The following is a 71,537-nucleotide window of genomic DNA, read 5'->3' as shown; positions in this document are numbered from 1 at the left end:
TATCGCCGCGATTCTTGGACCTTTAATACTTTCTTGGGTGGCACGCCCGCACGCTCCGAGAAAAACTTCACACAAATGTGGGGCCACTTTGGATCCTATGCATACGCCGCTTCTCTGCGCGTAGTGGCGATCTTGGTAGGCTACCACCGTGGCTGATAGGTAATAGCCCAAAAGTTCTAAGAAGGTATCTACTTGCATCCCTGCCGCATTCTGGAATGACGTGAGGCCTTGATCTTCTATGTTTGACCGAAGAACTTGTAGTAGACGTGCATGCGGGATGGAGTAGTACATATCTTGAACGTCCACGGAAAACCCAGAAACGATGATGTTCCCTTTTTCTTTAAGAAAAGAAATCACATTTTCAGAATTGGAAATCCGGAAAGGGTCTTGCATCAAAACAAGGTTGATCTTTTCGGTGAGAAATTTGGACACGCAAGCTTGCCACGTGTTCCTCTCCGAAATAATTGCCCGGAACGGACTTCCCTCTTTGTGCGTTTTGACGGAGAAGAACACCGTTAACTGGTCATTCTTGGCTGCCTTGATCTTGGAGCACAAACCCCCTTGATGATTTCCCTCTAGTATCGTGAGAATGGCTCTTTTTGTTACTTTAGTTCTATTGACATCCACCGGAACGAAATTCTTGTCCATGGCTTGAAGAGCTTCCTCTCCAAAAGCCAAAAGCTTTCTCTCCAAAAGTACTACTCCATCCCGCATGCACGTCTACTACAAGTTCTTCGGTCAAACATAGAAGATCAAGGCCTCACGTCATTCCAGAATGCGGCAGGGATGCAAGTAGATACCTTCTTAGAACTTTTGGGCTATTACCTATCAGCCACGGTGGTAGCCTACCAAGATCGCCACTACGTGCAGAGAAGCGGCGTATGCATAGGATCCAAAGTGGCCCCATATCTGTGTGAAGTTTTTCTCGGAGCGTGCGGGCGTGCCATCCAAGAAAGTATTAAAGGTCCAAGAATCGCGGCGATATTTAGGTATGTCGATGATTTCCTCATTTTATGCACTACAGAAGTTGACGATCATATCGACGGGTGCCTCAACAACATCCTGAGGAGTTTTCAGCACTCATGTATGGGGCTCACTTTCACGCATGAGCTTCCAGAGAGGAAAACCATCAAGTTTCTGGATTTGTTCTTGGAGTTCAGAGCAGAAAATGTTTGCTGGAGATACCAAGCCCGTTCAGGCAAAGGGTTTCTCACCTTCTCGTCGCAGCATTCAAAAACTGTCAAGCAGGCGGTAGCTTTCACAGCCCTGTTTTCTAGCCTGAAGAAATCCTGTGAGCATCAGCTCTCCCGAAGTTTTGAGATGCAAATATCCAGACTCGAAGACGCGGGCTACCCGCGACATGTAATTGCCTCCGTGTGCGAAAGAATTTGCCGCACCATCAAGACGACTTGCGGACGCAACGACCCTTCCACACAGCAAAAGAAGAAAAGAAGACCGTTTGTGGTTGTTCCATATATTCATGGGATTACGCATAGGTTAAAAAAGATGGCCAATCGACATGAGGTACAAGTGCTGTGTTCGGCGCCCAATAAAGCCTATTCGTTGTGCCGCAGGGTTAATCAAGGGCAAACCAGCAACAGCAAGGTTTGTGGCACCAATCACAGGACGGTTTATGCCCAGTGCGACAAGGAGGTTATATACCACATACCCCTGACATGCGGCCGCTGTTACATCGGCCAAATCGGGCGGTGCATAAATGATAGGACTCGGGAACGTGCCAATAGCTTGAAGACCTTGACGGCAGCAGGTCACTTAGCCCTACATTGCCGTGACTGCAAGTGCAAGGCGAACCTAGACAAAGTTACCGTCATGGGGCACCATCGAAACCGGTTTGCACGCGAGGTTTTAAAAGCTTTAAGGTCACGGTCCCACTGAATGTGGCAGTTTAGGTACTTTTTGGCAGGCCATTACTCATCTCCTTTTAAATACTGTTTTGTGGGATTGATGTCATTCGAAAGGCAATGCAATCCTCTTTCATTTGATATTATGTATGTGTTGGTTTTTACTGCTCATGCGCATTTGTAGCGTTGCGAATATGATGGCGCGGACCCTCACTTGCTCCGCTAGTTCATGTTTTATGAACGATCCATTAAAGATAGCACGGTTCCAATATAGCAGTTTTGTTAAGATGATGTCGGAGCAGAATCTAACGATACACTTTTTGGTGTTTGCAATACTTTGTTTTTTTCATCCCTCCAAATATTGCCCTAAAATTGACAATTTTCAGCACAAATATGTTTTTTATGACAGGCGCTTACAAGCTACAGATGTAGTGCTTGTAATTGTTAATATGCAGAAAAAAATTTAATGTTGTGTAAAATTTTTTTGTTTAGATATTTTATATCAAACGTAGCACTTTCTTGTGCTTCGAGTCATGGTAGTTCAAATGCCGCTGAAGAAATAATTAAACTATGATAAAATATTTTATAGCATTTAGAGCTACAATGGTTGCCCAAGAGGTGGACGATGGCTTTTTTTCATTTTCAAAGTCATAACGCTCCAGGAGCCCTTCAAACTTACCTGTTTTTGACGCATATCTGTTGTGTACATCAAACAGATTTATTGGCATTTAATAATATTTATTGTTTGGAATAGATACACATTGCGATGTATTAAATTTTCACTATGATCTCGCTTTGGTTTGTTAATAGGTGTAGAGCTTAGCTAATTTTAAAAACAATTAAAAACTGTTTGGGTGTTTTGTTGCGCTACCTGTCGGATGGCAGACAAACTGCTGATTTCTAGTGTTCAAAAAATTTCCGAGGGCGGCGTTGGCGTCTGTATCATCATCAATCGCCGTGTCTTTTTACCGTCACATTTAAAAAATATATTGGAAGATTTACTATCGATAAATGAATGGTTTAAGTACTGGGTCAGGCTAATAAATCTAAGACAAATAATTGCACAAGCGTAGCGTGATATAATGCGTTCATTATTCAATATGATTGAAATCAATAAACAATAAAGACGAAGAGGAAAATAATACACCCGAGTTCACTTTATGCCTAGAGTCACTACATGAGCTTTGAAGTATCGGCACTCAGTTCCCCAAAATTGGTTTGGGCGCCGCCATTTTGGGTCTTGCTCAGAGCAAACGCAACTGCCGATCATCATGATCCAAAAGTACGACTTCCTCAGCATTAGATGCGGTGCTAGGGAGCTGATGCAATATTGAAATGCTCTGTCGCGGGTTGTTTAAACATTTGTGAGGGACGGAAAAACGTTTCCTGTGATTTTAGATAAAGCTCCATATAACTGGCAACCATGATTTTAAGCCACAATTTTAAGCCAAGTGTCGTTACTCGGAACCGCAGCTAATTTACTGGCACAAGCGGGAACAATGAAGAAGAGGCAGGTGTCAAAAGGTAGTGGCTTGTGGTAGAGCCACTAAATGAGCTGCGCTTAGAGTATCGGCACTCTGTTCCCCGGCATTGTTGTGGGCGCCGCCATATTGGGGCTTGCGCAGAGCAGACGCAATTGCCGATCGTCATGATTCAAAGGTGCGACTTCCTCAGCACTAGATTCGGTGTTAGGAAGCTCATGTAATATTGATTCTCTCCGTAGCGAACTGTTTAATCATTTGTGGTGGGCAGAAAAACGTTTTCTGTGATTTCAGATAAAGCTTCAGATAACTGGCAACTATGATTTTGAGACACAATATGGCGGAGTGTCGTTACTCTGAAGCGTAGCTTATTTAGTGGCACTAGCTTGTGGAATCCACGGGGCTTACGTCATGGCCCCTCTAGGTATTACAAGCCTCTTGAACAAGAGCATGAATAGTGTCATTAAATAAGCTACGCTTCAGAGTAGCGACACTTGGCCTTATTGTGGCTTAAAATCATGGTTGCCAGTTATTTGAAGCTTTGTCTGAAATCACAAGAAACGCTTTTCCGTCCTACACTTTAAACAGTTTTCGACAAAGCAAAGCAAAATTACATGAGCTTCCTAACACCGAATCTAATGCTGCGGATGTCGCACTTCTGAATCATGACGATCGGCAGTTGCGCCTGCTCTGCACAAGCAACAAAATGGCGGCGTTCACAACACTGTCGGGGAAGAGAGTGCCGATACTCTAAGCGCAGCTCATTTATTGGCTCTAGTTCCCGCGAAACCCCTTTTCCCTGACTGAAACGGAAAGTAAATATGAATAGTACACCATTATTATAGCTTATTTAGTTATAACAAAATACACTTAATGAGAGGAGGAAGCGGGCAGGTAGGAGAAACGCGGGTTTTATGTGCGACCGTTCTAACCGTCTCAAAAGAAAGAACGCACGAGCTTGCGCTGGTTTAAAAAAAAAAAAAAAAAAAAAAAAAGAGGCATCCAAAGAAAAGATGCGGCACGCTGTGTTCTTTGTTATTATGCGTCTAATTGCAAATTGTTGTGTGTATGTTTATACAGCCGGAAGTTAGTCCGCCTCAGTGGGCGTCTGACTCTCAGCTGTAGATAAGCAATTTAGCCAGTGTGGTACAGCCGCAAACCTGGGGCCTTTAACATGCACCACGCTGTAGTGATACACGACCGCACACCGGTACGATGCTCTTCCAGATTGAAACGGGCAGGGGCGGGGTGGGTTCTGCAGCGCGAGCTTTCGCTCCAAGTGCTCCGAGCTGGTGTGCGCTAGACCATGCACTCGGCCGCCGACCCCCCCCCCCCCCCCCCCCCTTGTGCGTCTAATTTATATTCAGGTATAAGTATTTGAAGATCGACGACGGACGTCGATCGTCTCGAGGTAATGTAACGTAATAACAATTTGTAAATAATAAACTTGTTGAAGGACTGAACGACTAAATTTTTCAATTCTTGGATTGTAATATGGCGGTAGCCTATTGTACTTACTGCTGGTGAAGAGCAATATGAGGTGACGAGGTAATTATTAATTGATGAAGCTCCATAAGGACGACGACCTTATTGGGTGTCGAACCACAACGTACAGTGCCAGACTTGTTTCAAGTACCGTGTACCCAAAGATTTTCTTCACCCGCAACAGTATAAGATAGAATCAATGAAGATGCTGCTTTACAACTGTACGTTGAACAGGAAAACTGCACTGTGCAGAAGTGCGGCTTATTCGTTAATATGAGGGACGGATTTCTAGCAGCATTCCCTGATTGACTACTTGGAACAAATGGCCTTGTTGACGTAAAGTGTCCCGTTCCAAAAGATTCTTGAAGCATACTTAAACCGCAAAGGAGTATGAGGCGAAAAATAAGAAAAAGGAGCCTGGTGTGAAAGGTCCAAATCACCACCATAGCTTCTACTATGAAATACAAGGGCAGTTCCACAATACAGAGTTTTGTGATTTAGTTATATTTACACTGAAGGGCATTTATATTCAACGTACTCAGAGAGATGACACCTCCTGGTCAACCAACATAGAGCCTTTTTACTCAAGTTTTACATGGAAGGCCCCACTTCCGCTGAAATTCCTCACGTAGACGAGTTGTCCGACCGATTAAACTGCCATTACTCTCTATCTGGGAATCTCTCCATCTTTGTTCGTGGGCCACAGTATCATGAGATCGAGGTGTGTAGCTCTTTGTCCGCCTAATATTGCTTCGGCGGGTTTTTTTTTCGTGTAAGATGAGACCGTCGCGTGCTGCCGGAACAAGAACCTGGCGATTCTTCACTGAACTGCTTCTTCCATAAGCATCAAAAGGGCTTTTTTTCGTTTCGCACATCATCTGTTCTGCTTGCCCGTTAGTTGCAGGATGGTATGGTGCACTAATGTGATGCCCATGCTGGTTTTTTTTCTTCAAAAACTTGTTTATTTTATTTGAAGCAAATTTTTGCGCGTTATTAGAGGAAAGTATTTTCGGTAGGGCAAAAGTAGGTGAAAGAGACCGTAGAACGTCAATGACGTGTTTGGACGTCGTGGCAGGCATCGTGTAAACTTCCAGCCACTTAGAGCACGCATCGCCCATGACTCCGTAGAGGGATACGTTTCGCCACCCACCGACTGAATAGTGGATCGTTTTCAGTTACTGTTCATGATGGCGTTGGACTCAAGGAAGACTTCGAGTCTCTCCACAAAGTTAGCCCAGGTGCCAGGACTTTTGTCGAAAGCGGTAAGTGTTCGAAACGTCGACAACGTCGGTAGCCACGTGTTGTGCTTGACAGTGGACACCATTCGCTGAGAAGAAACTTGCTTGTTCGTCTGCCATGAGTCGTCCGATATCAGGTCATCACCGCAACACCATCTCCCGACAAAACTGGTCTTCATTGTTCGCATGTTCATAGTTAGCAATCACGTCAACTTATAAATTCCCGAACGCCCATAACTTGCCGTCGCTAAACGCCGTTCATTCATAGTGTCTTCATTGCAAATAAACGTCTTCCTATTTCTTCTGATGGTTTTCATAAGCTGTACTTACAACATTATGTGTGTCGGTACTTCCGAAAATATTGCAACGGCGTTTGTTTTCCAGGAACTATAATGTAACAACCTTTACAGCATCTTCCGGACCCCGTGAAACACAATATTTCGTGACATTATTTGAGTCGTCATTAAAATGGGGAGGTAAGTACCGTAAATCGCGAAGCAGTTTACTTGACGTCCGCTTCCACTGGTTGGGTCTACTGAGCGTGCATTCCTGCAGAGGAAATTTTCATTGATAGAATATTGACACATCAATCAACATTTGATTCTTTCTTGGTAAGATTTATTGCGAAAGCCCGTTACAACCGCCGAACCGTATGTCCCTATATCAGAGAACAATTTATACCCAGCCACAGAGCCGTATATGTAGAGAGTTTGGCCATTCGTTGGGAAGTATAGGAGACAAATGAAGCGGCGCCATTGGCCGAAGGCGGGCTGGGCGTGTTCCAGGGCGTCTTCAGAAATTCGAATGTGACCAACCAGAAGCCGCAAATAATACCCTGGCGGTGGTCGCGAGAAACAAACCTGATAACTGCATTGGAGTAACTCTTGATGGCTGAAAATATGGTACACGTGATGTTTCAATCACACGCATCTAAAATGATGGTGGAAGAGTGCGACTAGCGGAAAGATCGACATAATCCTTACGTCAAACGCCGAGCGCCGGGAATCTGCCCGTCAGAGCGGTCACACTCTTTCCGCGCAAAACACAGTTGAGCGGCGCATTCGTTTCTTACATCTTTCTGCATGATCATGATGAAACAACACGTGATCCTATTTTCAACCACAAAGAGTTACTACACTTCACTCTTACGCACTTATTTAAACCATATACGAACATAGACCTTCGATGATCGATCGGCTCAGAACTGTTTCTCGCTACCACCGCTAGGGGATTCTTTTCGGCTTCTGGTTGGTCAAGAGAGCATGTCAAGCCCTCTTTCCGAGTCTGCCGCACGCCCTGGCTCTGCCCGCGCCTCCCATTGACCAAACTCTCTACATATACGGCTCTGCCCAGCCAGCCAGCATACATCCGTTTGATGGGCCACGCTACTTGAGCTAGCTGAGCACAGCTGGAAGCGGCGCGAGCGAGGCCACGAGGGGAACGTGATGGTGCTCGAGCCATCCCACTGTGAACCAATGTTTCGGCCACCCCACGGGTGCGTGTCGCCCTCCATTGGTTGAACTAACGCCTTGTTCAAAATGGCTGCCGTGGGACCGCAGCCTTAAACATACAAGAGAAAGGGGACATGTGTGTTAGTTCACCCTCTGTGACCTTAACCAGAGAAGAGAGAACGTTCTTGCGAAGGGAAGTACCGCCCACAAGTAGACAGACGAGGAGGATGCCTTAGTTTAATAATGAGGAAAAAGAGGAAGAAGTGAAGCAAGCTAGGTATGATTGATCCTAGCCTGTCGATGAAGATGAAGTGTTTCATTAAATTTCAGTTGGTAGTCCAGCGGTTGAATACGTCTCTCTCGTCCTTCTTACATTTGTGTGCTTGGGTTGTTCAGCTGGTGTCTATTAAGTATGTGTAACCAACGTGCTCAACTCTTTCCGGTGGTTAGTTTCCTTTCTAGTTACCTGAGCTCTTTCATGTCCAATTTTCACCTCATCGATTCGGCGGGACTAAGCCTCCTCATTGCAACCAACATCTGCCAAGCCAGATTGCTCACACGCTGCATACAAAAGAAAATCATACTGGAGGATGTGCAGGCTTTCTTCGGAGCGGTTCAGCCATCGCAGGGACACGCCCAGCGGGTTTCGAAGATACTCAGGTCTGAAAAATGGCGGCAGGTGCGTCTTCTTACTGACGTTTTACGTGTCAAATGCCCAAATCACTCTGCCTTTTCCTTTTACCTGAGGACGACCAACGATACTACAAACTTCCTTTGGGTTTCACGCTTTCTTCCGATATGGCGTCGTCATCTGTCCTTACATCGCCAAAACCAAGCGAATCCAAAATTGTCTCCACCCCATTTAATTGGGGATGTTGATCTAACTGCGCGGGCTAAACATGTTTTGGGGCACGGACCAAAATATGCCATTGCGCCTAAGCTTGAAGCCGTTGACCAAGTAGCGCTTGTAAGGAACATAGCTGCCAAAGCAGCAAATGAAAGGAGCCCGCAGGTCATTGATGAAGGAATTCAGGTTTTTGCAAACCTTAAGCATCAAGCCCTCCCACGTCTGAGCTTCGGACCGACCGTACAAGAAGTGAGAGGCAAAGATCTTAAACTTTGCCTTTCCGATAAGGAAGGAGGATTTGTGGTTCTTGACTCAGGGGCTTTTGGAGAGAAAGCTCTTCAAGCCATGGACAAGAATTTCGTTCCGGTGGATGTCAATAGAACTAAAGTAACAAAAAGAGCCATTCTCACGATACTAGAGGGAAATCATCAAGGGGGTTTGTGCTCCAAGATCAAGGCAGCCAAGATTGACCAGTTAACGGTGTTCTTCTCCGTCAAAACGCACAAAGAGGGAAGTCCGTTCCGGGCAAATATTTCAGAGAGGAACACGTGGCAAGCTTGCGTGTCCAAATTTCTCACCGAAAAGATCAACCTTGTTTTGATGCAAGACCCTTTCCGGATTTCCAATTCTGAAAATGTGATTTCTTTTCTTAAAGAAAAAGGGAACATCATCGTTTCTGGGTTTTCCGTGGACGTTCAAGATATGTACTACTCCATCCCGCATGCACGTCTACTACAAGTTCTTCGGTCAAACATAGAAGATCAAGGCCTCACGTCATTCCAGAATGCGGCAGGGATGCAAGTAGATACCTTCTTAGAACTTTTGGGCTATTACCTATCAGCCACGGTGGTAGCCTACCAAGATCGCCACTACGTGCAGAGAAGCGGCGTATGCATAGGATCCAAAGTGGCCCCACATCTGTGTGAAGTTTTTCTCGGAGCGTGCGGGCGTGCCATCCAAGAAAGTATTAATGATCCAAGAATCGCGGCGATATTTAGGTATGTCGATGATTTCCTCATTTTATGCACTACAGAAGTTGACGATCATATCGACGGGTGCCTCAACAACATCCTGAGGAGTTTTCAGCACTCATGTATGGGGCTCACTTTCACGCATGAGCTTCCAGAGAGGAAAATCATCAAGTTTCTGGATTTTGTCTTGGAGTTCAGAGCAGAACATGTTTGCTGGAGATACCAAGCCCGTTCAGGCAAAGGGTTTCTCCCCTTCTCGTCGCAGCATTCAAAAACTGTCAAGCAGGCGGTAGCTTTCACAGCCCTGTTTTCTAGCCTGAAGAAATCCTGTGAGCATCAGCTCTCCCGAGGTTTTGAGATGCAAATATCCAGACTCGAAGACGCGGGCTACCCGCGACATGTAATTGCCTCCGTGTGCGAAAGAATTTGCCGCACCATCAAGACGACTTGCGGACGCAACGACCCTTCCACATAGCAAAAGAAGAAAAGAAGACCGTTTGTGGTTGTTCCATATATTCATGGGATTACGCATAGGTTAAAAAAGATGGCCAATTGACATGAGGTACAAGTGCTGTGTTCGGCGCCCAATAAGGCCTATTCGTTGTGCCGCAGGGTTAATCAAGGGCAAACCAGCAACAGCAAGGTTTGTGGCACCAATCACAGGACGGTTTATGCCCAGTGCGACAAGGAGGTTATATACCACATACCCCTGACATGCGGCCGCTGTTACATCGGCCAAACCGGGCGGTGTATAAATGATAGGACTCGGGAACGTGCCAATAGCTTGAAGTCCTTGACGGCAGCAGGTCACTTAGCCCTACATTGCCGCGACTGCAAGTGCAAGGCGAACCTAGACAAAGTTACCGTCATGGGGCACCATCGAAACCGGTTTGCACGCGAGGTTTTAGAAGCTTTAAACATACAAGAGAAAGGGGACATGTGTGTTAGTTCACCCTCTGTGACCTTAACCAGAGAAGAGAGAACGTTCTTGCGAAGGGAAGTACCGCCCACAAGTAGACAGACGAGGAGGATGCCTTAGTTTAATAATGAGTAAAAAGAGGAAGAAGTGAAGCAAGCTAGGTATGATTGATCCTAGCCTGTCGATGAAGATTAAGTGTTTCATTAAATTTCAGTTGGTAGTCCAGCGGTTGAATGCGTCTCTCTCGTCCTTCTTACATTTGTGTGCTTGGGTTGTTCAGCTGGTGTCTATTAAGTATGTGTAACCAACGTGCTCAACTCTTTCCGGTGTGAAGTGTAGTAACTATTCGTGGTTGAAAATAGGGTCCACGTGTTGTTTTGACGGGAGTCAAAGAAAGAATAAAAACACTTAAGGACAAGGACAGACAGCACAGTTCTTTCAACTAGCAACAGACATTTACTGGTGTCTTCTTCAATAGTGCTATCTTCTTCCTAACGTTTGAGACTAAAGAGGAAGATACGGAAATTAATATATTTATATACACCCGGAAAAAAAACACAAATTTACACCCAATACACTAAAGATAAAGAATTCAGAAAGAAAGAAAAAAGAAACCAATAAGGTTTTTGGATATCCGGCATTGTGAAGTCGGGAAATTTGTGCATCAAAGCTTTGTTGGACTTGATGGGGGCAGGTCTTCTTTAGGCTTGCGGAGAGGGCTGCGATGGCCACTCCTTGCTTAACATTTTTTGAGTGTTCAGAATCATAAGGAAGAAACCCTTTTCCCGATCGTGCTTGGTATTGCCAACAGACATGCCCTGCTTGGAATTTTAATGCCAAATCAAGAAACCGAATTGATTTATTCACTGGAATTTCGTGGGTGAAAGTGAGGCCCATGCAGCTATTTTCGAATTGTGTCAAGGTGGTTTTAAGGCATCCAGCTTGCAAGGGAGATGTTGGAGGCCTTGGCTTTAGACAACGAAGAAGAAAACTGCGTGAGCTCCGCTTCAATAACCCTACAACCGCAAGAAAAGCTCTTTTTGAAGGGCGCCCTCTCTGCTAAGTAAAAATAGGAATAAAAAAAAAAGAAGAAAAAAAAATTTATACGCATCAGATTTAGTAGAAGAGGAGGACAATCTATTAAAATAGTTGGTAGTCCAGCGAGTGGTTGTCTTTTTTGTGTCAAATTGGACGTTTGAGTGATTTATACAGCGTAAGGCTGGTCTGCCAGTAGGGGCGACACTGGTTTACACTGTCGATGAGCAATTTAGCCAGTGCAGTACAACCGCTAGCCTGGGGTCTTTAACGTGCACCACGCAGTAGTGATACACGACCGCACGCCGGTACGATGCTCATCCAGATCGAAACGGGCAGGGGTGGGGCTCGAACCCAGGATCTCTGAATTCGGCAGCGCGAGCTTTTTTTTTTTTTTTTTTTTTTTTTTGTGTGTGTCTTCTTTTTTATATGTTCAGCTGGTTCCACCCATCGTGTATCATAACCAACTAGCTCAACTAATTCCCATAGTAAGTTATCTTTCTAGTTACATGAGCACCTCTTTCGTTAATTTCAACCTCCTCAACACGTACGCCCTAAGCCTACTGATTGCCCATTCAATTTGCCAAGCACGGTTGCTCTACAGAAGCATACAAAAGAAGGTGATTCTGGATGAAGTGCAGTTTTTCTTCGGGGCAGTGAAACCATCACAAGGACACGCACAACGAGTGTCTAAGATCCTTCGTTCCGAGAAATGGCGTCAAGTACGCCTCCTCACCGACTTTCTTCGAGTGCGGTGTTCCACTTACAACGAGTTCTCCAATCACATAACCATGAACAAAAACACAACAGAACGCCTCTGGATTAAAGAATATCTCCCAATTTGGCGTCATCATCTGGAACTACGTCGACAAGGTATGACAAATGTAAAAAGAACTCCACTGCAGGTAATAGGAAATGTTCCTATATCAGCCAGAGCAAAACAGGTGCTTGAAAAAGGACCCAAATATGCCATATCACCTAGGCTTGAGGCGTTAGACAAGTTAACCTTCATACGCCAAATAGCCGCAAAAGCCCCACAAGACCGAGGACCACAAATCATTGATGAGGGAATCCAAGTCTTTGCTTGTCTAAACCACCGGGCCCAGGCGAAAGTGAGCTTTGGACCGATCATACAAGAGCTGCGGAGCCAACGATTAAAACTATGCGTCTCGGACAAGCAAGGAGGATTCGTGGTTCTAGCATCCGATACATATGGAGAAAAAGCCCACCAAGCAATGACCAGGAATTTCATCCCTGTTGACAAACAACAATCCAAAGCAGCAAAACTAGCCATCCTGAAATTGCTAGACGAAGCTCAACAACCAAGTCTTAGCACTAAAATCAAAGCCGCAAAAAATGACCTACTCTCAGTGTTTTTTTTCGGCCAAAACTCATAAAGAAGGCGTTCCCTTCCGGGCAATCGTTTCAGAAAGAACCACATGGCTGGCATGCGTGTCGACGTTTTTAGCGCAACAAATCTCCAACGTACAGATTGAGGACCCTTTCCGAATACCAAACTCGGAACATGTCATATCCTTCCTTCAAGATCAAGGGCACCTCATCGCTTCTGGTTTTCCTATTGATGTGGAGGACATGTACTACTCCATCCCGCACGCAAACCTCATGCATGTCCTCCAAACCACCATCGAAGACAAAAGGCTCACCAAATTCCAAAATGCCGCAGGAATGAGCTTAAGAACCTTCTTGGAAATCTTGAGATTCTACCTGTCAGCGACGGTTGTGGCCCAACAAGATCACCAGTATGTGCAAAAGAGTGGCATTTGCATTGGCTCTTAAGTAGCCCCGCATCTATGGGAAATCTTTCTTGCAAGGTGTGGAATAGTCATCCAGAAAGCCATACAAGATGCACGCATAGGGATTATTTTTAGGTATGTAGATGACTTTCTTATTTTGTGCACCACAGAAGTCGACGAACAAGCCGATGGATGCCTTAAAACCACCTTGACACTTTCACCCACGAAATTCCAGTGAATAAATCAATTCGGTTTCTTGATTTGGCATTAAAATTCCAAGCAGGGCATGTCTGTTGGCAATACCAAGCACGATCGGGAAAAGAGTTTCTTCCTTATGATTCTGAACACTCAAAAAATGTTAAGCAAGGAGTGGCCATCGCAGCCCTCTCCGCAAGCCTAAAGAAGACCTGCCCCCATCAAGTCCAACAAAGCTTTGATGCACAAATTTCCCGACTTTACAATGCCGGATATCCAAAAACCTTATTGGCTTCCATATGTGAAAAAATATGCCGCAGTGTCAAGAAGAACAATGCCGAAAGTGACGCACAAGCAATGAAAACAAAGATGCCTTTCGCAGTAATCCCGTACATTCATGGGGTCAGCCACGAACTGAAAAAAATAGCGAACCGGCCAAACGTTCAAGTTGTGTGCTCGGCCCCCAATAAGGCCCCTATGCCGCAAGGTTAATCGGACACAAACGGACATGAAAGACAGGTGTGACACCCGACACAAGACAAAATACCTTCCGTGCCAAAAGGGAGTCGTTTACAGCATACCGCTAACTTGTGGACGATGCTATATTGGACAGACGGGGAGATGCATAAATGACCGTGCACGTGAACAGGCGGCCAACGTTAAAAATCTCGCGGGACCAGGACACCTAGCTGCCCATTGTAGAACTTGCAAGTGCAAACCAAATCTTGAGCAAGCCAGCATCATAGGGCACCATAAAAACCAGCTTGCAAGGGAGATGTTGGAGGCCTTGGTTATAGACAACGAAGAAGAAAACTGCGTGAGCTCCGCTTCAATAACCCTACAACCGCAAGAAAAGCTCTTTTTGAAGGGCGCCCTCTCTGCTAAGTAAAAATAGGAATAAAAAAAAAGAATAAAAAAAAATTGATACGCATCAGATTTAGTAGAAGAGGAGGACAATATATTAAAATAGTTGGTAGTCCAGCGAGTGGTTGTCTTTTTTGTGTCTTCTTCCTTAAATGTTCAGCTGGTTTCACCCATCATGTATCATAACCAACTAGCTCAACTAATTCCCGTAGTAAGAGTGTGACCGCTCGGACGGCAGATTCCCGGCCCTCGGCGTTTGGCGTATGGATTATGTCGATCGTTCCGCTAGTCGACTCTTCCACCATCATTTTTGATGAGTGTAATTGGAACATCACGTGTACCATATTTTCAGCCATCGAGAGTTACTCTAATGCAGTTATCAGGTTTGTTTCTCGCGACCACCGCCAGGGTATTATTTCCGGCTTTAGGTTGGTCACATTCGAATTTCTGAAGACGCCCTGGAACACGCCCAGCCCGCTTTCGGCCAATGGCGCCTCCTCATTTGTCTCCTATACTTCCCAACGAATGGCCAAACTCTCTACGTATACGGCTATGTCGGTACGATGCTCATCCAGATCGAAACGCGCAGGGGTGGGGATTGAACCCAGGATCTCTGGGTTCTGCAGCGCGAGCTGTAATACACCACAGAGATCAGAGTCAGCGCATTGTGAGTGTTCTTTCTTTGAGTGTTTGAAATTTTTTTTTGTGTGTGTGCGTCTGTTTCCTTGCGCTGTGAAGTGTTACTATGAATCAACAACTCGCCCAAGCTCCAGTATTGCTATTCAAGCTTGGAGGGCTAAACAATCCGGAAGCAAGACTCGATTGCAGCGCTGCTAGTTCTCGTGACCGCCACTGAGCCCACGTCGCAGGCGGAGCTGCGAAACTGAGCTTGCTCCAGTAACGTTGACAGCAGCCAATGCAACAAGCATGGGAGCACAAGGTCGCTGTTTTGAAACGTTCTCCCGCAGACCAAGCACTTGCGCTAGAAATGGACCTCTCAAGGTTTGGTGCAGAAGGTCCTCGCTCAGCGAGGAGAGCACCACAGTGGTCCATGAGGATACTACGTCACTGCACGTCACTTAGGTATTCACTGGACGCCATATTTGAGGGCGCTGTTTGGAGCCTTATGCTAGGAACGAGCTCGCCTAAATAGGCTGCCAAGACCGGAAATCGTGGTGGTGTGGAATGCGCGTTGCAAAAGAACTGTGGAAGCTTGCCATCAGCACGCGCTCAGCAGTCGCGCACACAGCTATTTGACCGCCAGAGAATACTTTCTATTCAGCTTTCCACAATCGCGCAGCCATGTTGAATTGCGTCACTTTTGGTATGCATTTAAACATAATCTTGATCTCTCCACGCCCCTGGAAGGTGTTCACGAAAAATGCGTGATCGTGACACATTCTCGTTTTGTTTCACCTCTAAGTTCTCGCAAATAACAGGTTGAAATGTACTATTATTTCTTCGTCCGGCATACCAGATACGGAAGCCACGTGACTAAGAACGAAAGGAAATGAAAAAATGCCTACAGTAACGTTGATGAATGCCGGCTTGCACTTGGCCCATAAACGGTATAGTGTGCAAAGTATTAGAGAGTTTTAGCAGACCGTTTTTTCGCCCCGATAGCGATACGCTGCATGCCCAAGGCCGCCGGAGGGGAGAAGAGTTATCGTTATCGGGGCGAAAAAACGATCTGCTAAAACTCTTTTCCCACGGGCCAAGCAGTGAAATGAATTGCGTAGGCAAAGGGGAGAGGAAGAAGGAGATGCGAATGGGAAGAGAGTGGGATAAGATATAAGGCCGTTGATACTGCAGGCGGCGCCAATAAACGAATTTTAAGAAACCCATCACGGTGGAAAGTCCCGAACCATAGCCTTCTTTATACTCCCAAAGCCTGGCAGTTCGACGACGGAGCCATAGAGTGCTCGGTCGCAGATTTGGAGCGCGAGGATCTGGTAGCACAGGGGGGCTAAGCTCGGCGCGGCGAGATCGAGGCGAGTTCTCCGCCAAACTCGCCGACCGCCGCGATTGGTCGGCGCCGTGCATGGCGACACGCGCCGACACTCCCTAGATCGTGACATCAGAACGGAGGGTTTGAGGCGGTCCGAGAGTTGCATATTCGGAACTCGCGGCGAGATGCGGTGACGTCATTCTGACGTGGCAGAAGCCGCCGCGGATGGGAAAAGCTTGCCGGCTCCGACCTAGGCGAGTTTGGGCGAGTTGGGCGCGAGATCAGGGAGAAGCGTCCAAAATGGCAGCGTTTTCGTTCGTGTTTTGCCGTCGGCATAGGTATTTAAACCACGCCAATGTGTTTGACATGGACGACGTTCATTTTCAACAACACTATCGCCTCTCGAAAGACGCGGTAAGGTGGCTGTGCGATGAACTGCGTGGCGAACCGGGCTTGAGGCGATGGAGCCGTGAATGAACCGTCACCCCCGTCGTGAATCCTACATCCAAATTCTACAAAGTGAGTCCTAGAAACAAATGTGTTTTTACGGCAATCTGCAACCAGGAAAGCAATTTACCATTACCTAGAGGCTTTTACAATTATTTGGATGGGTTGCTGTGCTGCGTAGATGCAAGAAAAACGCATTTGACAAAATTCAAACTAAAACAGGTGATAGAAGAAAAGTAATATACATGAATGGCGCAGACTAACAACAGTGTAATTTCTTTCTCATCTTTCTTCTTCCACAGCGTATATTGTCAAACAAATTGGCCGTTAGTTGTTTTTACAGCAGGAGAACATGCCAGAACATTGCGACATTGTCACTTACTGTAGATAAGCAATTTAGCCAGTGCAGTATGACTGCTAGCCTAGGGTATTTAACGTGCACCACGTAGTAGTGATACACGACTGCATGCCGGTACGATGCTCATCAACATCGAAAAGGGCAGGGGTGGGAGTAAATCCACGATCCTGGGTTCTGCAGCGCGAGCTTTCGCTCCACTTGCACCCTATTCTGAAAAAAAAATTTCTGGCTGTGTGGCGGTGTGAGCGAAGATGAGAAAGAAATTACACAGTTGTTAGTCTGCGCCATTCCTGTATGTTGTTTTTCGTCTATACACGTTTGCAAGAAAGGCTCCTGTGCGCTCCCATTTTGAGCGATGCTGGCGCCCCGTAGCGTTTCCGCCATGCTGGGGTGCGCCAGGGCACGTCATTGGGGTGCGCGATGACAAGATGGTGCCGTTTGCTGCATCGCCGATGGCTTACGTTAGCGGCACACTTACTGTCTCGAAACGCAGGAGGAGGTATCCACACAGAATCGTAGCGTCACATATTTTAGGACGGGGCATCTTTCATGGTTGGAGCTGACTTTATAACGATCGCAGCCTCTGTTCCTGCATGTTGTGGAAGCCAGATCTGCCGCGAGCGCTGCCATCGTTGATGCAAAGGCCATGCGACTTTTGGCGCATTCTGAAGAGAGCGCCTCGAGACTTTAGATCTTTTTGAAAAATTTCGATTTGTTACCGCTTTAGGCATTTTATTTAATCGTCCTTGCTATTTCGCTGTCGAAGACGACACGTGTACGTTTTATAATTATTTTTTAAAATTTTCTTTCTGCGCTCAGTGGTGTACGCTTCGGCAAGAGACGCTTGGCAACATTGCACGACAACCAGCGAACGTCTTGGCTGGAAAGTAGGTCCGCCTCACCTTGGCGCGCGGTTCGAGGTTAAGCCGGGATCCCACTTGCAAAGGTGTATACTCTGCTTTAGTTTATATTTATCAAGAGCGTTTTTCTTGCATCTACGTGGCGCAGCAAATCATCACAATCTCTAGTCAACTAGCCCACATCCAAGCAATGTTTGTATAATTAGCACCCCTGCTGTTACCTATTCTTATTTGTCATTTACGATTTAAATTAAAAAAAATTGGGCTGTATGTATGTTGATACTGCCTAAAACTTGGTCTGCTTCAACGGGGAAGATTCTCCCAGCTGTAGATGAGAAATTTAGCCATGCAGTGTCGTACAACCGCTAGCCTGGGGTCTTTAACGTCCATCCCGCAGTAGTGTTACACGACTGCACGCCGGTACGATGCTCATCAACATCGAAACGGGCAGGGGTGGGGATTGAACCCAGCATCCTGGGTTCTGCAACGGACCTTTCGCTCGACGTGCTCCGAGCTGGTGTGCGCTAGCCCAGCCGACCACCGATCCCCCGATTTAAAAAAATAAAAAATAAAAACCCTTCACTGCGGAGCGTAGGGAAAAATCGGAGCTACGCTGGGGAACTCGCCGCCGCCGGGGGGGGTCGGAAATGTAAGAGGGGGAGTGGGAAACTCGCCGGGGCGGAGTCAAAAGAAGCTCCTCCCCTCCCTCGTGACGTGGCATCGGAGAGATTCCCGCCGGAGGCGAGCTTAGCCCCCCAGAGCATCGAAGAGCCATCCCTCGGAGAACCTAGAGTTCCTGTATAGCTACCTACGAGGGAGCCTATACAGGAACTCTAGGAGAACCTGGACGTCAGCGCACAGCCTTTGCAGCGGCGAGGACCCGACACACACTCGTTCGCTCGGGGGAAGCGAGACGCCGCAGCGGCGCCCCGCTTCGGCGTCTCGCCGCAGCGGAGCGCCAGTCACGTGGTTCTCCTCTCGTCCGTTGTCTGCCGTTCCACCTTTTTTATTTCGGCGGCCGCTTCTCGTGGCGATCTGCCAGGCTTTGTCAGTACAGAGAAGGCTATACTTTAACATATCTCAGCGAGCATTGAGATTGCGGTGATAAGAACGCCGGAGAACCAATCACAAATTAAGAAGTGTGAATTAACATAATCACGCCCTGCGTCTTCTCAGCTGTCAGCGCAATGTCACATACTGTAAATGACTTAATTTTCGCAGGCTCAAATTTTCGCAAATCGGGCCAAAGCTGAATATTTTAAATTATTCGCGGGTTCTAATTTTCGCGAATCGAGTGTAGCTTCTGTGGCGTTCACATATCGCCCGATTAGTCGTTTACAGTATATAGTCTCTGTGCACAAAACACATTTTACGGTGTCTAATAAGTACTTGGAATGCTCGCCCTGTGCACGCGCCAGACAGCTCATCACAACAAAATCGGTTACACCGAACGACGCTTGTGAAAACACCCTAGAGGTTTGGGGCACCTCCAAGGATAATGTTGCTAATGACGCCCCAGTAGGGTCACATCCAAGCCGTTTCATTGAGCTCTATTGACCTGGCTTCATTGTTTTTGTAGTTTTTCAGCCGCCTTAACACGCGGGTAGAGATTGCAATTTATCTTACCTGCGTTATGGTCCTCTGAAGTCGAACTAACCGTATGGCGACTGTCTTTATCTGGCGAAACCGAACAAGAAAGCGAAAATGGCGGCAGGTGATTACAGTTTTTCTTACTGATCCCACGGTTCCAACAATTCTTCCTCGGACGGCCGCTCGGGTAACCAGAGAACCAGGGCGATGTGTTCTAGAAGGGCCGGTGATCGCGAATGCCGCATGGTGGCGCCTCGGAGAGGGGCGCTGTAACCAGAGAACCAGGGCGATGTGTTCTAGAAGGGCCGGTGATCGCGAATGCCGCATGGTGGCGCCTCGGAGAGGGGCGCTGTAAACGTCTCGGGAAATGCAGCGAGCGAAAGCGCGGCGAGACAGGGGCCTGTTCGGAAGGCGGGCCCATCGTGTGCCCGCTTTCTGAGCAAGCGTGCATGGCGTGCACACAAGGGCTTGACGACAACCTTGAGTGTCTTAGCGGTGCACAGATGTACCACCTGTTGTCAAAGTGTCTTCCACATACAGCGAAGTTTTTTTGTTTTGTTCTTTTTTTTCGAGACGCTTCTACGCCCTGGGGATCACGCGGGCCCACTTCTGAAACGCGTCGAGGTTTCTACGAGCTCCAAAAAGGGATAGCTTGTCCCCCCATGACTTGTACCCTCCATCGCACCCCGGCACGAAAGACCTACGTTCCGTTTTCCTCTGTTTCGTAGAAGACATGGATGAGAAAGCCGAGTAAACACCGATGCAGTGGGGATCGGTGGCCGAGTAGGCTGAAGCGCAAACCCAGCTCGACGCGCGTGGAGCGAAAGCTCGCGCTGCAGAACCCAGGGATTCTGGGTTCGAGCCCTACCCCTGCCCGTTTCGATCTGGGTGAGCATCGTACCGGCGTGCGGTCGTGTATCACTATTGCATGAGCACGTTAAAGACCCCAGGTTAGCAGTCATACTGCACTGGCAAAATTGCTCATCTACAGTGTAAACCAGTGTAAACCAATCTGGCAGCTTCAGGAACCACAGAAAATGTGTTTTAGAAGGCTTCTAGAAAGGATGAGGTGTTCTAGTATAGTTCTGGTATAGACGCTTTAAACACGAGCCGACCTTCTCTTATCCACGACCAACTTTATACTTGGGACCACGTCATCTGAACGTTGTCTGAACGCTCCCTATGGAAGAGCCTGCTCCCGGCTGAGGGCCGAGTTTAAGCGCCGCTTAGTGAGAGGCGGCACAAAAACTCGGTCCTCCTATTTTGTCGGGTTCTTCTCTTATCCGCGGGTGCGTGCCAGCTGATCGCGCTTTCTGGTTTCAAGCGCGTTCACGGTGTAAAATGTTTTTCTCTTTGCAAAGGATACTGAAGGACTCCAATTCGTTAATACGTTTGCTTTTGTTTTAATTTGCGCAGCCAACACCAGATGGCATAGATGATAGCAGCGCCCGCGCGCCGCCAACACCATAGAGGCCAACACAACCAGGTGCAGCGCAAAAAAGACGTGAAAAAAAAAAACACAAAAAAAAAAAAAACGAGTTTTAGGCCCCGTTACGAGGCGCCGTTAAACCTCGGCTAGAACACTGTACCTCGGCCACCGTGACCTCGGCCCTCCAAAAGCCCCTTCATGTTCCAAAAGTAGTGCAAGGTGCGTCGATGCACGAGGCACGTGCAACGTGCAGCCCTTGGGAAGATCATGGCGGCACAGCGCAGCAGCAAGCTAGATTTCAGACGCCATGTTCTTCCCAGAAGTGCGGCACGTGTCTCGAGCAACAATGAATGGTAACAATGGAATGAATGACAATAAATGGCTACAACAATGAATGGCGCAACTTTTCCCAGGATAGAGGGGCTTTAAGTCAGCGCGCTCCTGCAGGGCGCTTGGTGACGCTCGCAATCAAACCAAACAACACAAACAAATAGCCGCGAATTATAATCATCACCATTATCGTTGGTTTGCGGTCCATCAACGATAACCTAGACCGCTTCCATGATGTAGATGGACTTGATGGACTTACTAAAATGCGTTGGTACAACTAATAATAATTGGGCGTAGTTGCTAAAACAACATCCACCAAAACAGCTCTTGGAAGAAACGTTATCCCTTTTCAGTGTTTACGGGCGAGAAAGAGAGGGGGAGGGTGGTTAGGTTAACGCGTCTCAGCGGTCCGTCCGAACTTAACGCTAGGCACAGCGAACTTTCATGTTACGTGGGACGTTTTTTAATTTTATTTTTGTTACGTCGGACGTGTTGTCAGAATGTTTTATTAAATAGAAACGGGAAAGGGAATGAAAAAAGTCAGCTGCCTTTGTCCTCTGCTTCTAAAAAAAAAGTATTCGATATTAAAAAAAAAGTGCAAAGCAACCTACTATCATTTTTGGAACTCTTACAAATATGCCAACAGGGAAAAATTTGTAGATGTCTTTTTCCTTTCAATATTTTCAAAAAATGTGAGCTGTTAATCTTCAAAACTTTCTACCGAATTAAAAAAAAAAATTCCTCAATATTTTAATAAAATAATTTAAAAAAACAGTTTTTTTTTAGTTTTTATAAAATAATATAAACGAACAATGTTAATAAGTTTCCTTTTATTTTTTTTTCAGAAAATCACCTACAAAGAAATGTCATTACAACTTATTTTTCTTTTTTTTTATAAATAAGTCTACAAAAAATTTATTATTTTTCCTTTGGAATTTCTTTTAAAAAATATCTTATAGGAAAACGTCATTACTTTAGTCAACGTCATTACAACTTCATTTAAATTTTTTATAACCATGTATACAAAAAAAACATCATTTATTTATTTATTGTTTTTATTTAGAGGATACTACAACCCATTGAAGGCCCAAGTAGGTGTGGGATACAACATATACATTCACACATACAACGAAAGCAAATAACACGACATTAAAAGGTTTACAACGAACTAGCAAATAAACAGGTTATATTATTCAAAAAAAGGGGAGGGGGGGGGGAAGCAAGCATCAAGCAGTATGTAATTCCATCATGCATTAATACAAAATGACCTATCCAGATGTAGTATGAAGGTTTATACAATCCTAATGTCCATGCGAAAAAGATGAAGGTGCAGCAATGTACAAAGCAAAACATGTTAGTTATCAAGACGCTCGAGACCTTCTACAAAGTTGGTGTCAATAAATAGTTCGAGAGGTAAACCGTTCCAGTCGCTAATAGTGCGAGGGAAAAAGCTAAACTTAAACATATTAGTACGCGCAAAAATGGGAGTTAGTGAAAACTGATGTCTGTGCCGCGTAGCTCTTGGCGCTAAAGGGGAAATATATTGCAATGGGTCTATGCGAGTCTGTCCTTGCTGAAGATGAAACAAGAATTTCAACCGCGCTAGTTTCCTTCTAGCCTGAAGAGTCTGTATTCCGTTAGCCTACATAAGTTGAGATGGTGAATCCAGCCTTCTATACTTTCCGTAAATAAACCGAACCGCTCGACGTTGCACCATCTCCAACTTCCGGATATTTTTCTGAGTGAATGGATCCCAAACGACATTTGCATACTCCAACTTGGATCGGACTAATGAATAATACGCATGTAGCTTAACCTGAATCGGAGCGTCATTCAACTTTCTTTTAATGAAACCCAACTTCCTGGATGCCGAGGTACAGATATGTTTTATATGAGGAGACCAAGAAAGTGTGTCCGATATAACTAAACCAAGATATTTACATTCTCGCTCCACAGTAACCGGGGTGTCCGCGATATTATAAATGTATTCAAAGGGTTGCTTGTTTTTTGTAATACGTAAAAGCGTTGATTTAGCAGAGTTAAGCTTCATTTTCCACGTATCGCACCATGATACAACGGAATGCAAACTATGATCTAGCAATTACTGATCCGAGCTCGAAGTTATTTCTTTAAAAATAATGCAATCGTCGGCAAAAAGACGTATATGGACACCTGCGTCAATGTTTGATACAATATCATTTATGTACACCAAGAACAAAAGAGGACCTAAAACGCTCCCTTGGGGGACCCTTGACGTTACAGGCAGAACTGGAGAGATGCAACCTCCGACGGAAACAGACTGTGTGCGATGTGACAAGTATGCAGCAATCCAATTAACAAAACCATGTGGAAGACCAAGCTGTTCAAGTTTAAAAAGCAGTTGTTCATGAGGCACCTTATCGAAAGCTTTGCTGAAGTCCAGGAAAAGCACATCAATTTGACCTCCCCTATCGAGGATTTGAGCAAACTCATGGATGGTAGTGACGAGTTGGGTCGTAGTTGATAAGCCTTTGCGAAAGCCATGTTGAAATTCTGTTAGAAAATTACGACTGTCCAGCAGTTCATTGATTTGGCTGCAGATGATATGCTCTATTAATTTACACGAAGAAGAAGTCAAGGAAATTGGACGGTAGTTCTCAACTGCTAGGCGATCCTCTTTTTTGTGCACAGGTACCACTATGGCAGTGCGCCAATCATCTGGCAGCGAGCTGTTTGACTATGATGCACGAAAAATAATGAGAAGATAATGGGCGAGGGACTCGGCGTACCGTCGTAAAAACGTGTTTGGAATCTTATCGGGACCAGCACTTGTTTTCGTTTTCAGTGACAACAGCAAAGAAACTATGCCGTAATAAGTTATGAACTAAGAGTGATAGTTTGATGTGGTGGAAATCACATAATCATGGTTACGGATATCGGAGAAACCCGACTGAAAATACTCAATGAAATGGCACGCTATAACACCGGGATCAGTTGAGACACTGTCATTCACCGGCTCAACGGGCTTATTTTTTCAGTCAAGTAGCGCCAAAACTTTTGGGGGTCATGTTTAAGATAGTTTAGAAGCGTACCGGAGAAGCAGTTGTTTCTAGCCACTGAAATTAGGCTACGAAGATCGCTCTGCTGATTGGTGACATCACAGTTAACCGTCCTTGATTTCTTCGCTCGTTTTATCCTGCGTTTGAGATGTATCATTTTTCTGTTAATCCATGGATTATTACGATTATTACGCTTGTATTTTGTAGGTACCAATTTGTCAAGGCAGTATTCACATAAGTTCTTAAATTTTAGCCAAAGGGTATCAACATTTGTATCAGTGAAATTATCAAGATTTATGTCAAGATAATCGAGTATGCTAGTATCGTCAGCTCGCGAGTAGTCTTTGAAAGGTGAATACATAACCCTTTTTGTATTTTCCTTTTGAATTTTTTTAGAAAATATCCTACAGAAAAACGTCATTATCTTCTTGATTTTTTTTATAAAGAAGTCTACAAAAAATGTCTTATTTTTTTTCTTTTGAAAGTTTTTTTTGTTATCAAAACAAACTGCGTTTATAAAGGAATTCAGTAGGATCCCGGAAAGTCAGTAAGAAGTCTAAAAGAAATTAAAAAGAGTGTTAAGACCTATTTGTGTAAGGGTGAGTCTTAACCCGAAGAAGAAGAAGAAGAGGTTGTGCTATAAGGATGGCAAGGACGTGTTATGTTCTCAACTGTAATTCGGGGCACCGGAACTGTGCAGAGAGAGTGTCCCTGTTTAAAGCTCCATCGAATGACGCTCGCCTGGAGCAGTGGCGTCGTGCGATCCCGAGGGCCGTTCGCAAGTTACTACCTACTAATCATGTTTGTGCCAAGCATTTCCCGACGAACTGATATCGAGATGGTATCATGCGGCGTTCGGTGTGAGAGTTCTCCTCCATGCTGCAAAGAAGCCCGTGCTATCTGTAGAGGCTGTTCCGAGCATTTTCCCTGGCTGCCCAAAGTACCTCAAACGTCACAAAAAAAAAAAACAAAAAAAAACACAGAAATCCGTCTTGAAGGAGAGAACATGTTGAGACAATCGTAGGTAAACGACGTCCGCCGAAGACATCTGTCGCTGAAGCGCCCCTGCAGTCTGTCCAATCTCCGGAGCTCGCTATATCACCATCATCGGAAGAAGTGCACACAGAAACTGCAATGAAGCCGTCTAAAAGACGGCGTATTAATTCCTCCAACGTAGCACCGTCCGTGCCGCTCACGCAAGAGGGACAATGGCTGTCTGTTGCCGTGGAAGTTGGTAAGTGCTTTTCAGGAGAAACAGGCTCCCCTGGTGCAACTCATTCATGTGACACAAAGGTAATCTGTATGCTATAGCACCTAGCAAGAACCACGCTTAAATGTTAACTACATTTTCTGCCTTACTTCAGTGATTTCTGCTAACTGCTATGTTCGTTCATGTATATGCTGTAAATGTGCCTAATTCAATATCTCTATCCTAGCAGGAAACAGCTCATTTCTTGGGTATCAGACCTGCAACACTCAACTCTCACGACATGAACTTCATTCTGTTTTATTTTGAATGCTATTCATATTTGTCACCACTACTTTTAATTGAGCGGTATCTGGCTGTAGCAGATTGACTACTTATGGCGCAACTTAAGCAGTACTTCTCATATTCAAACACTTTTTGCCGCACTTTGCCGGAAAGATTGACTCGGATGAGTCAATCTTTCACCACCTTCGGGCACCTCTGTAGTAAAATCTAGTGGGATACGTTAAGAACCCGATTTATAAGGGCCGTTAAAAGTGGGATCCAAGCGTTCGTGTACACGCGGTATGTTAAAGAGGGAGAATGGGCTATGCGATTTAAAACGTTTTTGAAAATCTTACGTAATCATTTTTCTCAAAATCTTTTACCCGTGAGATTGTTTTATTTATTTAGGTATTGCTAGGTAGTTTAAGCGCTCCATCTGTGTCTTTCTTCATCCGGTCTCTCGTCCTTCACGCTATTTGAATTCTCAAGTATGTACCATCTCGCCCAATCTTCAACATTACAAAATATAATACTGCATCATTCACCACTAGAGCTCCCTTTATTCCTTGTTTCGTGAAATACAAAGGCTGTTCTTCTGAGTTAATTTTTTTGCTGAAAATTCAGAGTTTATCACAGTTTATGTTAGCTCAATTCCGAATTTTTCAAAATTCAAAATTTAATTTTGGTGCTTTCTCAATTTGTTAAGATATAAAATAAAAATAAACAAAATCTGAATTTGGCACTGTCGCCCATTGCCATTCACTTTCCCACGACAAAACTTACAAACATGTGTTGCTTCAATAAACGTAGGTACTTTAAAGTCCCTAAACAGCTGAACCTATACTTTGTTTCACCTTATGTTGTACCGCAGCGAAGGCTAGAAGCGCGAGCTCATAGCGTTGGCAGCTGCTCTTAGTCACGAGAGCTTGTGCCGCCGGGATGTGCCCCAGAGAAAGGAGCTCGCTCTTGTAGCCTTTCCTGCGGTACATCATAAGGTGAAACAGAGTATAGTACCTGGGACATTTGTTTTCTTTCCATAGCATTTCACCACTTCACCCCCGCAATGGTAAGCTTTTTTTTCTTTTCTTTTGTTCCCCTTTTATCCTCGTGCAAAGAAATAGTTGCGCGAAATTAAATTTAGTTAATTGTTCATGGCCGAATAATTTTCCCAGGTTTTGTATAGATAAGTGGGAATAATATTTTTTATTATCTGCACCACCTAAAAGCTCCTTCGTGAAAATGGTAAAAACAAACCGAAACCAAACGACAGATAGACAGGAACCGGAAGCAGTTATCACGAAGAGCCACGAAAGTAGCCGAAGCAATCAAGCCAACAAGATTGGCAATGGCGAAAAACGTCGCGATAGGAGAACCGGAGACGCGTTGCGCGAGATCAACTTGAAGAGAGGCGAAGACGCACCCGCCCCTTAAAACGTAATTATATTTTTGCTTCTTTTCATTTCAGAGGTCAGTTTTGTAGGACTATCAATAATTGAGAAAATCTAAGAACGCAGCGAAGGTCTTGCCGCGTTATAAACGAAGCACACCGCTTTGTCTCGCTCTGTGCCACCTTGTTTCATCAAATCAAAGAATATTAGGTTCAGCGATGCAGTTATAATCGACATAAATGTCCATCCGAGCAGTGGATCCCCTAGCGGTGCAACTTTCGCGCAGTACAAGGGAGGATTTCCCATGTAGGGACATTTCTTCCCCTTTGTCCAGGGAATTTAGGCCCAATGCTTCGATGCCGGACGCATGTCAGGGGAAAAAATGGGGGATCTTCGGGCAGGCTTTGCGGAGATCTCGTGCTGGTCGGGTAGCCAAGAGGGAAGAATGGGAAGAGCCACCTTCAGATCTCGTAAACATGATGCCCAGGTAAACGCGCCGACGCAGTGCCTAGTTTGAGTCGCGGTCTTGTGTGTTCGTGGCGTTCGGTGGTGTGTGACCGTGTGCCTCGGCCGTTTTGAAGTGCTTGTATACGAGGCTGTCACGTTTTGCGTCCGATTGATTGCGGTGGGCGGTTGCCAATCTCCCCCTGGGCAGTGATTCACATGACTTCGTCGACGAGTGATCGCCGATGCACGTTCAACAGACGGCATTTTGATTCGGAGGGCATATTGTTCACATGGCGGAGCCGAAGGCAGAAACTCCTTAGAAGACCGTCTCGGCGGATTTGTTGACGCGAAATTTCACGAAGAAGCAGGACTTGAACGCGCACATATCTTACTATTGAACTTGAATAGAAAGTAATGGGTTCGTTAGAACTGTCAGCTTTTTCGCTTGGTGAGCCAGGGTGCGTGAACGAAATGGTGAGCTTTCGACCATGGTTCTGTGCCCTGTTCTGGTCGCCGAACATAGACAACTAAGCGTTTTGTCGTGACCATTTCTCTTTCTATTCAAAAACATTCATGCCTAAATCGATTAACTTCACGAGGTTCCTTAACGGGGTTCTATGTTTGCCCTCAATGCAAAGAGGGAAGGAATCACAGTTTTGTCATTGCCTAAAATTGATGAAGTGTGAGCACAGTAGTAATGCTTTATGTTACACAAGCATTTCATAGGTTCTTAGTGTGCCTGCTTTCACTAAAACGTTTGCAAACTGCAAGGAATAAACACTGGGTGTTTTGTCAACCATGGAGTGATGGGAAGGGTAAACATCCAGCTTTTGTGGAATTGGATTTGTGTAATCTGGAAGTACCCAACAATTTCTGATTTCTCTCAACTAGCATTCATCCTGTTTCTGTTGGGGCAATGGGGACACGCTGTATTTCGAGTGACTCATGAAAGAGTGGAGTTCTGTCTAGATAACAAAATTTGGTGGCATCTTTGCAAAACAAGGGAAATCTAGTGTTGTCTCCTGTTTTACAAATACCATTTTGTCCCGAACATGAATGTGCAACATTAGAACCTAATAATGGCATTTTAAAACTGGAATCCTATGCTTGCACCGAGTTCATGGTAGAGTGGTGCCAATTGGCTCCATTTAGCTACAGGCTTTTGTACGTTGCAAGCGAGAATGATGATGTAGCTTTGCAAAAAGAAAGGAGACACAATTGAATGCATGCCTGCTGCTACAGACTTCTTCAAGCTAGGCAAATTATCTGTCTCCTCGAGGTTTTGGTCAGGGCAGGAGTCTGATAAAGCCTTTTGAAGGAAAAGCACTAAATCAAGGACGTGCGTTGAGCACTTTTCCTTTAAATACAGTTTACCAAGTGGTTCAGCTATAGTCACCGACTGAATAAAAATGACGACGAGGTCCATCAGATTTTTCCGCATCGAGCACGAGCTACATACCTTTGATGACGCTTCCACATCTCGTGAACCTCAGGAGCACATGAGCAGCCAAAGCGCCACAGAAGGCAACGAGCGCATGCTCAAGGCTGGGCATCCAAAAGAGATACCCTGCCATTCTCATCCAGTCAATTACTCTGACCATCTTATTGCTGTTCAAGCCATTAAAGGGGCCCTGCAATCCCAGTTAAGCGTCTATCTATTCTACGGTTTCCACGTCTCTTGTGGTTCAAGCAAGCCAGTGGGCACGGAGAGAGTAACTAAATATCAGAGCGTCATATTTTAACCGAATGACGCGGAAACCTCCTCCTCCTACGGGGGCACCCCGTGGTGTCGAACGCGCACAGCATGTGACGAGATTGTGACGTCGTTGGTCCTGATATCAGCTGAGGAGAGAGAGCTGTCCTGTTCCCAGGCAGCTATCTCTCCTCGGCCTCACCTTTTTTCCCAGTCTTCCCCTCCCTCCCTACATTCCTCAGTCACCACGGCAAGGGAATCCTCTGGTGTGCGAAGAAGGGGGACAGAGGACCAGGGACGTCATGAAAGAAGGAATTTCTTGCTTGTTTTCGTAATTTTATCATGCCTCTAACTTTAAAAAATAAAGCGAATTTCGAGAAAAGAAAAAGTTCACTAAGTTACTTTGCTCAGTGCGCTCAGGTCCGGTGCAAATTAAAGAACAGTAAAAAAGTTGTTGCAGGGCCCCTTCAACTGATAGTCTTGTTCAGCATCCTCATGCACACCGCCGCCGTCATATTTGTGGGCAGATTTCCGTCGAACGCTGGACAGTCGTCTTCGAAATGGAAATAATGGCCAACCTGGGCACTCTAGAACCATAATGCCCGAGTCCCACTGGAGCAACAGACGGAGACAAACGACAGCGACAAGCCTCAAACCCATGCAGCATGCTCACGCTGGTACCTTTGGCAAGCGTTTAGTCGTTCAGTGCTCGTGAAGTAAGCACGAGCGATTGCAAGCCTGCCAAAGATACCCTCGCTCGCGTGACGCTCGCGTTTGAGCATAGCCTCTTTTATTCCACAAACCCTGTTAAATTGACAAAGACTCTGGTTTAAGGCTTGTCGCTGACATTTGCTTCTGTTTGTCGCTCAAGTGTGACTCCGGCCTAAACATTTGTTCATTAAAAATAAATGTTCACACGCCTAGCTTGCCACCTGAGCTATGAAGGACAGAAAACTTCCAGCTGATCAAAAACAACAAAAAGAATCTTTTCTAAGTGTGCCACATTAAACCAGCACTCAGGAACAGTAGTAGAGGTCATTTGGAATGCAGATATATTTAAGGTATCCTTTAATTGGTAACTAGTCACAATGTCATAAAAGAACACTCTATCTCATAAGTGATGTACAGTGCTGTCACAGCAGTGCGGCACCCATGAAAATGTGTTTCTACAAGGACTCGCACTCGTGCCTGTGCCTATAATGCCGTTGCACTGAATTTTTGAGATGAAGCTAGTGGAGTATTGAGAGCAGCGGTAAATCAACCGAGACAGCGAATTTGTTTCTGAAGTTGCTCTCGTCATCTTAAAAACAGTATGGTGACAGTTACAGAAAACAGCAAATGCTGTTGTCAATGTGCACTGTACTGACAGACATGTCTTTCCATTCAATGTCACAATATCTATTCTCTTCAGAATCACTCTGAGGACAGGCATGCAAACTTCTGGCATTTTTGTTTTTCACTCGACAGCCGCTCGCAGAAGCCCCCCACCCCATGGAAGAGGCTGTGAGGTCGGTCCTGCCACACCACGGCAACATTGGCGCCACGCAAGACCGGATTCCGGCGAACGCCGAACTACAAGCGTTCGACGCTGCCATCACCAACCCACAGCCACCCAACACCGTGACCGCAAGTTCCATGGTTTCCGGCTCCACAACCGCCAACACAGCCGAAGGCAGCACCGCAGTTGCCGACATACCGGTGGCAACCACAGCTGCTGCCGGCCCCCTGGAGGCCAGCGGAGCGCACATCCACATACCGGAAACCAGGGCTGCAATCGTCAACGAACTACTGACGTCCACTGAACCGGTGACCACCGAACTCATCGTGAGAACGGTGAAGGCCAACGCCGAAAGCGTACAGTCCACGAAGTGGCGCAGGCAGAAGTTTTGTGACGCGTGGCTGCAAGACGGGCGGTTCAAGCAGTGGCTGGCAAAGGTGCCGACAACGCCATACCACGCGCGGTGCAAGGTGTGCGACGTGGTGCTGAAGACGGGCAAGAGCGAGCTTGAGAAGCACGCAAAGGCCAAGTACCACCTCAAGGCCATGAAGGCAATGGACGAGACCAGGACCGTCCTGGGAATCACCGCCGCCGCCGACGTTGAAATGTCTTTGGAGCGGTCCATGGACAAGTCCGTCGACAGCTCCTTCCAGGTAACCAACGTGCTCGAACGGCGGTTTCGGTTGGGTCAGGAGGGCCACGCTACGGTCGATCTGCCAAATGAGTTAGTCAAAACTGGCAAAATATTTTCGTTTGTACCTATATTTCTACTGTTTCAGGTGAAGGAGGGGTATGTGTCAACATTGGGCAAAGCAGCATAAACAAAGTGTGTGGTATCAACTGGTATTTCCAAGACATTGCTATACTCGGCGTCAACAATTTTGTGCTACGTTGTCAAGGCCATGTGGAGCGCAAGTTCGTCCGCTTCTTTTGCCGGGGTCGTGGTGACGTAAGAACGCCATGCTTTTATTGAAGGATAGTGGGTAGATTTCAGAGCAGCTTGCTCTGAGGTCTACCCACTATCCTTTAATCGGAGCCAATCGGAGCTCGGCGTTCTGACGTCATCACAACCCCTGCGAAAGCGGACGAACTTGCGCTCCGCATAGCGCAGTGCTGCAGCCCCACAGTGTTGGAGAGCCCATGGCTCCGTCTTGTGCCTCATCTGTGCATGCTCCTGTGCAAGGGAGACACCAAACGAAGCCATATGCACTTGTGCAAGAAGCTTTGACAGCGTTGGAGCACTGCAGAAGCTACGCTAGCTTCGACAATGCAGCATAAAATAGTTGATACTGAATGTAGGTGCGAGCCAAAGGCGTCGTGCTTGATCCAGCTCATACTATGGGCCATAGTTTTTTATCGTCTGTCACATTGCGACGTCAACGAGTTCCACAGTGCCACGTCGGCAAGCGCTTCGTAGGGGAAATTTTCTTCGTTTAACTCTGCGTTTATTTCGTACCAGCAATTTGGGTGTGTTATCAGAACCAATGAGGTAACTTTTGACCAAATCGCAGCCCACTTTGACGAGGAAGTGACGTTTCTGGTCGGGCGAAATCATGTCCAAATATGACCCTGTGCCAAAGAAATGAACCCAATGCCTTACCTCAACGAGCTCGTTTCATAGCCCCAAAACAAGGGTGCCTGGAACGTTTCTTCGACTGGTGCGCTTAGGGTCCCACACCGCCCGCACGTCGGAAGCGATCCGGAGGTGGCAACGAACGACGTCACAAAAGCCGGAGTGTCGTGCCGTCGCACGTCGCCGTCCCGGCGGTTGGTCGTAGAAGTTCCCGCAAAGAGCACGAACGAGCGTCGTTGTCGTTTCGACATTTCAACCCCTGGCCGTACCGAAGCTCTTGTGGACTGTCAAACTGTAGCACAAACTGCAGTAGAACAGACGTCTGCCACATCCATTACGGTTGCTGTGTTGGGATTGCAACGAGCAGCAGTGCAACGCCCGTCCGTCCCATTTAGTGCGACGCTTTTGCGACTGTGAGCAGGAATCGAGAGATTTCATTTGAGAGCCTGGTAAGCACGCCAGTCGGAGACTCGTTCCATAGTCTAAGAGAGAACAAGAACGGTGTGGCGTGCCTTTCGAGTGGCCGGCCTCCAGCGTGCTCTCCATGCCTTCCACTGTGCTTTGGCTGCGTGCATGCTCTCGAGGCTCATAAGACACTCAAGCGCTGCCGCGTCTGAAGCGGGGCGACCGAAGCTCCTCCCTGCCGTTCTCATCTTGTCGCCAACTGTAGAACCTTTAGAAACTCAGCACCATCTGGTGGCTCGAAAAGCAGTTGTATTTTCAACAAACTAATGGCGGTCATGACACTGTATGTTGTCGGACACCGTCGCTTTCGTGTTAATGACGGATGAAACTTGGTTCTTCGGTCGCCTCATAATTCTTTCTCGATTTATTTCAGTTTCAATGGTGCAAACATAAGGCCCGCTTCAGACAAGGCAACTTTTCCAGCAATTTCGGGGTTGCTGGCGTGTTGTTCCCTAACTTTCCTTAGATCGGGTCTGGTTCGAAACGGGACGAGCAACTCGGACAACTCTGAGACTTTTGAAGCGGCAGCAGCCAATCAGGGACGCAATATTTTCATGTGACACTGCTGTGGTGGTGATGATGACAGCTAAAGATTTGGTTCTGGTTTGAAATTGATTGTTTTTGGAAATAAACCGTTTCAGAAAGATGAGTTAGTATTCTTAACGCCATTCAAAGATATAAAAACATGTTTTTAGCGTGTAGTTGTGCATCTAAATAGTACAAAAAAAATCAGATGATGGCAAGTCATAGCGATTCAGCTGCCGCGTGTGGACGCAGCCGGCCCGTGTTGCTGGTGTTGCAATGTCAAGTTGCTGGGTGAAATTGCCCCATCTGAAGCGGGCCTAAGAACTGACCAGTACAAAGCGGTGACCCATAAGCCCCTCGATTACATCTTCGCCGTCAAGAGGCTTTAGAGCCAGACCTGTGCCAAGAGGTTGGTTGGACCAAACTCCGAAGCAGACGCTTATGCAGCCATTGCGTCTGTTTTGCGCGTCGTGTTACACCGACATCTCGAAGGTACGGGTGTCATATATCCTCTGTTTGCCAGTATCTTCAACTTCTCCCTACATCAGCCTCAAGAAGGCTGCCATTAATTTGGCACAGATGGCATACACTGAGATGATGATGGCGATTTCAAAAGGAGCCCGTAAACCAGGGCTGCCAACATTGAAAGTCAAAATTTCCCTAGCGGACACCTGAAATTTCCCTGATCCTGCCGAAATTTCCCTCATTTACCCAAATAATTATATAATACTAGATATTCATTGTTTTCTGCATCACTTCTGTTTTTACTATGAGAAATATATTATACGCGGAGTGCAAATTCGTCTGGTTCTTGCACAAGGGTTGCAATGATGTCAGAACGACGCCGAGCTCTGGTTGGCTTTGGCTGAAAGGAAAGTGGGTAAACCTCAAGGCATCTAGCATCTAGCACCCACTTTTAACCAAGGCCAACCAGAGCGTGGCGACGTTGTGACGTCGCCGCAACCCCTGCAAGAAGCAGACAACTTGCTCTACGCATAGCCTTTTTCTTGCATATGTTTCGTAATAAATTAGTTTATCGGGCCAAAATCGTGGCCAAAAGCAAATCTTGGCGAGGGGTTCAAACCAACGAATGAAACCTTATCTTCGCCTTAGATGTTGTGCATGTCAGCCAAACAAGATACTGCTTCAATAACTTCATTAGCGCTGTTTATAATAGTCAGTCCAAAACAATAGGTGTAACACAAGCGAGTTATCGAACTCAAACACACTGAACACAACGGCACTTCACGAAATAATATTAGTCATGGTAACTTAACATCTCCAGGCATCGCAGTATTTCTTTTTGTAGTCACGCTTTTTTTCTTTCGAGAAGGCACAGAGGCGCTCTCAGAATCTTCGATTTGGCTGGTGCCTTCCTCCATAGTTTTCAGGGGGCAATGAAAACTGATTTTGCATAAAAAAAGTTGGATGGATGGATGGGTGCTAATGTTTGTACCCTTTATAACGGGCGGTATCTTGGACCACATAGCATAGTGCTCTTCAGCGTTGCCAAATGGTTGCACCAGAAACTGCCATAAGGCTGGAGCCAAAGCCCATAAAATTCAATGTTATCTCGAAAAAGATCGTAATTAACCTATAAAATTCCAGATATACGGTTGTTTCGGGTCGGCAGCCCTGCCGTAGGCACCGTACCGAAACCATGCCATTCCTTTTTCCAGATAGACGAGGACGACTCTCCGCCACAACCCATCCGAACAAGCACGCCTGCGAGACAACCTCGCTGCACACCGCCCCCGGCGGCGTTTGCCACACCCAATGTCGCACCGCGGGTGCAAAGTTACGCCCCCGACTTCAATGGCATCGCCGTCTGGGGCGACCAGTTGCAGGAGACGCGGCTGAGCGACTACCACGGCAAGTTCCTCGTCCTGTTCTTCTACCCCCAGGACTTCGGCCTTGCGTGCTGCACCGAGCTGCTCGAACACAGCGACCGTGCGGCGGACTTGCGCAGCGCCAACGCGGAACTCCTTGCCGTCTCGCCGGACTCGTATTGCACCCACCTGGCGTGGACCAACACTCCGCGGAAGTGCGGCGGACTCGGGCGGATCAACTTCCCGCTGCTGTCGGACTTCAGCAAGAAGATCGCCAGGGACTACAACGTGCACCTCGAGGACACGGGTGTGGCCCTGCGGGCGTCGTTTATCATCGACCCGCGAAGCATGGTGCGGCACGTTTCGGTGAACGACCTGGGGTTGTACCGGTCGGCGGACGAGACGCTGAGGTTGCTGAAGGTCTTGGAGCACTTCGAGAGGCAGCCATTGGCCATCAGGGCTTCGTGGCAGCCGGAGTCGGCCAATGAGGCGGCAGCAGCGGCCGAGGAGCAGCAGGTGGCGGCAGCGGGACACATGACGCTTCGAAAACGTGCGTCGAAGTGAGCTTTCGGAATGCGGATCTGCAGCGAATTTTGGGACGGTTCTCGCGATGGAATCCTACAAATCTGTCCGTCTCGATGCCTCACGCTGTCGTTACTTGTCCGTGCCTGTAACTCTTGCGGCGTTGCACACAACTCTCAATGGGGAGTAAGGTTAAGAACAGCCGTGCCTCGAGAGTTTTGGAATGTTTACACAACTCGCAAGTTGGAGACAAAAGTGAACATTTCGGGTTGCCTTTTTGCCACTTCACGCTTATGTCGGATCATGGGCTACAATAGTTTGAAAGCCATGTCGCGAGCGATTAAAATCGGGCTTAAGGGACCGGCATTTACGGGATAATTGCACCTTTCATGTTTTTACTTCGGTAAGTTTAATGCTAAAGCATTCGAGACATACACTTGCCAGTTAATCAAACCCATAGAAAACTACAGCCTGTGGCGTCGGGAAGCTATCTGATCTGGAATAACGCCGAAGGCACCAGCGAGCTACTGTAGTTCAAAAGTCACAAAAACTCTAAAGCCGAAGGTTTTTTTTGTGCCAAGGCCGACAAAAACTTCTGCGTCCTACTGGCGTTGGATTTCGAAATGTTGAACGAAAGTGATCTAACCGATTGACCGCACACTAAAATGAATTTCCTCGTATTTTGCAAATTGTGTACGAAAGTCTGACCAGTTTGTGCAGCTTTCCCATTATGTGTGAATCATTAACTTTTGAGGCAGTGCTAAGTCGTTCATTGCTATTGCTCTACGACATTGTGGAGGCTCGTGATAACATGGCACCACTATAAACACCTTATTTTGTAATGCTCGTTTCGAGAAAACGTGGTAGTGGTGTCTTCTTGCCTCATGTCCACCTCATAAGCTTGTGACAAGATATTTTGTTATTGAAATAAATGCGACTAAAACACGTCACAAAAATGCCTGGACTGCATACAAACAAAAGTCGCCCCTTTGGTGTACTAGTGCGGCCAAGGCAGTGATAACTCGGAATGTGATGTTAGCGTGACGGTACAGATATGTGGAAACTGGATGGTGCAAATGCTAGCTGGGTGCCATCTTCTGTGGCGGCAATGTAAATGGGACTTTCTCGGAGCCTGTTGCAGCTTGAGTTGAGTAGATGGGGCGTGCAAAAAAACGGAACAATTGGAAGGCGGCAATGCGGGGAAGAGCCCCGATGCCAGCTTGTGGCAAAAGAGAACCAAACACTCGAACCATCTCGACCCGTTGTGGCAAAGTGATCGCGTCTAACGTAGCTTCTGCTTTTTTCTCCGATTTTCTAGAGCTCTCTTTCTCCAAGGAAGCCTGGGGAGCGCTCGTATCACAGAGCAGAGCGCGGCTGTATGTCTGAATGCGTGATGTGTTCCCCCCAATTTAGTGTTTTTCGATGATCCTGAGTAATTTTTTAATCGAAACCATGCCGTCAATATTTAAAAAATAATTAACAGCAAAAATAATTAACAACGATAATTAACCCAAATAGTTTTCCTAAATAGGTCCCTGGCCTCGGACCAAAACGACACAAGCCTTTTTTTGGTGCGACGCTTAGTTTTTGCAATATCGAATTTGTCCACCTTTCGTGAAACACCCTGTATAAAAATCCTTTCTGCACATCATGCAGGATGTTTACTCTAGAACTGAAAATAATTACCTAAAAAGGGCATTGAAGACAAATGATTCTTTTGGTATAATAGTCGATGTGACAGACATTCTGGCACGAGTGGTTCGACAGTTGGCAAACTGATTACCACAAATTCACTAGTTCACTTTATTGATAGGCCATAGCAACAGATTTTATGGAAGAAAATTCAGTGGGCCCTACTTTCAATCTTTTCACACCTTGGATTTGTCACTGAATATCACGAAGCATAAAGCTTATTGAAATCTGAAAATTGACACTATGGCCTTTTTAATGACGGCCTACAAATCCCCTCCAGGAGCATGTCATCCGAGACAAACATTTAGGAATGTAACTAGTGGACTTTAAGTAATTAATTCTCCAGTGATCACTTTACACTTGTGCTCTGACATCTGCTGCGATCAACATTATCCTAGCGAAATAATTTTATTTTCAAGTGCCTTTTTTATTTCTTAAATTATTTTCAGTTTAGAACAAACATGCTGTACATGTGCGTAGGTATTCATTTTCAAGTCAATGACTACAACTTTGCGTGCTTTGTGTACAACAGGTTTATTGTTTCGAGACTGCATAAATTACTAGGTGAGACGACACAGGGTTCCGACGAGTGGGCGAACGTGCGCCCGGCAATTAATTTATGGTTTCGGTTCTTGTTACGAGCTCTTTGTAATCGCGGACAGGCTTGGCGGCTCTGAAAAGAAAAAAATTACAGGATGACGGCTGAGCGAAAACTTGCAAGAAACTTGTGCCCTTCAGAAGGAAAGCAGACGAAAGCAACACTGCATTTAAATTAAAGAAGGAAAATTATGCAGGCGAGCTGGTTACGAAACAACAATCTAAACTGGGAATTCCCAAACTTTTCGATATCGAGAAGCCCCTTCCAATCACGGCATTAATGCAGTAAACCTGCGCAGGAGTCTACAAGCCTTGTACGCAATAATGCAGATGCTAGGGAGTGATTGCTTCCTAGTCACGCAGCAGTGGGTGGCTCAGACCTGTTATTACGGTGCTTAACCTGGAAATGCAATGTATTTAGGAGTGGGTATGAAGACGTTTAAAGCTCGTTCTCCCCACAAATGGAGCACTGGCAGTCCGAACTGGATGCCCAAGTGACGGAACTAACCGTTATCTCAATTAAGAGTTAGAAGTGATCTTTTGAAAACTTCAAAAGAGAAAATGGGTCCTGTTCCTGCCCATTTTCAGTAACTGGCGCCATTTGGCATTCGTCAACCGGCATTTTCCCATTGAAAATTTCACAAAATCCCTTATAACTCTTGAATAAGGTAATGGTTAGTTCTGAAACATTGGCATCTAGTTTGGACTGCTGACGCCACATTTGGGCGGAAAATGCAAGTTCGGCGCTGCATAGTTAATTTTTGCGGTGAAAAAAATTCCGCATTTTTTGGGGGGGGGGGGGGGGGAGGGGGGGCACCTTGAGCTATACCTATCCTCCTAAGACGTGGCCAGGCATATTGAAGCCTGTTGGTTGCGTGCCATTTGTCATAAAGACATTTGAAAAGGACCTTCACTTCCTTGAACCTCAATTACCTGAAGTGTCTGACATGTTTGCCCCAACCAGAAAAGAAAAAAAAAGTTATGAAGTTTTTGCAGTTTTTCGAGACCCGCAAGGACTCGAGCCGCATTCTTCCGTCCTGAAACCTTGCCCACAAGATTGCTCCGTGTAAAATTTGATTCCTATTACGATCCAAATCATTCAAAGAAACTTTTTTTTCAACACAAAAAGTGTTTTATCAGCAAAACTCTGTGAAAAAGTTGTCATGAAAGACCGTCACAAAGAAAGAACCGTCGCGGCGCCAGATGGCCGAGCTCAATGACATCATGGCGTCGCACGACATGATGACGTTGTGTTACGTCAATCTTGGGAGCTCATGTGACATCACGCACACAAGAAATCTGCCTAGCTCATTTACGACACATTCCATGCTCCCGGTCTTTGACGGTATGATCAAACTGGCATATCGTCCTTTCAAGTCTTTGGAACTAAAAGCCCGAGTTCTAGCGATCTCTTACGACGAGAGAACAGACTGGGATGCTGGCGCCATCTAGGAGGTCACTCTGGAAACGCATTTTATACTAGAGCAAAGGTTTTGCAGTACTATTTGCAAGATAATGGTATGTACCACTTATGAGAACTGGTTGTTTATAACATTGTCAAAGGCTTTTCGAGCCAAGAAAGAATAATGGGCGAAGAAATAGGAAATACACGGAAACTGCAAGCGTTCTACGGCCAGACGGCGCCAGTGAGTTGTCTCATTTCGAGAGATTTTAGAAGGTCTCAAGGCACATGGTCACGAGCGGCCGCGAGTCCGTGAACCAGCCTTTACGGCGTGAAGTCGCCATTCTTCCCTGAATAAATATGAATTGCGGGCGAACGAAAAGTGGGTGGCGAAGGCCCACAAAAGGGGACTCACGGATCCGTCACAGCCCCGAGGTACGTCGACGTCGTCCGGGGTGCCCGAAAGCGAGGGCGAGGAGGGCACATCAAACAAAGTAGGCTGCCAGCTGTGCCATCTTGTCCTTGGGTTTCCCCCTGCGCCGTCCCCGGCCCCTCCCCCTGGCACCACCAGGACCCCCCGCACCGCCCGTCCGCCGGTAGTTGTTCCTCGGCCGCAGGGCCTGGTGGCGCTCGACCAGGCACGACAGCGTGACGTCGCAGAAGATGCAGCCCGCCGCCTCTGTCTGCGCCCCCGGCAGCTTGGTCTTCTCCTGTCGGAGCCATTGAGGGAATTGGTATGGCGAGCGGGGAAGGAGGCACGAAAGAAGCGAGGGTAGGGTTAGGGCAACGCCAATCGGGGTCACTGAAGAGGTAAGGAGAGCGGGGAAGAGTTTCGGTTGTCCCGCCTTTGGCGCGAGCTCCCCGCCTTTGGTGACGCGCCTTTGGTGACGCGCCTTTGGTGACGCGCCTTTGGTGACGCGCCTTTGGTGACGCGCCTTCGGTCATGCGTGCAAGCCTCCAGCTTGCACGCATGACCGAAGCACCGCAGAAGGCAACGGGCGTGCGCCGGAGACTGGGCGTTCGAAAGGGATGTCCTGCCGTTTTCACTGTGTCAATGACTGTACAAGATAAATTGTGTACCCTTTTCTCGAAACGTCGTCACTAGCGGAACTACGCAGCGCCGTCAGCATGTCTCGCGCCTAGAGCAATGCCAGCACGCGGCAATGCCGAGGCAGACGCGTCTGTCGTTGTGCGGCAACTCTCGTAGAGCTTTTCCATGCTTGCTGCCAAAGGCGGGTGGAAAATCCGTTTATGCCGGCGTTGCGCGCGGCCCTCATCTTCTCGGCGGCACGGTTAGGGTGGCGGTTTCCACCGCAGATGTTTGGGGGACCCCTTCTGGATCGGGCGAAGTGACGGGGGAGCCAGTCTGCTAAGGGGGGGAGGGGGTAGGGGGCGGTATTGAACGATCACAGTGACAAAGGAGTAAATGAAGGAAACTAAATGCGTGCTAACCAACTTTGTAGCCCTGGAACAGAGAGTGACCGACCCTACTCACTTGGTGCGCACGGCTTAGTTTATTTAACTTTGTGGGGCATTCAGCTTAAAAAAAAATAGTTTTATAGTGCCTGGCTCACTCGATGGTCTAAAGTAGGAAACACATGAGCAACAAAAACGGCCACTGCTCAGCAGTTTCCATGGCAACATGCACGCACGCTGTGACATGACGGCTGGGCATAGGTCCACGTCACAGCGTCCTAGGCTGTTGCCATGGGGATCGGTGCGCGGCGCCCATTTCTGCCGCTCATGTGTTCCCTGCTTAAGACTTCGGGGACCCCGAGAAGGCCATCGGAGACCCCAAAAGGTCTCCAGACCCCCATTTGAGAACCGCTGGGTTACAGTATCCGAATACCTTACTAAGAAATGCATCCTACTCCACGAAAATCCAATGGCCTCAGAGCCAATGGCTTCCGCGTAGTGGGATTGGCTGGGTGCACGCAGCCTCGGAGTTTTCCCCTAGGAATTGGAAGGGATGGCTGCTGCCATCTGTCGTCGTGGGTGGCCTTCAAAACCATGAAGACAGCCGTCTCTGTCGACTCTGGAAATCCGGCATCTCGGTGCGTCGGCGGTAGCCTCCTCAGCACAGCACAAAAGCGCGACGGCGGTAACGGGGCAACATGCGTGCGTTCTCTCCGACGTGGACCGTCCACACCACTAGGGTGGGCTTTGGCATTCTGGGCACGCTGTCTAATGCGAACGAGCGGAGCAGAACATATTACCCTCGTATAGAGTATGGTATAGACCACTTACAATGTAACCGCTTATAGTGCAGGACCGGGTATAACGCGGCTTTTTTCAACCACCAGTTCGTCTCCCATACAACTCCATGTAATTACATACTGCTTAAAATGCAGGCATGCGAAGGGAAATACCAGTTATAGTGCGGTTTCTGGAACAGCCCGCCGACCGGTTGGCGCAGCGAGCATGCTTCCCTGTGCGACACTAGATAACGGCGCTAGCCGCAAGCGGCGCTGGGGGGGGGGGGGCGGCAAGGATGGCAAGGAGGTTGCTCGAAGAAGCGAGGAGAAGCAAAGAGAGGCTTCAGTTGCCATAGCGACGGAGGGGCGCACGCACATGTCATTCACATCGCAAGGAGTTGGAGCGCGCCCAACTTTCCCCCGCTGCGTTGGAAACAACCGCAACGACAGACCAATCACAAGTCAAGGAGAACTGGTTGCGCGCGTTGCACGCCGGTCGCGGGCCGGCTTCTTCTATCTGCCAACATGGCGTCGGTGGTGATTGTCGACGTAGACGGCGTGGTGGAAGCTCATCGTTCCGCATAAAAGCGCTATCCTTGACTGAATTTTCGTTGTGTGTTGCTATGATAACCCAGCACGTACTAGAAGGGAAGATCCACCTACTCGTGCGGCGCTCTCGTGGCGGCACTCTCAAGACAGCGGAAATGCCTGTGTCGTTGTGTTTGTTTACTTCGACTATAGTGGTGCTTTCTAAGCATTTGTGTTTTCGAACATTGCCCAGATTTCTTAATTGGAGCATTTCATGCATGTGCCCAAGTTCAAGGTATTAGTGGCACGTATTGTATAAAGGATGCGAATTTTCACGCGTTTTCATCACCGGAGAAATGTGGTTAGGGTTAGCAATCCTGAACGCTCGCAACGTCCGTCCGCAATGCCGTTAAAAGGCTGCGCCAGGCAAAAGTCACTCATTTCTTTCAAAATGTGTGACACACTTGAGAGAGAAGTGTACTAGTCTGGTGAAATAAGGACTTTCCTCATACTAAGCTTTATTTTTCATCTAACATAAAATAAATTGTTTTACAAAGGTGAGTTGTCTCATGGCATGTATTTTGGCTTGAAAAATTGAGGTTTTGGTTATAGCGCAGTACCGCTTATAGTGCAGATTTTCGCGACTCCCGTGACATACGTTATATGCGGTCTACACAGTATTTGGCGTGTCTGTCGGGACGACATTTCCGAATTCCCCGACTTTTCCAGGTTTTCCCAAACCACCGAAATTTCTTGACCGACTCCAAGAGGGCAAAACATGTCTAAGAAGCAGTTTTAAAGCGAGAGCTATAAATTGGAACCCTCCAGGGAGTTGGTTCGGTTGTGTTGGTTGCACCGTAGCAAGGCCACGGGGGACAGTGTCAGCAATAGAACACAGTTGTTGGTTTGATATCGGTGCAAGTGATCAATGGTGTAGCCATGCGGAGTTTGGGGGGACCATCGGGGAGGGGGGAGTGCGCTAACACTGTAGGGAGCATCGGTCTGTACCACGGCACAATATACGAGGTGTCATCAAAAAGTTTCAGGACCGATTTTGCAGCATAAAAGGAGGGGGCAGTGCAGTGTTGCGAGCGCAGCAGTCTTGGGAAGGAACCTTCATGACTCGTTATACCAAACGGTGTCGCTTCGTGAATTGGAGTTGCACTACACAAGTTCGTTTGACCATGTGCACAAGCATAATGGCAATCTCTCCATAGACTGCCAACCAAGGTGAGAGCGATCATCAATTTTACGTCAAACTCGGCAAATCTAAAACAGAAACCTCTAAAATGATTTAGAAGGCTTATGTCAAATAGCAGTGAGGCGTGCAAGGTGTTTTGAGTGGCACTCGCTTTCAAGAACGGCAGAACGGCGCTGGAGTGAAGCAGAGGGCGGATGAGGTCGCCCTACCGCTCTTTGTCTTCCAGCAAAGTTCGACCGTTCCTGAAGTGCGAGTGCCACTTAAAACACTTCACGAAATTCACTGCTTTTGACACGAGTCTGCTGAATCATTTCAGAGGTTGCTGTTTTGTATTTTCCAAATTTAACGCAGAATTGATGTTCGCTCTGCCCCTGGTTTGCAGTTTATGGTGAAATCACCATTGTGTCCGTGCATGCAGTCGCAAAAACTCGTGAAGCACAGCTCCAAATGTTCACAGAGCGACCACCTTTGGTACACAAAGGTCCCTTCCTTCGACTGCTGCACGCACGTCACTGTGCTGCCCTTTCTTTTTACGCGACAAAATCAGCCCTGGAACTTTGTTATCACCTTGTAGCATGCAGTCAACAGCCATTGTGATATACTTACAAGCTTGTACTCAACGCTAATCACTTGGCTGCCACACTCTTCGCATTGTTCGTCTTCTACGCTGACCTTCCGTGCATCTTCGCAGAGCTGAACGATGACATCGCACCTAAAATGTTTGAGGCAAAGTCATGTTGGCTGTGAGTACACTGGAGATGGTGCAACAAGCATGTGAAGTCGGAGAGTGTTGAACAATTTATTTTTGAGCCACATATGTACTGCCAGCAATACATATACCTGCCTAGTAACTCAGTGAAACAATATTTTAGTAGTTATATCAGAGTATTTCAATAGATAGAACTGCAAACTAAAAGATAACGGCTAAAAAAAAAAAGGCATCTGCAGCTTACCAAATAGTTATAAAACTCTCGCAAAAATGTGGCGGCTAACTTTTAGGTTGGTGTTTTGCTTGTGCAAAATGTTGAAGAAAGACGAACACATTCCATACATTATTCAATCATTACACGTGCAATGCTGTTCTCCCGTTTTGTTCCACTAGACCGTCGTGTGTTTCAGAAATTATTTTTGGTATTTCTGACATTGAGGATAACTGATCTTGACTTCTGTACATTTGTTGCCTATAGCATCTGCCTATTCATTGGCAAAGAAATGGCATCTTGAAAACACCGTAAAGTCCCAAAAGGACACCACCCAAAACGAAGAGGTAAATTATGAAAAACATGGGGTGGGCTATTTTTGAGCATGTGACAGCAAAACTCGATAAAAAAAAAAGTGATAAAACACCGGGCGATCCGCTACAAACCACATGAAAGGGAACGGATAGCACCGATCGCGGACACGGCAAACTTGCGTTTCACGATGCAATACACAAGCGGGAATTCGCTGCAAACTCCTGTGTCACTGTAAAAGATACTGCGGATTGCGGACGCAGCAGGATCCGTAGTAACTCCTCGTGTAGACACCCTGCCCTTCGAGAGACGATGAAGCATGCCCGGACCGGCGTTGGATCGACGCACCTGTTGCAGCCGATCTTCCACTTGGGTGCAGAGGCGGGGTCGAGCACGAGCACACCCGAGGTGCACTCGGGGCAGACGGAGATTCCGTTGGCCATCATGGAGTGGGGGCAGGTGGGGTGGGTGCACGAGTTGCAGCCAATCTGGTGGCCCGTGTCCCTGAACGGCGGGTGGTTGTAGCAGTACGGGCAGAAGATGAAGCTCTGCATTCGGGCACACGGAACATGGCGCTAGGTTAGGGCACGGCAGGTTGCCGGTGCGCGCTCGAGCGGCCTTAGCCGACGGCGTCTCTGCCGTTCAGACGGCGCAAACAGGAAAAAAAAGAAAAAAAAGAGGGTTTTGTTCCCCTGGCAACCGAACGCGCGATTGTTTTCCTCGGGGCGTCTGCTCTGACCTTGATGGACACTGGCTCGAACACCGCGTCGAAGATCTCTCTGCCTCAGCATGCTAACAAAACTGTCCCTGCTGCCATTGAGGCACAAAACTAGGGTCGATGACAAAGTAGTACTATCTAAGCAATGTGCACAGCGCAACTGCTAAGTTCTACATAAAGTGGTGCACCCAGAAAATTACTTTAAAAACAAGCTGTCTCCCGTAGAAAAGCATGGGAAAATGGCCAGCGGCACGCTGCCATTAGTCGCACATCGAGGAGCCATCTGGTGGCATCGCTTGCAACCAGGGCGAGGAGATGAGTTTATCTAACGTCTGCGACAAGCACAGTGTCCCCACCTATATTATACCTTACACCGTGGGTTAGGGTGACCATAATCCTCATGTTCGAGACTAGGATATCTCAGTTGAAAGGGGGGCTAATAAGGAGGAAAATGTCTTACAAATGATCAACTATTGCTTTTATTTTAAATAGTAACGCAGTTAAATTAGCACCAAGGCACAAACAAATGCAGAGTTCTGCTTCCACAAGAACATAAAGTGTCCAGCTGCTGACAGCTCCTATGTCTAGGCACATTTTGCCAAAGAATGACGTTTTCCAAGTCCAGTTTTGTCCTGTAGGACTGTTGTGAGATGCAGGACACTTATATGAGAAGTTCTAACACACCAGCAGCGTGGATCACAAAGTGGAATGGTATTACAAAACTGTTTGATTAAATTGCATTCCTTTGTGACTAAATACCGATGTGTTTTCAACTGAGGTTTTACAGGTCTACCAAATGCAGATACCCCATCAGGACAAGTTACCCTAAGCTTAATGGCCCGTTCACACTCTTGCGACCGAGTACGACTGAGAGAGACGAGATCTCTTACAACTTCTTAAATGTTTCTAGAATGAGGGAACACACTGACATTGTGGCGCCATCTATGCGGTGACCCTAGAACTGCATTTCACAGAAGCGAAGGTTTTGCGGGATTTCCGAGGTCAAATGTGCGTAATACCCATAGAAAGGCTCGTTTATAACGTTGACAAAAGCTTTTCGAGCCAAAAAAAAAAGGATATTGCGTGAGAAATAAAAAAAAATATGCCGGACCGCCGAGTTTACACTGCTTCCCAATAAATGGCGCCAGTGTGTTCTCTGGTTTAAAGGGGCACTGACACATCAAAATCGTAATTTATTTTATTATCCGAAACGATTGAAAATGATGCCGGGAAATTACCCTCAAAATTCGAAACTTGGGAATTCAGTATTTGTGAATTAAAAAAACCATTTCCAAATGCCGAATTTGAAGTTCCCGCGCGATCCGCGCCAGCGCAGTGAGTCAAATTTTGCGGTCTCCTGCGACTCGACTTTCTTTCGGACCTCCGCACCACGCTGTGAAGCAAAGCGCCGCTGCTACCGCGACCCGAAGAGAGGAGGAGGTGAGCAGGCGGGATAGAAGGGAGCCGGTGCGGGGAAGAACCGGTCTTCCCCGACTCGGCGATAAGCGTCTGCACGAGCGCCGCCAAGGTTTCCGAGGGAGAACACAAATTCAGGAAGCGACATCACACCGAAATCTGATTTTTGGTATTTCAAAAAGAAAGGCCGTAGTGCGTTCGTCATTGCGTTAGAAAACATGTTTTACGATCGCCGTTATTAAATGTTATAGAAATGTCGCCTACAAAGCTTCTAAATTTCCTGATTTTTGACGTCACCGATCAAAAGAAGCAAGGAGGTGAGCGCGGGAAATATAAACGCCAAAAATAAAAAGGCGCGCGCGCGTGCGGGGAAATTTTTTTTTGCGATGCGATTTTTTTTGCGTGTCTATGACTACAACTTGCATCGTTTTAGACAATAAAAAAGAATACGACCTTTGGGGTGTCAGTGCCCCTTTAAGAAGTTTTAAGGAACCCAGGTTTAAGAGGTCGCAAGCAGTCGCAAGAGTGTGAACGGGCCTTAACTTTTACAAAAGTTAGTCTCTAAAGAGTAATTGTTAAATGCCGTTTTTTTCCACTCACTTCACACACATTTTGGAACTGAACACACTCCTGTAGAAACGGGATACAACACATAATTGAGACAAACTGACAAAATGGCAGGCATGAACCTTCAAAACAAAACGTCTGGACACCCCTACACAGCATCCTACTCTGCACCTGCTTCTTTACACCCCTGGTAAAAAGCAATACAAAAACAGTACACTACTTTGGTATCCTTAAGAAACAAAAAAAAAAGTACCCTTAAAGTTATATATTTTCAGCATACTTTTAACATACTTTCAATACATACTTTTAACAGACTTTAGGGTACTTTACCATTCAGTAGTGCAGTCTGTGCGTCGACCCAACCGCACAACTAAAGTGTGCATACTAAAATGTACGTTAATTTACCATTTGCAAGCTAAAACTACACTCTGAGTATGCTCTGTGAAGTGTTCTGGGAAAGTTCAAAATCAGCATGCTTTTAGTGCATTGCTCTTTTCCATAGGCTGCATTTGAGGAACGGGCACGTTCGCTTCAACGCTGGATGCCTGGCTCACCTTTCCCTTGGTGCCGCCGTACCACTGGAGCAGCTCAAAGTCGTCCAGGGGGCACTTGAGCTCGCGGAAGGTGCGGACGCTGCCATTCTGCGGGATGCTGTGGGTGTCGTTGCACTGGACGCAGTGCAGTCGGCTCGGCTTGCTTGCCACCAGCTTGAGGTAGCGGCGGCACTTGCCACACCTGCGGCCGGCCAAAAATCCGCCACAAGGGGACCACTCGTCACGTTTCCCCACCGGCACGACACGACGTCAAGACTGGCCAAACTCAAAGTCGGAAACGTAAGCCTCTCACCCCGTCGCTAGCGAGCGGAGCCGCGCTGGGGGCCTTTGACGAGAAATCTATGCACGGCTCAATTCTTAGAGGGGCACTCAGCTTCCAAAAAGTGCAAAACTGCCGGCCGACTGTTTGCACCATGTTCTAGCATTTTGTGCGCAAACCATGATGTTATCAGGGTGTTAGAGGCATTCATTGTACCCAGTAACTCAGTGTTGGGTAAAGCACATCTAAAAGAGTACTTGGAGTAGAGTACAAAGTAAATGAGAGGTTATGTACTTCAAGTAGTTTGTACACTGGGTGCAATGCACTTGAAGCAAAGTACTATAGAGACAATGTACTTTTCAAGGAAAGTACAAGGACTTTATGACAAACTTTTATGATGCCCTTTAATTCATCCCCCTACACAGGGGTTTTCTTGAACTGATATGCATTGCCCAAGGGGTAATCGGGGGTGCATCGGTTATTTTCGGAAATGACTGCAAATATTGAATAAAGTCAAGCAGCCACAGAGTAGTTGTTCTACTTTCGCTAACAAACCCTTCAACACAATCAACATGTAAGGCACTTATATGTTGACGAAGCATCAGTTTGTGATACAAATTTAGCAAGAACAAGTTTGGGGAACGTACTTTGAAGTCGGGAGTTGCGCTTTCCTCAAAAAGTACCGGAGAAAATACTTTAAATGGCAACTCTGGTCAATAGTTTAGAATTCGTGACTACGACTGTTTTCAGCCGAGTCAAAATCCCTAAATTACAAGATAAAATTTTTTCTTTTCTTTCAAAATTGTGCTTAGTTTATAAATATAATAGCTGAAAGTTTGGTTTTGGGCATCTACGACAAAACCGAAACTACCAGTTGGATAAGGATGGCAACAGTGATGCCAGCTGTATGGTCGTGACGCGACGTCACGGTGGTGCTGCGGTATGCGTTGTCCAGTTTTGCTCGAGTAAAGGCTGACCTGTTTGCCAAATGCTAAAGAGCAGCCGTGGTCGCACCTTTAAGACTGGGTTTAGTAGAGTATGCGGCTTCATTTTGACGTAATATTTCGACTGTGATAGTATTTTGTGCCACTTAAGCGACACCAACCATTTATTTTGCTTTTGTTTTCGACTGGAGCTGCCCCTTAAGTAAAGCAGAACTACACACTCCAAGAATGTACTACAAGCGAAGTACAAGTTTTCTAAACCTACTTGAAGCAGTGCGCACTTAAAGTACCTCCCAACACTGCAATAGCTATAGTCACCGACAGCGTAAGGAACACAGGGTATGGCGAGTCCCTAGAATCTCATTATCGCTCAACAGCTAATGAGATTGCAGGATTAGTCGACAAGAACGCCAAAGAACCAATCACAAAGCAGGAAGCGTGAACACAAGCAGCCACGTCCTATATTTCTTTAGCTCTCCGTGACCACAGACAGACACGAGAGAGTGCGTGCGAAGCTCCCACCTGGACAGAGGTCTGCCGCTCTCGGAGAGCGGGGTGAAGGTGACCTCAAAGAGTTCGTCCATCTGCAGGATGCTGGTGACAAAGTAGCAGAACTTGAGCTGGAACACGGTCAGCGTATGGCTGAGCACGGCATCATAGTCTGCCTTGCCCACGGCAATCAGGTTCAGCTGCTGTTCCACGGCCGCCCTCATCGTCGGCAGGATCAGGTCCGTGTCAATCTTCCAGGGGGGAAGAGCCGAGGCAAACGTTTTGGCTGGGCAAATTTACGGGTGCATCGAAAGACAACAAAAAGAGAGAAACAAAGGATTTCGACGCTTGGTGCGAGTTTAGGGACCCTTGGGAAGTGGAGAACTTCTGGGAAAGTGTGTGGCCAATTAAAATAGAAGGTTGACACATGTTTTTGAGCAAGACCTCAAAAGCTGCTCCAAACCTCCATAGTTCCTTTTGTTTTCCTACAGTGGTCACAGCAATGGATGAGAAGAAAACAAGGTACATTCAGCCAAATTCTCCAAAGACATTACCAGTGGAAGTAGGAAAGAGCACCTATTTAGTCAAGGTGCTTGTCTATACTTTTTTAGCATGCTTCTGGCTAGTTGGCTTCCCCAAAATTCTCCAGCTTCCTTCTTTACCCCACTGCAACCTTTCTAGTAAGCAGTGATGAACGCAAGCTGGTTTATAAATTCACTGGATGCCATTTTCACCTACTGCAAGTAGTCACACTACTCGAGCTGAATAATTTTCCCTATGGCACCCTAGAAATGTGGGAATCTAAAACATCATCACACGCAGTGCATCTTAACAAACTTTCTCAACTGCCATAGCTGCATATGGTTCTGCACCTCCCCAGGCTGCCATAAAATTCCCAACCTCCCCATCTTCTCTACGGGCACCTCCCTAGCAAGTAGAGATCATCAACACCTTAAACATATGTAGTGCACTGTAAACGCCCTCCCCCCCAGCTACTATCATCCACATCTGCATTTTCTACCAGTTCTCAGGCTGCTGATGTTAAAGGAAATTCCCCAGTTTCCCTATTTCTCCCTAGGTAGTGAAGCTCATAAACAATTTAACGTATGACAAACCTCCACAGCTATCATAATTCATGCTGCATGTTCTGCCGGTTCTCGGACTCCTCAATTCACGCTAATTCCCCAGCTTCCCTATTTTCTCTGCTAGCAACTCCCTAGCAAGAAGAAAACATCAACATCTCAAACATATGTAATGCACTGTGAAATCCTTTCAAACTACCATCATCCATATCTGCATTTCCTGCCAATTCTTAGACTGTAAAGGTTCCAGAAAATTCCAAGCTTCCGTATTTTTTCCTATACGTAGTACGCACCTCCAATAGCTAGTGGAACTCATAAACATTTGAACATATGCAGTGCATTATGACAAACCTCCCCAACTACCATCACTCATTCTGCATGTTCTGCCAGCCCTCCAACTCAATTTATAGAAAATTCCCCAGATTCCCTATTTTCCCTAGAGGTGTCACAAGACTAACTTTTACAGGGAGTCCATACACGTTTGCAAGTACAACCTCTGGGTGCTGCCATCCTGCAGCTGGCATACGCAGCTTCTCCGATAGTCAAGCCTCGTGAAAGGTGTGTGCATCACTGTTGCCAGACTGGTGCTCTAACAAAGCATTTTTCACCCACGGTGGACAGACCATTTTTTTGAAGCATGGCCGATTGCAAAGAAATACAAAAACATGTGAAAAAAAAAAGTCTCAACAGCAGATACCTTCTGGTACCCGTGAACGAGAACAATTCCGAGGTTGGTCGGGATGAGTCTGCGGCCGGAATCAACCGTGACGTAGTTCCGCTGGCACACGTTGTTGATGTGCACGGGGATTGACGCGTCGGTGCCTATGCCGTGCTTGTCCATCAGGGAGATCAGCTCCGACTCCGTCAGGTAGCCCGGCGGGCTTGTCTTCTGCTCGGACAGCTTCATCTGCCAAGTCAAAGGCAAGGGGCAATCTAAAAAGGTCGACGGCATCTAACAAGATGCCTAGGCTCCCCGATAGACTCGGTGAGCAGACAACGGTTTGTGTAACTCGACCATCAAAAATTGGCATCCAACAGTAACAACGTCAATTTTGTTGGTCTCAATTTTCGTGAAAAGGGAGCCAGTAGCTTTCAAAATCTCACAGGGTAGGACCTACTGCAAAAATACACTTTTGATGAAAATTCTACATTGCCACGTGCGGGCGGCAATTTATCCTGCCGACTTTAGATAGAGTCTCGGCATCGAAAACATCCTATAATGAGTCTACTCTGTTTTACCTCACAATGGACGGCAAAGGGTGCCGCGAATCACTGAAGCCGATATGATATTGTGCGAGCGACCTTCAAAAGGGAGCGCAGCGATATGCTCGCAGTGCTGAATTGGCTGGGACGGCATCCGCCGCGGTCCGTCGTAAGGCGAAGCGCGGGAGAGTCCGCCCACCTGAACGACGGGGCAGGTGGTTCCCGCCTTGAGCTGCGGCAGGGCTTCCTCCGGAGTGACGGCGTGCCAAGACATGAACTTGGTGAAGCCCGGATTGATGACGCTCTTGCCGGTCAGCGAGAAGCGCTCCTCGCCGACCGTGAACGACGCCGTCGTCTGGAGGTACTTCATGTCTTCGCTCAGCTGCAACAGGAGTGGTCTCGTCAAAGAACAACCGAGATTGATATCTGGGCTAGTTTGCGATCGCTGAGCATGATGAGGCAAAATAGCCACAAAGATGGGAAGAACTGGACGGGACAGAGTGTCGACTCGCAACTGGGCGATGCGGTGTTTTCTCCTCTCGTTTTCCTTCCCTTCTTATAGTATAATCCCTAATTGCGAGTTTGCTCTCTGCCCCGTCCCGCTCTTCTTCCCACCTTTGTGTCTCGCTATTTCGTCTCGGTATGTTCAAACACAAGCGGAGACAGGAGGTTACGTTGTGAGGAATCCCTTCGCGCCTTCCGCTTTGCAGCGATAACTGAGCACCAAGATTGGTGTTTGGCATATACTGAGGAATGTGCACTGCATGCTGAAGAACATGGCCAATGCGTGATCAAGGCTGCAGAGGTGGATGGATACCGAGCATCTGTTTCGGCAGAGCGGACAGTTGAGCCAGTTGGTTTGTAGCAATGTGCAGTAAAGGCGCCAAAGGAGACACGGACGAGAATGGCTGGTGCAAAACAGGGCACCTTGTTTTTGTTTCATTTGTCTTGTCCTTATACGCCTTGTTTCCATCAACTTGCCCCTCCCCTTGCACCTGGTTTCATTCAACTTTGCTCGTCCTAACCTCTTTCAACACCTTCTCTTTACATGGACAGGAAACTGACCCACTATCCACTCTGCTGGAGTTTATTTGTGCGCCTGGTTTTGTCTAACTTGCTTCGTCCCAGCCTCTTTCGGCACTTTTCAACACGTTGGCTTGGTGTCGATCTGCAGTCCTCCTGCTGAAAGTGTAAGGTATGTTGTTGACTAATTTTCTTTCAACACACGTTAGGGTGAAGACAACATACGCACAAGGTACCAATAATAGAAACAATGATGACCCAACTGCACAAAAATTAAAAATGAGGCAGCAACTTCTACTGACAAAGCTGAGTTCATAAACTTTTAATAAAAATGCAGAAATTTTTTTTTATTTTTTTTTATTTTACTGTTTTTTGAATTTACTGCATTTTCTTTTTTTTTTTAATTTTAAGCACAAGAACATATTTTGTTGTTTTCATGCAAAGCCCTGTACACACTTTGAAATAAAAAATAATAAGAACGAATATCTTAATAGGCACTCCCAAAACTAAAAAACCTTTGAGAATAAAAAAATAAAAATATTAAAAAGCAACAAACCGTAGCGACGAAATGCCTGGCAATGTAATCGTACAGCCTCCACGCATCACCGTCCAATTCACCCCTGGAGGCGTCCTTGGTTGGAGTGATTGGAGGGTGATCACCGGCGTCGTGGCCCTTCCTGCAAGGTCACCCCCAAAGACATTACTCCCTAGTCATAATAGATGCAGTAGTCACTTGTCGAGCAGTGATAGTACCGTCAACTTGCAGCTGGCAAACACAAACATCAAAAAGTGGTGCATCGGAAGACACCAACTGAAGATCGGTGATGCCCACAGAAAAGGTGATCTACAAACTGGTGACAATGTAGCATCCAATTATCCAAAAGGATAAGAAAAACCTTTAGTAAAATAAGCCATTGCCTCTTGTGACAAGCGCACATTCTTCACCAATAAACTAAACCGAGTTTAATCAAATAATATCTAACATACTTGGGGCGGTTGATTCCTTTCGATAGCAGCTCTTGGACATCCGCACTCAGGTCGGGAACTCTCTGAATTTGGTGGAGTGTTCCTCTGGGAGAAGGAAAGTGCCAACATCAGTCATTCAATACTTAGCAATAATTATTGACTACACGCAAGCTGAAACTACTTTGGGTTATTGTAATTGACCCTGATAATGAATCCACCACTAAGTCGTGCATGAAACCCGCTTGAATCGTGAACAATGTGGTCTGGATGCACGCCACATAGTATCGGTACTTATTAGTATCAGTGGTGCAAGCATCAAACAAACTGAACAGATTAACGAAAGGTAGAACTGCACACAAAGTGGTTCCCTCTTGAATGGCACTGCTAAGTATCAAAATCCAAAAAAACAATGTGACGAAACTTGTGCCATTAACACAGTCAACTGTGCGTGAGGAATGCATCAATACAGCGTTTCCCTTTTTCCCCAGTCGCTCTATTGACAGTTTTCAGGTGATCAATGAGGCAAGCAATCCTTTCTTAGGATCCAAACTTGGTTAGTGTACTGTCTCATTTACATCCAATCAGCATTTCAAGAGTAAAATTACTTTCTTGTTCCTTTCAACGGCTGTTTAGCGTTCTCACGCTTCTTGCTGAACTGTTTACCGTAGAACACCGTGTATCTGCCCATTCCACATTAAGCGCCCATTACCACATTTGTAAGATCTGAGTGAATACGCACGGCACATTTATATGTAAAATTGATGACTGGAGAAGTGCCCATCCCCCATTTTTTTTGCGATTATCTCCAAAGTTTGAGAGGGCGCTTGCCCGGTATTTTACGGTACCTCCCGCTCCCCAAAACAAAACGAAAAACAGTCAGAAAGACATGATCTCGATTGTACGGATAAAGTTAGCACACACACAGTGTTTTTCTGCGGCGTTCTTTGCAGTTTGTAACAGACTTTGCAGTTTTTTTGTTTTTTTTTACTTTTCTCACGTTATACAGGTAGAAACTGCAGGAGAGGAGGAGACGAGAGTGCACGGGGGAAATCACCGAGCCCCGGTGGGAGTGATTAGCGGGTAGAACTAAAGCTTTCCCTGCCTCTGTCTCTACTCAAAGTTCGAGCGTGTTTGAATGTTCAACGCCGGTATCCAGAGTTCGTCACTGCCCCTTTGGCACAGTGGTAAGGCTCATAATTGTGGGAAATCGTTCCGATGAGGTGCATTGAAAATTTTGTTCTTTTTCCACAAGCGATTACTATTTCTTCTCAGTTATCTGTCCTTTTGCACAGATTGTCCTCCAAAGTGCGCAACCCCCACGTTTCGTACAGGTTTCTGCGCCGTTCCCTCACTCTTTCCTCGGGAATCCCGGCCCCCATTCTGGGTTAAAACGTGTAGCCGGGATGCACCGAGAGCGGGGTTCGAGGCGTCCCGCACGCACCTGAGGTCGAAGTTCTCCGGGTAGCTGGTGGTCTCCGTACGGGGGTAGCTGATGTAGCCCTGGATGTAGAGCCTCTCGGCCACCTGCATGGCGTGGTGCGGACCCATGCCCAGCCCCGAGCTGGCAATGCGCATCAGCTCCACTGTGTTGAGGGCCACGGGCCGCGGCTTGCTCTTCTCCTTTTGCGTCACGTCCGTGATCCTGGAAGATTGACAGATTGAAGCTTACTTCTCTCTGCCAAAGGAAAGAGCTGCATTGTTAACCCCGGTTAACCTCCATTCTAAAACTATACAACCATTCAAAAGTAGAAGTAATGTGTTTCAATGTTCTTTCCTTCCTAAAACTATAAATGAGTGGAACCTTGTTCCCCGAGACATTGTTACCTTACAATACCGTGCATCTGCCCATTCCCAAATCTGTAAGATCCGAGAAAATATGCGCAGTGCATTGATATGTAAAATTGATGAACGGACTAGCACCCATCCTCCATTTTTTCGCGATTACCTCTAAATTTTGAGTGCGCACTTGCCCGGTATTTAACGGTACTACAGATTCCCCCCGCAGCATTTCTCTGTAATTTGGAGCTCTCGTATACCTGATTCCTGTATTCTCTTGGTAGCTTTTGTTAGGGAAGCTTATATCTGTGCAAGGAAACATTTTCTCCTGTAATGAGCCTGATGAGAGTCAGCGATATATTTAGAAATAAATAAATAAATGAGGCTGTTTGACAAAAGTCCCCACACTTCCCTCGACGGTTGCAAAAGAAGCCACAAAGGCCAACGTCCTCTCTATCTAAAACAATAAAACAAAGAAAATATATGCACCATAGTAACTGATAAGATGAAAATGAATGGAGGGTTTTTAGTTCTTTCGCTTCCAGCGCAAGCTTCCAACTTCGGGAACACTTCGGCATGTCTCGGGCTTTGAGTGATCATGCACAGCCAAAGCCGTCAATTATTTGGTTGCAGTCAACTACGCTAGAACCTCTCTATGATTTTTGCGAGATAAATTTTTTCTATATCAGTATACTAGGGCTGCGTGAATATTCAAATAAAAGTTTAGAATATTATGCTATTTGATATTCGTTTCAAGGTAAACCGCATTATTCATCCTTTTCAAAGTGTTGCTCCGTGAGTATTGCTTCCCCGCAGTGCACAAGTGCTCAATGAGAGGCACACTCAATGGGGCTAACCCACCACGATTATAAGAGAGTTTATGTTCGGCAGCAATGTCTTGACAACCTCTGTTCATCATTTGTGCTTGTTTCTTTTTTTTTTTGCTTTTTGTAAAATCTTAAATTGTGGAAAGAATATTTTGCATATATAGCAAGCAGATTCCAAAATCCCCTCGATTAGGATAGCTGTACAAATTTGTTGTTTATATGCCACAGTCTATAGATATGGTAATATTACAATTAACCGAGCTTGGAAGTGGACAAGTGCAAGCTCGGGAACAACCTTCACGAGTTTGACTCGGTTTTTGTTTAAGCATGGCACACTTGCTAGGAGAAACTATTCCACAGGGTGAAACAAGGAGACGCCAGGCTCTTTAGATCAACCGGAAAATTCGGTTTTTTAACCTATCGCGCTACGACTTTGTGCAGCGTTGCCCACAGATGGTGCATTTTTTTGGTAAAATTTGCAAAGAGCGAGCTTACCTGAGAAAAAAGTAAAGAAAGTAAAAGGCTTAGCTCCTATGGAAACGCAGCGACGCCACCAGTCTGCAAACAACACGGTGCTGTTTCGCACCGTGTTGTTTGCGCACCGCGACGCCAACTGCCACCAACGAACGAGCAGACAACGCCGAGAGCCGGCCCTTTTGCAGACAAGGCAGTTCCTTGCTGTTACCGCGCCTGTCTTTTTTGTTTCTGCGACTGTCGCCGCCTGCAGAACGCGCGCCGCTTTTGATTCGAAAAGATTGTCTGCTAAAAAGGCCTGCTCTCGGCGCTGATGCTCGTTCGTTGGCGGCGTTTGTTGCGCCATCTCTTGTCTCCCGTGCGAAACGGCGCCGTGTTGTTTGCAGACCGGTGGCGTCGCTGCGTTTCCATAGGAGCTAAGCCTTTTTCTTTCTTTACTTTTTCCTCAGGTAAGTTCGCTCTTCGCAAATTTTACCAAAAAAAAATGCACCATCTGTGGGCAACGCTGCACAAAGTCGTAGCGCGATAGGTTGAGAAACCGAATTTTCCGGTCGATTTAAAGAGCCTGGCATCTCCTTGTTTCACCCTGTATGTTTGATTCTAAAATATTGGGCCAAAATCACCTAATCACTTCAAACTCAAAATCCACCATTCGCACATGACTTATTCAGTACCTTTTTATGAGTATTACAAGCATATATCGTATTTTGCGGACTATCGTCTGCACCGGTGTATAGTCCGCACGCCAGGCACGTAGCCAGGGGGGAGGCCCATGGAGCCTGACCCCCCCCCCCCCCCCCCCCCCCCCCCCGAAATCTTCCATTTTGCTGGGACCTCATCTCCCCCCCTCCCCCTCATACAGCATTTTGTCATGGACGGGCCCCCCCCCCCCCGAAACAAAATCCTGGCTACGTGCCTGCCGCACGCCATGCATAGTCTCCACACCGTGCCTAATCCGAATGTAAAAATGATCATACACAGCACAACTTGACAAATGCCTGCTGTATTACCTCGCAAATCTTTTATCTTACAGAAATCATTCACCTATTTATGACAGTGAACGATCTAGAAAAAAACAAATCCTCATACAGTCAGCAGCCTAAGATAGTCTGCGCCAATTAAAATCTCTACTTTTACACACGTATATAGTTCGTATACTATACTAGTCTGCAAAATACGGTACCTCAACTTTGCTCCACCATATCCATACCTTTAATATACGAGTAGATAATGTAGAGAAACATTTAAACATCCAGGATCATTAATATACCAGTTGATAATGTAGAAAGGCATTTAAATGAATCGTAAATAAATGATGTGTCAAACACATTCAAAGAGTTGAGAGAGTCCTTTAAACAATGAGGTCTGAGAACTACATATTTCAGATACTAAAGTCGTTGTATTTGTATCTATTAATGTTAGGAGCAGTCTGTGATTGGCACTCAAAGCTTGCTGGGTTTCTGTTGGGACAGTCCTAAAGGCTGATGCCTGGAAATACCAGTCCTGACTATTTGCCATTCATAAAGTGGATTTCCCCCAAAACAACCTCTGCACTCTTTCATTGGCAACAGTCCAAAAAGATCAAGAGCACAGAGCCTTGAGTTAAAGTCTCCCGAACATAAGCGCTCGGCGTTGCGACTGACATTGGGTGGATAGACGAATGCATACGGGCGGTAGAACCCTTTAAATCGGGTGGTGGCTTGCGCCACCTAGCCGGCATTTTTAGCACTAACACCAGTCCGACGGCGACTCACAGAGCCTCTTTGCAGTTTGAGATCTGCGTCAGGAAGACCATGGCCACCTCTCGGTCGAAGATGCGGCCGCGCTCCCAGTCGAGGGTGAACGTCTGCTCATTGGACACCTTGACCTGCGAGAGCGCGGTCAAGCAGAGACACCAGAATTAAGGCTGGTTTGCACACCCGTGACCTCTTACAACCAAGATCTTAAAACCTCTTGGGATCTCTTCCGACGAGTGAACAGACTGGCGCCATCTATAGGGCAGGCACGGAAATCTCAGCATTTTCGTGCATTTCTTTTATCTTTTTTCTGCATCATTCTTTTCTTTTTTGGGGGGGGGGGGGGGGGGGGGGAAGGGGGGGTCGAAAAACTTTGGACAACGTTATAAACAACCATTTCCCGGAGACAGATGTACTTTTGATCTCACAAATACCACGAGACCATTGCTCTAGTGAAATGCAGTTCCAGGGTCATCTCATAGGTAGCGCCAGAGTGCTCTCCCATCGTAAGTGGTAGCAAAAGCTCAGCCGTAAGCAAACGCGAGTCTGTGAACCAGGCTTAAAGGGACACTGACAGAGTATTTATGCTCGCCGAGGTTTTTAGTTGTATGTGACATATGAGAGCCCTGCTACCCAGAACAGAATTTGCGGCTCAAAATTTGGTTTCTTTCCACCCGAAAACCGCCGATCGAGAACTGGCTGGTTTGAGTTGCGCTCACTCTCTTCTCCGTGGCCACGGGCCGTTTTTTAAAGTTTCGATGCGACCACCAAATTTAATCAAAGTCGTGGGTCATTGAAGGCACTCAGTCAATACTAAAAATAGAAAAAAATATGAAACCCATTTTTTGTGGCTTCCAAAAAGCTGCAAATACGCTGACTGAAAAAAAAGGTAGCACAGACAACCGGAAGCATTCTGCGCGTTCACTGCATAATTCTCAACATGGCGTCGTTTCGCGTTTTGTGGGACTTGCGGGTGGCAGCGGACGATGGGCGTGGGACCTCTACTTCAGAACTGTCGTTCACGATACCAGTGAACTCTGTCTTCCTTCGAAAGAGAAATTTTGGACCGTTCAAAAAAATTGATATTCATCCCGTACGAAAGGCCCGACCAGCCAGCCGATTGCACGAAGACGTCGTCGAGCCGTCGTCCCTTCCCGTGGCTGAAGACATCGCTCACTCAAACGTCAAGCACGAGGTGCACACTTCGAGTTGATTAAAATGGAAAAAATATTTTGGGAGGTGTCAGTGTCCATTCTTTTTTCATTTTTTACCAGGCGATTCATTACGGTGTCGGAATACTACCCAATTAGTATTTTAATACAGAGTCACATATTTTTTTAATAAAGCCAAAAAACCTAACTGCTCGAAACTGAAACCGAAACCCACGCACCGCACGGGGATGTGGAGAAGAGAGTGAGTGGCGAAAGTCACGTGGCTACACCCGACCGTGCATAATTTTTTTTTTTCTTCCGGGTGCAGCAGACGAACTGCGTTCGGGATCCATTCGTTGTGCGATTCCTTTGCAGTTATGTTTGTTCCGCTCGCTGTTCTGTACTTCAAGATGAGTTGTTTTGTACATTTAAATGTTGGCAATTAGTTGTGAGTGCCCGTGGTGAATTCCCGTGATCGGCTCCATAAAGAATACTCCCAAGATGTTGCGTAAAGAGCTACCTCACATCTGAAAGTGACATTGTGCGGCAGAGGCGTCAAAAATGGAATCCCATACCATTTAGCTCGGAGACGTGTCGTCCACAACAATTGTTGTTTTTCAGTGATAACTGTAAAAAAAGAAATGTAAACATCGCAAAATGTTTGAAAAAAAATTGTACACCCACACAGGGATGGAACCCGCGCCCGCTGCGTGTGAAGTGGACGTCTTTCCACTGAGCTACTGAAGGAACTCTTTCGTTCGTAGTAATGCAGCCGGTCGACTGTATGTCGGAAAGTTTGCTGCCCATTTCCCTCCAGAACATGCACTCCCGGCTTGAAGTCGGGACACACCACGCATTGGACATATTCACACCTAGTAAGGAAACCGTATGCGTGCGTAATCAACTCGATGTACGCACTTCGTGCTTGACGTTTGAGCAAGCGATGTCTTAAGCCACGAGAAGGGACGACGGCTCGGCGACGTCTTCGTGCAATTGGCTGGCTGGTCGGGCGTGTCGTACGGGATGAATGTCAATTCTTTTGAACGGTACAAAATTTCTCTTTCGAGGGAAGACAGAATTCGCCGGTACCGTGAATGACAGTTCTGAAGTAGAGGTCCCACGCCTGTCGTCCGCTGCCACCCGCGAGTCCCACGAAACGCGAAACGATGCCATGTTGAGAATTATGAAGTGAACGCACAGAATGCTTCCGGTTGTGTGTGCAACCTTTTTTTTCAGTCAACATATTTGCAGCTTTTTGGAAGCCACAAAAAATGGGTTTCATATTTCTTTCTATTTTTAGTATTGACTGTGTGCCTTCAATGACCCACGACTTTGATTAAATTCGGTGGTCGCGTCGAAACTTTAAAAAACGGCCCGTGACCACGGAAAAGAGAGTGAGCGCGACTCAAACCGGCCCATTCTCGATCGGTGGTTTTCGGGCGGAAAGAAACCGAATTTCGAGCCGCAAATTCTGTTCTGGGTAGTTGGGCACTCATATGTCACGTACAACTAAAAACCTCAGCGAGCATAAATACCCTGTCAGTGTCCCTTTAAAGGGGTACTCCGGCGTTTTCTTCATGGTCCTCGATTTGTCCAAAAACTGACCAAACACACAAGCGGGCCTCGATGAACTAGTAAACCAAATATTAGGCCAAAACAAGTTTTTCTTCGCGAGGATAGTGCATTCACAATTTTTGTCCTCAACGTGTTTTTCGAGCTGAAAATCTCAACTGGCAACTATCAAAAAGTGAGGCCAGCAGCAGGCAGAGTTTCCCTCTTTGGGCTGTGGAATTTGTTCCCAACTAATTACGGGTAGTTTCATGGTGTCAAATGAATGCTTTCGAAGCTCGCTGCAGCACCCGCGCAGCGGCACGAAACAAGTGCTCGGCACAGTTCCTTTCTCATTCAGACTGCCTGCTCGACCAGCAAGCCTGCCTGCCAGCGAGTGACGTCATGGTACTAAAGAGCGAGGCTATATTGGAATGTCGGTTTTGACATTGTTTTCCTTTATCGATTTCGCAATAACTATTTTGAATTTCCCGACACTAAACAGCATACTGGTGATTCAGTTAATATAGGGAGTAGCTCAAAAATTCGCAGGAGAACCCCTTCAACCGTTTGACACGCAAAGCGTATGAAGATGCACACTTGATAGGCAACGCTGGCGGATTGGCAGACGACTGCGGACGAAATCCACGTGGGCTTCTGTCGGAATGCAATTCCGCATTAAAAGTGAAAGGGAGTCTTGCCTGCACTTGCAGCACCCAGTAGGCCTCCGGCTTGAACGACTGGATCTTGTCGTGGCGATCCACGCAGAAGCCAAGGGTCGGGGTCTGGCAGGGCCCGAACGAGATGAACGAACTGTCCAGGTTGCCGTACTTGCCCTGAGAGGGACAGAGGATGCAACTCCAGTGTACTGCCCGGACACAAAAAACAGTCCCAAACTGGCAATCTGATCTTGGCGGTTAATAATAAAAGTCCCGGCAAAAACCGTCAGTACACGCGAGTATGGCCGTCGCCGCGGAGTCCCAACTTCCGGCTGCTGAAGCCTCCGTGGACTGTCAAGCCGGAGAGCAACCTGCGGCAGATCTGCCACATCCACTACCGCAACACCGCCAAGGCTGCAGCCAGCGATAGCGTGACACTTCTATGATGCGATGCATGTGGAGACCCGTTGCAGGCGCCGTCGTTTTAGCCAAGCAATCGGCAGACCTGGGGCGATGCCACACCAGTATCCTTTCTAGCCTCGGTCGATCAACGAAGGAGTGTTCATTGTCAATGTTTGTTTGGGACACAGGGTCAATGTTTTTGTATTTCTGGGTCGTGGCAGAGGCCAGTCTAGTAGCAAGTGATTTCGCATGTCGGTGTTTCAGTTTTCACTCAGTTTGGTGCAAGGACTGTCTTTACAACTCTGAAAGCTATGGTCTCGCAGATTTCATGCAAACATTGCCTACCAGCCGGACGGCTTTCTGTGCATTTCGACGCACCAGTGCGAGGAAATGATATAATTTTCTTTATAACTGAGCCTAAAAGATCATCGACGCTGATCTTTTAGGCTCAGTGAATTTTCATGCTCCTGCTCGATCTTGTAGACATCGTTCCTTGTTTTACCCTCACCTTCAAGAAACATTGTCGCCATTAACCCACATGCAAGTCTCTTTGAAGAATGTTGACTTGCCAACTTTGGACGTTTTCAGTGATTGTTCAAGCGCAATCTCGACTATGCAGTGCACCTTGTATAGGACAGGTGTCTCCATGAGATACTGCTGAATCTCTTTTATCCAATCGTGGACATTTGTGCCACCATACCAAAACCTCCCGGTTGTTCTGGGGCACTGGGGAAATCAACTATTATTATTATTATTATTATTATAATTTTCAAAGAATTAGGAATATAGCAAAGTTCAACTCCGACAGGTGCAGAATTTTCGAGATTCGAGAATTTAACGGAAGCAAACTGTGAGAAATGCCAAATTCACTATAAAACGCAAGTTCAAAAAAACCCCGAAAATCCTCCCAATTTTTACAAAAAAACAAAACCCCGAAAGATGTCTTTCGTACTCTTCTTTCCGCACAGCGCACCAACCGGCCGACATTAGCACCTTGCCATCTGTTCAGCCGTCCACTCGGTCTTCTCTTTGAGCACTGTCGAGGCCAACCTGCCTCTAATTTTGCTGTGCCTCACCTGGAAGTACTTGGTCTGGAAGCGGGTAAAAGCACAACCAATGCGGAGATCCAGCTCCTGCCTTGCGTCAACCGAGCGCGCTTCGTTCTCGTTGGGCTCCACCAGCATGTTCATGGCAGCCTTGATGTCTTTGTCCGTGATGGCACTGAACTTGGCACGGAAGATGAACTGTCGAGGAACAACGGCAAGTCACTAAGACGCTCCCGACAAAACCGGGAGCACAACATGCAATGACGCGCTATCTCGATCACTCTGTAGAGACGACTTTAAAAGGGGAATAAGAATTGGGATGACGTTTTAGGCCTCCAGTCAAATGGTCGCATTTGTTCTAACCCAGAAAAACAAACGAGGGCAGGCAGCAACATTTACTGGCCTGTCCTAAGCTTGTAAACCAGTTAAGTTGTGAATCATCATAAGCAAGTGGGCTGCCAATTAATCGTGTGCACAGTGCCATGTTATTGCTGTTCAAACATCCATAATTTGCAGGGCCCAAAGAAATCCCACTGTATCTCAAACAAATAAATAAATGTATAGACAACCGGTATCACATTTAGAGGGTGGTTCCCGTTTCAACCCATTCCCAAAACAACCTTCCCGTTTGTACCTTCCAGTTTCGACCCGTCTCAAAATGTTTTTCCCGTTTCAACCTTTTCCATTTCGTCCTTTCCCGATACAACCTTCCCACTTCGGCCATCGATTGGTTCGTTTGTATTGTTCGTTAACAGTTGATTAGGTTCAAGTGTCCAGTGTCTGTTCTACTTGCTCACATCACTTCTCCCTCTCCCGAAACAACCTCGGAGACATGGCACCGTAAGATAAACGTTGTGTCAGGGAGGGCTCAGCCGAACATTTCCAACTTTATCGACCTGCAAACGGGATGAGGCCTTGAGAAGGATATCGCTGCAGCAGCTTGCAAATGATGGTGCCGTGCGGGCCAGGTAACCGCCGCGAACTATCACAATTGGAGTGCCACCTTTCTGATAGTGCGATTTTCCTTCTCGACTTCCTCAGCCAAGGCGACAGCATTTTGTGGTTTATGATTTTTGGCTGTGTACGCAACGGTTCTGTGTTTGAACTTGTAAGAAAATAAAGTCGCAATCATATGCCCATCAGCCTGTCTGATTTATCACTTTTAAAAAGTATCCCGTTCACTATAAGGAAGTTTTAGAATCACGTACGTATGCGCTTTGGGTAACCTAAAAGTAGCGTCGCGACATAAAAACTAGGCAACGCTAATTTTTGCTTACTCAAAGTGCTTGCCTGCGTTACTCAAAGACTTCATTAGGAGTTTTCGCAGACCGTGTTTCCCCTTTCGCTAAGCCCTCCGCAACGAAGAAGCCGCTACTGTGCCTGCGCGCCAATGGCCTTGACTGTAGAGTTCTGGGTATCGTAGCGGGTTGCGGAGGAGCGTCGCATGACGTCGAAAACGGTCTACGAAAGCTCCTTGTTATTGTACAGAGCGCAAAACCGTTAGCGCGAACAAGCGGTTGTGGGTTTTAGCTGTTTGTCTAAAAAAAATCAGAAGACTGCCATCAATATTACTAGCGTGTTTGAAAGTGCTCATCTGGGCCACTAACCTAAGCGGTAAAATATGGTACCTTCTAATACCATTTCAAATTAAAATTCGAAAAATCGCAACATCGTGTTCGTGGTAACGTTGTCGCGTAGTGTACATAGTCCATTTCATAGTTACACATTTTGGGTACCATTTTGAAAGAAACATTTTAAGTGGTTCAAGTAGAAATATATTTCCTTGAAGCTTGTCTGAAAGTATTGCATATTTTAAGAATACGTTTACAAGCAAAAATATTTCACAACATAACTGAATTGCTCGCCTGCCCCTTTGCATTAATTGCATTAACATGATTTCGGGATATATTCTTAAGCAGAAAAACTGCCCAAACCAAGATTAGAATGATGGACACTTTTTGTGAAGAGGTTGAGATGCGCGGGGTTTTATACTAACGGGTTCAAACGGGACGAATTCAAACATAAAATATGTCTTGGCTACGGGTTCAAATATGAAGGGCGTTTCGGGAACGGGTTGAGACGGGACAGGTTCAAAAGGGAAGGTTGTTTCGGGAATGGGTCAAAACAGGACGGGTTCAAATGGGAAGGTCGTTTCGGGAATGGGTCAAAACGGGACGGGTTCAAACGGGAATGGGTCGTTTCGGGCTATACCCCATTTAGAAAGTCACAACATACTGCCAACTTGCAAAAACAAGATGCGAATTCCTATGTGACAGTGATTTTCTAGCATCACCTGGAGACAAGTAAGTAACTATTATACTATCTAACTATATAAATATATTTACAGTTTAGAGATGAAGAACACGGCAAACCTGTTGACCATAGGTCGCTGGCCTCTTCAGTACGGGCTTGACAATGTTGATGACTTCGAAACAGATATTTTCACCTTCCTTGTCACAGTCTAGCCAGAGAACAAGGTAGTCACAGCCTTGACCCTGGATCACACCAAGACAAACATTTCATTACAGAAATCTGTAATGGATTCAACATCTCCAGTTCCAAGAGTCACGCTGCAATAAGTCGTAAAAAGTCAAGTTCATTGATTGTGTAGATGTTATAGAGCCTCCGCTTAGCAACTTCAGATTTCCTTGGGAGATGCTTAGCCGACGCAAGAAGACTCTGGTTCCTAATTTGAATAGTACAGCGGAGCCAATGGTTCGATTCATTTTACGAAAGCATCCCTCAACAAAGGTTTAAAGAAGGGTAAGGGTAATAATCATGTTGCATATTTTATTTTAAAATCACTGTATTTTCATCAGTTTATCAAAGAGGTTCTACATTTTATTCGACACTCTGACAGTGCCGCACAGAGTGAAATCATTTGTTTCTCGGGCTATAAAACGTGGAATAACTTATGCAATTGAAAGCGCAGCTTTTTTTTCTTTTTGCCTGTAGTCTGTTGCAGGTTAGGAACAGCAGGTTTTAGGGGTACTGAACCGAAATTTCCAGCTCCCAAAATAAGGCTGGACAGATAGGCGGGACGCTGCAAAACCCAAAAACATCACTCGTACAGCAATATCTCCAACATATCGCCGTATTTTTTTTAAAAGAAGTGCGCGATTGAACACGGCTGTTGAGACAAGTCACGTCACGACTCTCATTTCTTCTACTCCTTGCTACGTCCCATCGAGCTGGTGACCAAAACGAGGAGGAGAGAAGTGAGGCCACTTCCCCTCATTCTCAAATTCTCCCAGACAATAATGACGTCAAAGACCTCGCTTGATCACGACCTTCTTTTCCAAAAGTGCGGCCATCCGTTTGAGATATCAATGTACGAGTGATGTTTTGGAGTTTGTAGCGTCCCATTCAACACTACTGCAGCCTTATTTTGCGAAATCCAAATTTTGATGCAGTATCCCTTTAAGAACTCCTCCCACAAAGCTTTCGGCTCTCCTTGACTCATTCGGCTAAAGTGAAAAGAGGAAGAGGGGGCTTTGTGGGAAGTTCGTCCTGCTATTCTAGGCCTCCAACAAACTATGTATGAAACATCTTAGGTGCATTGGCGGCAGTTCTCAATACGAACTGATGAACCAACCTCTTTTTCCAGGAACCTCGGAAGCTGCAACTTGGGGTTGGCTTCCTTCTTTTCGGTGGGAGCGCTGAACAGCTCGGCCTTTAGGCGAGATGAAACAAAAAGTGATTGATCCGGTCACTAAAAGGAGCAAAACGGCGGGACGTGTCTTTCGAAAGCCTGGCCTCCAGCACGCGCTCCTTGCCTTCCACCGTGCTTTGGCTGCATGCTCGAAGCTCACAGATGCCGAAGCGTTATTGGAGGTAGAAAGCTCGCGCTGGAGGTGGGACAACTTAAACTTTACCCTGCCGTTCTAACTCTATCAATGACAATATTGAAGTAAGCACGCGGCAACCAGTCGCTCCATGCCGGTGACTACGGCTGGTCTGGAAGAGTGCCCAAACAGATCCGACGAATAGAGTAGCAGTAAGAACGCCGTCGAAAGACCTTTACTCACGGGATCGACTCTGTCCCAGCTGTTGTATTTACCGGTGAAGTCGGTGGTCATCACATGCCCGCAGACCGAGGTCATCTTGAACCTCGCCGGTTCGTTTTTGAACTTGCCCATGTACTCGTAGACGGTGCATGCGCTGCTGATGCCCTTTCTAGACTTCATGGTGCCGTTGGAAAGGATGGCCGCTAGAGACTGGGCCAGCGCCGGCTTTTCGGCCACCATCAGAACGTTCTTCATGATTTACTGCCGTCAGAGAGGTTCGACGCTGTCACATAAATCGCCGTGGACGCGGCCTAGAACAGCGACATGTTGGATTTTAGTTTCAGGACGCGCCGACAGGCGGCGGTTGGTGTTGTCGCCTGCTTTTGCTAGGTAGCGTTAGCTACCGCCCAATCCGAAGGGCTCAGCCGGATTTATTTATCCATTTATTTATGCTTTGACTAGGCTCTAGTAGCGCAAGCCAACATTAGCGCAAGCCTCGTTGGCGCAAGCCGCCGTCCGATTAAAGGTGTTCAGCGTTCAGCCGTATTCAACCATCTATTCATTCATCGATTTTTTCTTTCCTTTTTTGCGTGTTGGTGTGATATGGTATTCCGCATGTATATACAGGCTATAAAAAATTTTAAAAAAGCCGTAATATCATTGTTATTGGCTAGGTGTCACGACTGTCCGCCCGATTCAAACGATTTTACCGCATCTATCTAGCAAGCCACGTTGTAAACTAGTTTCGGTTTCGTTTTCGGCTCAAAAAGTACTGCGTTAACAGAACCCCGGCGGACCGCTGGGAACTATTTGATTTTCGTCGAAATTCCCACGAGCCTTCCTGAATTATTATTGTACAGCGTTTTGTGCACAAACAGGCAGAACGGAGAAACTGCATACCACAGGCACACCGCGGTCAGCGCTAGTGGGTCGTTGTAACGTTGATCCTTGTCTCGTTTTTGGGGCTTCCCAACGATCAACCGCGCCGCCAGTTATTTTCTAACGCATTTGTCCGGTACAGACACTGGCTCCATTCGCGTGATATTATTACTAATTTTGGGTAATTCAGTAATGGGAAATCCCATCTAAGAAGTTAAAAGTGCGTTTAAGTTTTAGGTGACTGCGGGGTTTTGAGTATTTCAGGTAAGGTAAAAATACTTTATAGTAATAAAGTTTACTTCAAAAATAAATTGGCGCTCAAAAAAATTGTTCACCACCAGCGCTGGGCGTGGTGGTGAACAATCCGCTAATCGCGCAGTTCATCCCCGGCGATGGGACGCCCCTTCACAATATCGCCGAACTTGTCGCCCTACATTACGTATCAGTAGGACATCGCTTTCTTTTCATTATAACATTGATAAGAGGTCGCAATCGACCGGGGTGCTTGACTCGAGGTCATTTTTATTTCCACGCGCACCGCATTTCTCGTATCCTCCCCACAACGACAACGTACGCCAAAACAACAAACAAAGAAAAAGAAAAACGCGATTGGCCAGCACTTAACTTGACTGGATACATGCGCTCTTTCAATACTCCTCTTCAGAACTTTGGTCGATTTGGAGGCGCCAGGAACATGGGGAAATAAAGTAGCAAGCCCATACGAGAGGCCCACGAGAGGCGCACTGCTCATACGGCTCATACATACATCCAACGTCGCTAGAACCACTCAGTTGGGAAACTGCCGTAGAGCCTGCTCTCAAAAGGTTGCACCGATCCGTACTCGCGAACCGAGGAATTGGCGATCGCAACGCCGCCATTTCTCCCGCAGCGGACACTCGAGAAACTACATGTGACCTCTAATTTGGCTGTAATCGGCCATTTTGGCGCCAAAACAATTACGGTGGATGGCGCTTCAGGGGTCCCCGTCTCCCAAGCGGACGCGCCGTCAATTTCTGCCGAAGTTAGGATGCGCCTATGTCGGGACGCGCTACCTGAAATCACCGCTGAGGCACGGTTGTATAAAAACAATATTATGGCCTATTCGTTTGGGGCGCACCGCACCCGTCCAGTGCAGTAAACTCTTTCCACTTTAGTACACGAAAGGCTGGCGGGGAGAGAAAGAAGTTACCCTCTCCCCTCTAGCCTTCCGTGTACCACGAACTGCACTCCACCGGTGCGATGCGGGCCCAGACGAATTGGCCATTAATTGTGCCGCAAAACCTTGCAAATTAAAGATTTAAAAAAAAACATCACGCGCCCTTCATTTTGTACTAAACTGTTATAAAAGTTACTACGAAAAGAGTTCTTTTTCCGTTGGTTTTTTACGAGGAAAAAACAGCTTCTAAAAGCTCGAGGTGACCCGGCAGTACAGACAAATGATAAAGAGTGGCGCTGTTGTCGTATTTAGCTCGGTCTCGGTGGACGCCGTCGTCCCGGGTTTCAACGGTTAGTTTCCCAACTGAGAGTTCTAGTAACGTTCATACATCCTACAAAGAACAGCCTCCGCGTACCAAGTTTCTCATTGAACTCGTTGTCATGCGGCATTCGAAGCACGGATCTCGCGGTGAATCTGTATGCAGATTGTCTTTTGTATTGGTGGCGATGCTATGAGCACTATACTCATGCTCAGCCGCTTCGCCTCACTCGAGTCCGGTTAATTAATTAATTAAATATGTCGTGTTCTGCGCTCCATCCTATTTCGTTATTCTTTCTTAAGTAAAATTGGTGCATACAGGGTGTTTCTGTTTAAGCTTAACTGATTTCTTTTTAAGGAGCCGTGAAAGTTTGTGCTGGTGACGTTATAATACGGCAAGGGGGACATAGTATAGGGGGCTAATCGTAACGATCAGTCGGCTAATGAACTAATACATGTTAATTAAAGTTTTAATTATCCAAAAAAATTATATGGTTCTAGTTATAAACTTGCTGGACCTGATCACTGAATCGGTCAATACTAAGAAAGACACGGAGCACGTGGGAAGCCATGGTGAAGCGCTCAAGTTCATGCAGCAGGAGCAAGGCCACCGGTACGCTCCCGCGCGGTTTTTCACTTTCTTATCATCGCCTTGTGCATGTTGCACGAGGGCTAGCACTACTGCGCTTTCCGCGCGCTAAGATGTTTTTTTTTTTTCTTCTTTCAATTACTATTTAGTGGTGTTTGATGATGTTCACCAAGTGTATGATTGGAACCAAATACTTTACATTGGGGAATACATTCCACTCTGCTCGTTTGCATTAGACAGAACGCCTGCAGCGCCGAATCCAGCCCTAACGGAGTGGAGGTCCGCGTCAGTCCACGCGCAAGTGCATGTGGATGTTCGCGGCGGCCGCGGCGGTGTCGTCTCCGATTCCACCTAGAGCCACTCTATATGGCAGCGTAGCTGCCAGAGTAGCGACACGACGCAAAATTATCTAGATACACGACGTCAGAAGCGCCTATAGTGATCTCCATTTTGGGCCTGGAAGGTTTCCATGGTAACCGTACTGCTAGCGACACCGGGCGGCAACCTTTTTCTAGTTGATATCTCTATTCGTTAATTGAAAAGTGGTAAAAGACCTAAAGGACGCTTTGCATGGCGGTACAGCACGGGCCTCTGGAGGAGCGGTGCCTCTTTCTTCTGTGAAATGAGACGATTGGCAGCGTGCACGGACAAGGAGAGTGGTTTTCTGCGCTGCCGGGATGGCGGCGGCTTCGTGGGACGAACGTACCGTCCTTGTACTTTCGGACTTCGCTTCTATGGAACAAAATCCGATTACGCCGGCCACGACAGGACGATTGCCTTGGGACATGATTGCTGCTCGACTGCCCCATAGTAAGAGAATGTATGCTTAGCACCATAATTCTTCAAGACCCAATCATTCATACAAGATGAGGTTATTTCACCGACTGGCGAGGAGCGACGTCGACGACGGTATCAACCTCGTTTTCGGCGATGAACAGTCGACGGGGTTAAACCCAGAAGGACAGCACGGTGGTCTACAGAGGATTGTTAACGCCACCAAAAGAGAAGGACGCCGGAAATGAGGTGTTTTTGCCGACAGGCCAAGTGGTCGTCCGGAAGTTTATCGGCATGCAAAATGTCAATATTTTTATCTGGTGTAGCATGCATACCCGTGTTAAAGGGGCCATGAAATGATTCTTGAACTTCTTCTTCCTTAGCTTTAATCCTCAGCTCAAAAGAGAACAGTGGAATCACGCGGTCGTGACATGCTAGGGCACCGGTGCAATGACCCCAAGCTTCCACCGTGCTATTTAAGCACACCATAGAACTTGTCATTCGCAAGTGCACTCATGTGCACTCATTGGCCGCGAACGCGAATTCAAATATTCATCGACGAATTGATTGTTGACGAGCGCATACGTCCGAGTGACGCAGTTTTCGTTTCAAAT

The 71,537-nt window shown here is 46.7% G+C and overlaps 2 protein-coding genes across 2 annotated transcripts; one reads left to right on the top strand and one right to left on the bottom strand.

Annotated features, from left to right (window-relative positions):
• Positions 1–27,453: 27,453 nt before the first annotated feature.
• Positions 27,454–36,463, top strand: LOC8037066. Its single transcript, XM_029966804.4, has 3 exons — positions 27,454–27,882; positions 30,569–31,252; positions 34,842–36,463. Exons 1-3 carry the CDS (start codon positions 27,823–27,825, stop codon positions 35,553–35,555), a joined length of 1,458 nt encoding a protein of 485 aa, XP_029822664.2. The 5' UTR covers positions 27,454–27,822; the 3' UTR covers positions 35,556–36,463.
• Positions 36,464–37,724: 1,261 nt separating this feature from the next.
• On the bottom strand, positions 37,725–67,591 carry LOC8037067 (DNA topoisomerase 3-beta-1). Its single transcript, XM_029966802.3, has 17 exons — positions 67,229–67,591; positions 66,796–66,873; positions 65,573–65,695; positions 63,231–63,398; positions 61,795–61,929; positions 58,413–58,525; positions 55,023–55,223; positions 53,603–53,686; positions 53,172–53,292; positions 51,792–51,974; positions 51,087–51,296; positions 49,341–49,558; positions 47,616–47,796; positions 44,709–44,908; positions 43,735–43,840; positions 39,620–39,914; positions 37,725–37,878 (listed from the first exon to the last, which is right to left on the bottom strand). Exons 1-16 carry the CDS (start codon positions 67,460–67,462, stop codon positions 39,690–39,692), a joined length of 2,580 nt encoding a protein of 859 aa, XP_029822662.2. The 5' UTR covers positions 67,463–67,591; the 3' UTR covers positions 37,725–37,878; positions 39,620–39,689.
• Positions 67,592–71,537: the final 3,946 nt, after the last annotated feature.

Source organism: Ixodes scapularis, unplaced genomic scaffold (assembly GCF_016920785.2).
Source record: "Ixodes scapularis isolate PalLabHiFi unplaced genomic scaffold, ASM1692078v2 PGA_scaffold4__175_contigs__length_147842914, whole genome shotgun sequence".
NCBI classification, from domain to species: domain Eukaryota; kingdom Metazoa; phylum Arthropoda; class Arachnida; order Ixodida; family Ixodidae; genus Ixodes; species Ixodes scapularis.
Note: the sequence above shows the minus strand (reverse complement) of the source record. Positions and strands in the feature narration are given on the sequence as shown.

What these genes read in the sequence shown, in the direction of transcription:
- LOC8037066 (XM_029966804.4), top strand. Translation starts at nt 27,823, where the DNA reads ATGGGTTCGTTAGAACTGTCAGCTTTTTCGCTTGGTGAGCCAGGGTGC. An exon ending in CAGGGTGCGTGAACGAAATG is followed by an intron (nt 27,883 to 30,568) that starts GTGAGCTTTCGA and finishes TTCACTCGACAG; the next exon opens with CCGCTCGCAGAAGCCCCCCA. An exon ending in CCGTCGACAGCTCCTTCCAG is followed by an intron (nt 31,253 to 34,841) that starts GTAACCAACGTG and finishes TCCTTTTTCCAG; the next exon opens with ATAGACGAGGACGACTCTCC.
- LOC8037067 (XM_029966802.3), bottom strand. Translation starts at nt 67,462, where the DNA reads ATGAAGAACGTTCTGATGGTGGCCGAAAAGCCGGCGCTGGCCCAGTCT. An exon ending in TCAAACTGCAAAGAGGCTCT is followed by an intron (nt 55,224 to 58,412) that starts GTGAGTCGCCGT and finishes TCAATCTTCCAG; the next exon opens with GATCACGGACGTGACGCAAA. An exon ending in CCACCTGCCCCGTCGTTCAG is followed by an intron (nt 51,297 to 51,791) that starts GTGGGCGGACTC and finishes TTGACTTGGCAG; the next exon opens with ATGAAGCTGTCCGAGCAGAA.